The following is a 61,211-nucleotide window of genomic DNA, read 5'->3' as shown; positions in this document are numbered from 1 at the left end:
AAGGTTAAATCAGATCGATTCGTCGTGTCTCGCGGATATGAGAGCCTTGATCTCTTGGTCACATCGTAGTATAATGAGATGGAACATGGATGATATATGTGGGTGATTACTCTGAATTGTTATTTAATACTCTACCATGTTTGCTCTAGATATGCAAATATTAGCTAATGGTTAAGTTACATAGAACTTTATTTGAGCTAAAATATTGAAAGTAAGGATCCACTCTTAGATGCTTTTTTGGCAAAATAAACCACCAGCCAGAAACCCTTGCATGTATAGATATTGGGCTAAGTATACCCATAGTCGGGTAAGTTTTGCTGAGTATTAGTTGCTCAGGGTTTGTTATTTACCCTGTTTTCTTCAGGTATAGAAGCTAAGCAGGTTTAACATCGGTGGGCTCGATGTGACGTCCTCGCGTTTTCGTAGTTATCGTTTTATTTTATTGGTTCTCAACCAAATCTTCTTCTCTTAGATTATATTCTCTTCCGCTGCTGCTGTAATTTATTCTATGAAAATTCTAACTTTAAAGCTGTTTTTATAAATATTTATGTTATCTCTTTTGTAAAATGTTATCATGCTGGTATGCTTGCAGTTATGCGAGACTACTAGTGATGTTTCGATCGGGCCGTGAGTTGAAACAGGCTGTCAAGTTACAATTAATTAAGCTAATGAGTCTGATGTGTTCAAATGATAGTCATTACACTTAATTAAGTCGGTTTAACTTGGCGGTTCTGTCACATGTTAGAAATTTAGGTAAATTCATGTTTGATTTAATCCATAAAATTTTTGTAATTGAGAAATTCATGATATCATATATGCGCTTATCAAAAGGATACACCATCAAAGTTATCATGAATATAAATCTAGTGCTAAACAGTAAGGCATGATATGTGGAATTTCTCAAATAACACATGTTGATCATACTGTTTAGGCTAACCACAAAGATTGCAATTTTGGCAATAAGATTAGCATACCCAGCGGCAGAGCCGGAAGCACCCGAAAGCGACATGGTACTTTGTTGATGTAGTCGTCCCGCTCGATGCAGTGCAAGAATGTTGTAGTGAAGACGTAGCCTAGCGCCAACCCCGTGCCGCACCTTCGCCGGGAACAGGGAGAAGGAGAGGCGAGTAGTCGTGCCGAGCCGCACTCCCCCAAAACGTGATTGCCATCCTCACCCGAGCAGGTGAACCCAGCGGAGGGAGACGTTCCGGAGGACTACTCTTCCATCCCGTGTGCGTGCAGGAGATGGAACGGGGAAAACCAGTCCGGCAGTGGAAGCATTGGAATTGTTGTGTGTCAGTAAGTAGAAAGAATGACCAACAGACACTTTTAAGTAGAAAGAATGACCAACAGACACTTTTATCATGCGCATGCCGAAGGTGAAGCGCAGGAGGTGCCATGCGCATGCGGAAGGTGAAGCGCAGGAGGTGCCCTCTCATTTCAGCACTGTCATCAATCACCAGTAACTCGCGCAATTACTCGCAGAAACTCCCAACTTAAACAAGGTAACTCCTATATGCCTTGATAGACAAAACATCACATGCATGCATGTGTGTTAATAAGCGAAACTCCTGCACTTAATTGACTTCACGCATGCCATAGTCACGTCCATTCCGTCACAATTCCAAATGATATTAAATCATCACATGCACACTATTTATACAAGCCTTAGAGTTTATTTGATATATTAAATATTATATGAGCAAAGCCCATAATATATCCAACATCACAAAGACTACTGGTGGATATGAGAGAACGCTGATCATGAATTCATGATCTAGGTCTTACTACTGCCATGATGTTGTTCATACAGAGGCACATGTTGGCGTGGGATAGTGCAGAGAAGGTACTCTGGTCACGGAAGCATAGTGTTTTTGCATCAAGGTATTTTAACCGTCTTATAGCGCTTAATTCTTTACTACAAGTGTAAGGTTATTTATTTTAAGATTTTATAAAAACACATGCATGCCACATGAGCACTTTACTGGTCTAACTAAATTTTAACTCTTTTTAGGCAGGTTCATTTCTGATTTATTGGGCCTAAATTGTTATGCAGGCAAACACAGGTGAGCTCCACATTGTTCATTGTTTTTTTTTGAGACTGATAGCAACGGTCCCTACAACCAAGAAATGGGGATCGGTAAATTCTTTGTGGCAAGTTCTCAACAGCTGCATTGACAATTATGGCATTTATAGTTTTTACTTGTTACTTATACTCTGGTATGTAGAATACTTGTACCTTGGCTGTTACTCTGTTAGCTCCATGCCTCCATACATAGCGTGGTGCTACCTTCAGTCAATTAAATATGATGATTCCGATCGGTTGAGAAAGGATAAATATCTTATGTGTCATACTTCAATTATTAGAGGGCAATTTGGTAACTTCGGATAGTTTTTTTTTTGCATACATGTAACGATTATGACTAAATTTTAATTGTTGGGAAAAGGATGACAACGTTTTCAACTGTAGGCGTGTATCGATTTGATGAGTATTAACTAAATTGCAATTGGCAATGTTTTGATCATCATCTCATGGTTATTATTTTTTTGAGTGCCTCTCATCTGGGTACAGCTGTAGTGCACAAACAAACATATAACTACACACAGATCTAAATCGCGTCCTTCTAGATATCATCATCTCATGGTTATTATTTTTTTGAGTGCCTCTCATCTGGGTACAGCTGTAGTGCACAAACAAATCTATAACTACACACAGATCTAAATCGCGTCCTTCTAGATATCACCGGAAACATCCAAGGCTCCGTAGGCGGCAGACGCGTCACACTCACTCCACGCGTGAGTGCACAAACAAACATATAACTACACACAGATCTAAATCGCGTCCTTCTAGATATCATCATCTCATGGTTATTATTTTTTGAGTGCCTCTCATCTGGGTACAGCTGTAGTGCACAAACAAACCTATAACTACACACAAATCTAAATCGCGTCCTTCTAGATATCACCGGAAACATCCAAAGCTCAGTAGACACTAGACAGACGCGTCACACTCACTCCACGCGTGAGAGGCATTAAAATTTACGCGTCCTTCTAGATATCACCGGAAACATCCAAAGCTCAGTAGACACTAGACAGACGCGTCACACTCACTCCACGCGTGAGAGGCATTAAAATTTATTGGGGACACACCCCTGAGAGAAGGGGGTGCGATTCCTGGGAATTGAACCCACGCCGGCAGCGTGGCCACTGCCACCGCTTACCACCCGAGCTCAGCTTGGTTCTCATCATCTCGTGATTATTTGAGCAGATGATGACGGCTCTGCTTTGAGTTGCTTCACTGTCAGTTCTTTTTCGTCCTCATTCTTTGGATACCTCGATGCTATCAATGAGGATGTTGGACCATACGCAAAACCACAGTAACCGCATGGCTCTACGTCAGCTAAAATGATTGTCTTTAAGTTCGTTGCCCGCTCCATTACCAATCTTACAAATGCCATGTGTTTTTCTTGTGCCTCGAAGCCGGTAAACTGCAGGGTCTCCAAATGGTTGTGCTTGAAATCTGATTGTTTCCACAATAGTTCCCTTCTCTTTTCATGGACCTCTCCACCACAAACATGGTTTTGGACCTACAATAAACCATTTAGTTAAGTTGGAGCTAGAATGATTGTAACTGATCAAGCATATACAAATAATTAAAGTACTCTTTTCGGTCACTAAACAAGTTTACATACTGACTACGGGTAGATTCACATGAAAGGGAAATCGTTAGAAGATGGTGTAATCAGTTTCCTAAATTTATAAGATTGGCCCGCTGAAAATTATTTGTCAGGAGCGCGCAAATATACCATCGCTTTTTCTGCGAGGAAAATATATCCTGACTTTTGACAATACAAGAGCCACTTATCTTGAATAAGTTGTGAAACAATCAAGTTGTTCCCAAATAACCTAATTATGCAAAGAAGGTAGAAGAAAACAAAAGCTTAGATGGAGCTCAAATTGAGTGTCAACCACCATATACATACCGCGATGCAGAATTCCCGAAGGAGCCTTGCTGCTTCAAGGACTACCATCATCCACAGCAAGTCACATTTTGTGAATATTACAGCAGCCGAAAGCCCAGTCAGCTTGCCCAATACAGTATGTAGTGACCTTGGAGGCTCTGGTTGTATCCAAATCTGATGGCAGGGGAAAAGTTAAGTTGTTAATTAGCCAGCTAAACCTTGCTGTTGAGTGTTGACCAAGTATAGATAGATAGATAGATAAATACCCCCTCTGTTTTTATCTATACATGCCGTGTTAGGTTTGTCTTGAGTCAAATATAGCAAATTTTGACCAAACTTATAGAAATTACAATTCAAAAATTGTTTCATTGAATCCACCATGAAGTATATGTTGATAGTGCATATATTGGATAGTATAGTTGTTGCTATATTTTTCTATAGATTTGATCAAAATTAGTCAAGTTTGACTTAAGACAAACCTAATGCGACATGTAAATAAAAACAGGAGTAGAATTAGTTGTTTTGGTTTTTCTAGATTTGTAGGCTTTGCTATGCACCTAGACGTAGATGCATAGTAAAGTTTATAAATCTAGAAGAGTTAAAATGACTAATAATTTGGGACTGAGGGAGCAGCCAATAGATAGATATATGGGGTGGTAAAGGGCCTTAATTTTTTGTCTAGATAATTTAAGGGCCGAGCTCTAAAAGGACCGGACTCTAATCTTATTCAATTTTGAGCTAAAAATATTAAGGGCCAACTAGAATTGTGAAGAGAACATTAGTGACATGATCCATTACGACCTCCTCACTCTGGAAGTTGAGGGAGAGGTGGCGCAGGTTGGTAGCATCGGCCAAGAGCTTGCTCAGCATGAACGGCCTGAAAAGCTGTGGCGCCTCATTTGCGAGGACGAGCCTCTCGAGGCACAGCACGCCGGTGAGGGAGAGCGGGGTGCCGACGGTGGCCTACATGTCGCAGGTGAGCCTTGTCAGCATAGCGCCGACCACGGCGGCGCGTTGATCACGAGCGCCTCGCCGCCGCCGCCGCTCGTTCTGTGGCAGTGGCGCAACGCGAGGCGCTCCAGCCGCCGGCACGCGCCCAGGACGGCCGCCACGCCGGGGTGCCGAGCCACAGGTTCCACAGCTCCAGCCCCATGAGCAGGGGCGAGTCTATTCCTCACATGTGCGAGCAATCGACAACCCATCGCAGCAAACACCCCCGCCTCCACCGCCTCCCCCAGCTCCGGCGGCGCCTCCGCCGCTGCCTTCCACCACCGCCGACCCTAACCAAGCACGCCGCCATGTCGCCCATCCACCGCCTCGCCCCCGCTGGCGGACACCGCCCACCGGAGATCCTGCCCTGCCCGGCCGGCGGCGCTCCCACGCCGTCTCGCCCTCCGCCGGCCAAACCGCCGCCGCCCGTCCTCCGCCCCCCGGCCCTCCTCTTCTATAGCCGGAGGCCATGGAGCCGCCCCGGACCCCAACAACCTAGATCCTAAAGGCTGCCGCCGCCCGCCACCACCCCGGCCGCCGGCAACCTCGCCGGCGGCCGCTCCCCCACCCACCACCCCCGGACCCCGGCCACCCCCCCTACCCCAACCCTGCGGCCATCACCGTCGCGAGATCGAGAGGAACCGTTTCGCGCGCGCGATGAATAGAAATCGCGCGCATCAGGGCGTCGCTGCAGTGCGTCTCGTGCAACGTCGTCTGGATGGCGAGCTGCAGCGCGCTGACCTTCCTCGCCGTCGTCTCACCTGCGCCGCCGAGCAGCCGCTGGACGGTCGGCAGGCACCCCTTCGCCAGGAAGAACTCGAGGCTGAGGCATCTAGCCGTTGCCGTCGCCTCGTGGGCGCTGGACAGGAAGCTTGAGACGGCGCGGCAGAAGGATCCCATGGCTTGGCCCAGCTCGGCGGCGTCCAGCTGGTAGAGCTCGGTGTTCCTCGGGGTGAAGTCTGCTACGCTGATCTTGGGCTCCTGGAGCAGCCAAGGGAGCTGCGACCATCGTCATGAAACGAGACTGCAGGCCCTGATTGCATCGCGTGCGCCGCCCAGCTTCTCCAAGATGAGCGTAAGAACGTCGTCCGGCAATGCGATCAGCTTGCCTGCGTCCGGAGGGTGGAGCTCCATGGTCGAATACTCGAATTGAAGCCGACGCGCCAGATGATTTTTTGTTTTCTTTTGCAAAAAGGCACATGCAGGGATGGTTCCGTGCGTTAATAGGAGTGCGTTGTATATAACCAATTGCTGCCACATCTCAAATAGGAAACAGAGAGTTTCTAAAAAAACGGAAACGGAGAAGAAAAGGGTTTCCTCCAGGTCACCTGGCATGCCGTGTACTTTCCGTTCTTTCGTATCCGAACCAAATTAAATTAGGCAGAAGCTTCAGATTTGGCCGGTGCTTGTGGTGTCGGCCCAAGCTTCTTCTTTTTTTACTAGTCATTTATGCTCATACGTCGCTACGGACAGAGTTGATATAAATATCAAATATGTATAGTTATCGTTAATTTGTAGGGTGGTCATGGAATCATGGACGGAAGGATGGTCCGATTCGCATACAGTATGGACTAAGAGCATCTCCAGCAGATTTGGTATAATGAATATCTATCCCTAAAAACTGCCAGAATACCTAAAATCTACCAAAAAATAGCTCCAGCAGATTTGGTATATGGATATCTATCCCTAAATTTTTTAGCTAATTATCTAAATTTCTCTCTCCTTGACCCAAATATACCAAACCAAAGGCTGGATTGCTAAAACTAGAGGTGTGTGGCGGGAGAGGCAACTGCTCCTAGGCGGAGATTTCCGTGTCGTCTCCGGTCGCCCGCCGCCTCTCCGCAAGGTCGCGCGGCCGTCCCCCAGATGCCGGCGCGGCGCCGGCTGCCGGTCGCTGCTCGCTTCGGGTCGAAGCGGCGCGGCGCGACGGAGGAGCGGGGTCGGGTCGGAGCGGCGTGGCGGGCGGAGTGGAGTGGCGCGGCGTGGCGGAGGAGCGGGGCTTGGTTGGAGCGGCGCGGCGGGTGGAGCGGAGCAGTGCGGTGGATGAGCGGGGCCGAGCCGGAGCTGCGCGGCGGGCGGAGCGGAGTGGGGCCAGGCCGGAGCTGTGCGGCGGGCAGAGCGGAGCGGCACGGCGGGGCTCTGACGGCGGCGAGGTGGTGGCGGGGCCGGAGAGGAGGAAGAGGCGTAGGAGGCCAGGGAGGGGAGGAGGAGGCGGCCGACATGAGGGAGGAAGAAAGGAGGATTTTTATGTGATGTTTTGCAAAAAAATCCTCGATGAAACATGATTTCAAGTTATATTAAATGGAAGTCAAGAGTGCTTTCTTAAATGGACAAATCTCCGAGCTAGTCTATGTAGAGCAACCCCTGGGCTTTGAAGACCCCAAGCATCCCGACTACGTGTTCAAGCTCCATAAGGTGCTCTATGGGCTTAAGCAAGCTCCTAGAGAATGGTATGAATGCCTTAGGGAATTTCCCCTCAAGAACGGCTTTGTAATGGGCAAAGCCGATTCTACTCTCTTTACTCAAAAAGTAGATAAAGATCTCTTTGTGTGTCAAATTTATGTTGATGACATTATCTTTGGTTCTACTAATGAAAAGTTTTGTGAAGAGTTTAGTAGGATCATGACAAAGAGATCCGAGATGCCCATGATGGGTGAATTAAAGTTCTTCCTTAGTTTCCAAATCAAGCAAATGAAGGAAGGGACTTTCATATGTCAAACTAAGTATACACATAACATGCTCAAGAAGTTTGACATGACCGATGCTAAACCTATCAAGACTCCCATGACTGTGAATGGACATCTTGACCTAAATGAAGATGGAAAATCCGTGGATCAAAAGGACATCTAGGCCGGATATTATGCTTAGTGTGCATGTGTGCAAAATTTCAAGCTAATCCTAAGAAATGTCATTTGGTAGCCGTTAAAAGAATCTTGAGATATTTAGTTTTAACTCCAAACCTTGGATTGTGGTATCCCAAGGGCTCCACTTTCGATTTACTTGGCTATTCCGATTCGGATTATGCCGGTTGCAAAGTTGATCGAAAGAGTACAACAGGGACTTGCCAATTTCTTGGTCGGTCCTTGGTGTCTTGGAGCTCTAAGAAACAAAATTCTGTTGCGCTATCCACCGCCGAGGCCGAGTATGTTGCAGCCGGTGCTTGTTGTGCTCAACTACTTTGGATGAGGCAAACCTTGAGTGACTTTGGTTGTGAGTACAAAAAGATACCTCTCTTGTGTGACAATAAGAATGCCATCAAACTAGCCAACAATCCCATCCAACACTCAAGAACTAAGCACATTGACATAAGACATCACTTCCTAAGAGACCACGAAACCAAAGGAGATATCGCTTTGAGTCATGTGAGTACCGATAAGCAAACCGATATCTTCACAAAGCCCCTCGATGAGCAAAGGTTTTGTTTTCTTAGGAGTGAGGTAAATATCTTGGATTCTCGTAACTTGGCTTGACATGTTGCACATATCTTGTATTGATGCCTAGATTAGAGAAAAACTTGTTATTTGTGTGAGTTTTTTTTTAAAATTTTGATGTTGTGATCGTTGGATCACTTCTTAACTCAAATGATCATTGTTATGTGTTGTTGATTGTGCTTGATCATTTTGAGTTAAGGCTTTTATATGTGCATACATTATTCTCTAAAATCATTGGATCAAAATTCTATCATCAAATCTATCTTTTTGGGCAAAACTTTCTGGAAAAACCCGGATGATCCGGACCTATTCTGGATCATCCGGCCAAAACCTTCTGCGCAAGTCCGGATGATCCGGCCCTGCCCCGGATCATCCGGCCCAGGCGCCCGGACCTCTCTGTTCATCTCCGGATGATCCGGCCCTGGCAGTTCAACTATATAAAGGGCCGCGGCGGGGGAGCCCCTAAACCCTATTTCTTCTCTCTGCCGCCGCTCCTTTCGCTCCCCAAATGGTTAGTCTATCGATGCGATGGGAGGAGCCCGTACACCCCGACGACTTTATGTATCTCCTACCCCCCATACCGAACGTGGAGGATTACTAAAAGGCTCGGACAGGGCTGTCACCACCTGCCAGCTACCTCTACAAACCGTGGGTATAGTTGACATCCAGCAGCACTTAGCTAATCTAGACACCATGTCTACACTAGTAAGGGATACTCTAGTGTCCCGCGTGGAGCCCCCACCCTCCGGATGGACAGATATAACACTAGAGCAATCATACGAATACTGGAGCAGTTGATAGAGTTCTAAGAACAAAAGACTAACCATCTCCAGCACAGGGTGATCATACAATGTAAGTATAGAATGATAACACAACCATGACAAGAAGCATATACTCGATAACTCAGAATATACTTCAAGCAGATATTGGTAACCATAGTCTAATTCTATTACAAACAACCGAATATTACAAGAGAGAGCTAGAGATGAACCCATACCAGACTCTCGAGCAACACCGGCGACTCGATGACTCCTAGACTTCTCCTAAACTCCACTAAGCCTAAAGACTATGCAAGAAGGAACTTGAGAGATGAGTAAAGTGTGGTGTGTGTGTGTTCTCATTCTCTACCCCCTCCCTTGTATTTATAGGAGGGAGCCACCGGCCGCAGCACCCCAAACCGACCTAAAGGAGCAACAGAGAGGCGCCACGTGGCAAAGTTGAGGCAGTGGGGCCCATGGGCCTGGGCGGCCGACCTATAGGTCGGGCGGCCTGCCCTGGCCGCCAACCACCCCCAACTGCTGGGGGTTGGGCTTGTCCGGGCCTCCTTGTCTGATCCACGCTGGGGTTGGCCTGTCTTGACTTGTTTTGCTTTGGTTCTTGGGCTACACTTGGTCCATTTGAGCCTGAATCGGTACTCTGATATTTTCTGTGATTTTCTGTTGGGCCAAAGTGTGCTTGCAACCTACATATTAGCTCAAAAACACAACTTGCAAATTCTAGAAGGTAAAGTGTTGTTTAGGGACTTTATTGAATATAAGTACGTGTAAGAAATGCAAACTCTCATGATTTTCTGATGAAGTTGACGCCTAGAAATGATCGTTAGTGAGCGTCAACACATGCCTGGGGGAATGGGTTGCATCATACCGACCAGGATTTCTATATATCTTCCGAATGATTTTTCCTTTCCCACCCTCCAGTGTTTGAAATTTGTGCAACCAATCTTACCCGCTAGATCCTCGTACATCCCTTCCCTCAACCCTAACCCTGCTACCCCTACCACCTCCTTTTCCTCCCCCTGTGCGTCTGAAAGTGCATCTAGGCCCCTAATTAATTTTGGTGATTTTTGACAATCACAATTTGGGGATATGATGCTTTGAAGAAAGTGTGTGCAGGAATAAAATGAGAAATTCAAGAAGAAGATGAAAGGAAGGTCCCCAATTTCAAAATTAGTATGGTGGATTCCTCGGAGATTTGTTTTTAATTTTTAGTTTGAATTTGAGTATAGGATTCACTGTACTATCAAGGGGGACGCATTCGAATGAATTATAAGTTATTTAAATGCTTCTTTTGAGATGACATTTTTCAGAGAAACCACTCACAAAAACCTTCACAGCACAAGTTTCTGCACTGGGTCGGATGATCCGGCACTAGGCCGGATGATCCGGCCCAACAGTGCCCAAAGTTTCGGAGTAAGTCCGGATGATCCGGCCCTGGGCTGGATGATCCGGACCTGGTGACTTGTCAGCGTCTAGAGCAGTCCAGGCCGGATGATCTGGCCCTACACCGGATGATCCGGACCTGGGAATTTTAGTGTGTGTTTTGCCTATTCTGTTCCTACCCCAGATGATCCGAGGTAATCCCGGATGATCTGGGTACCAACAGAAAACACACAACGGTCACTTTCGGGAGTGGGACTATATATACCCCTTCATTCCCTTCCTTCATTTCTCTCTCTCGCCGACCAATCTCGACTCCAAAGCACTAAATTCTCCACTTCTCTCCATCCAAGAGCTTGATTCTTGCAAGGAAACACCTTGGGATTGAGTGGAAGTGAGATTCGAGGTTTGATTCGAGAGCACTCCGTGAGCTAGCACTTGTTCATCTCAAGAAGCATTTGAAGCAACCTTGATTCGTCGATTCGCATTTGTTACTCTTGGAGCTTTGCTCCTAGACGGTTAGAGGTGCTGGTGAGCTTCCATTCCTTTGTGGTTGAGCCGCCGGAAGTTTGTATTACCCGTCCTTTGTGGACTCTTGCTAGTGAGCACCTCAATCCTCCTAAGTGGTTGATTGAGTGAGTTAAAGGGTTAAAGGGCAACCCTGCTCTTTGTGAGCACCTCAACGGAGACGTAGCTCCTTTGTGGAGTGAACTTCGGGATAAATCTTGTATCTATTTTATTTTTATTATTTTTATTGTTCTTGAGCTAATCTTATCTTGATCTACTTGTTAGTTGTATTCCTCTTGTGCTAAACTGTTTCACAGGCCTAGTTACTTCATTTGTCAACTTTGCATTCAAAGGGAATCGTCAAAAGCTAAGTAAATTTCAAATCTCGTGTTAGATTCTTTTCTGCTGTCGGATCATCCGACCCAAAGTCGGATGATCCGGACCTGAGAAGGACTGGATCATTCGACGTAGGGCCAGATCATCCGAACCTGACGGTTTTCTGCCAAGTTTTTTAGAGAATTTTTAAATAGGCCTATTCACCCCCCTCTAGGCCTAGTGTCGATCCTTTCAATTGGTATCAGAGTCTAATCTCTTGATTTAGACTTAACCGCTAAGAGAAAAATACTATGGCCGATGAGACTTGCGCAAGTGGTGGTGGTGCTCCCTCCGCATATGAAGTCAATGATAGTGACTTCGAAGTTAGCAATATTGAAGGAGAAATGACTGAGCAAGAACGAGCTACCAAGAGAAAAGAAAAGATCAAGAAGAAGATGAGTGAAAGGGTTGAAAAGAAGGCTCTAGCTCTTTTCAACGAGAAGAAGATGAAGGAAAGTGAGAAGAAGGATCAACAAGGATTCCACACTACGTCTCATACATATAATAGCTCAAATTTCCAATCCTCCAACCTCTCGTTCTCTGCAGTTCCAATGGGCAAACCTCCTCCCTTTGATGGAACCAATTATGCACGTTGGAGCGATGACATGCAAGTGCATTTGTTTGGACTTAACCCACACCTCTGGATCATCGTGTGTGCCAGTGTGCCTCAACTAAGAGAAGGCGAAGAGGTCACTCCGGAACATGAGCATGATTTATTTCGCAATGCCAAGCCGTGAGAGTAATCAAGAGTTCTCTTTTCACAATGGGGTACAATAAGGTTAGAGGAATGATAAGTGCTAAAGAGATTTGAGAAACTCTCCAAATGTCACATGAAGGCAATGATGAAGTTAAAGAAGGAAAGATGGATCTTCTTCAAGGAGAGTTGGAATCATTTGTCATGAAGAAGGATGAAACCATTCAACAAATGCATGATAGGCTCACTCTCCTAGTAACCGAGATTAGAACTCTTGGTAGCAAAGATTGGGATGATTTCAAGGTCACTAAGAAGATGCTTAGAGCATATGCACCCAAAAATCCAATGTTGGCAATCATCATTAGAGGCAAAGAATTATATAGAAAGACGAAGCCAATCAACTTGTTAAATGAGTTGCAATTTTATGAGATGAATGATCTAGATGTGGCAAAGTTAATTGGTCAAGATGAGGTCAAGACTATTGCTCTCAAGGCCGAACCTAGCAAGACGGTTGAAACAAGTGAGAAGCCGTCAAAACAAAAGAAGAAAGTTGAGTCAAGTGATGGAGATAGCACCGATGAAGAAACGGCAATGATGGTGAGAAACTTCAAGAAGTTTATGAAGAAAAGAAACTTCAAGAGAGGGACAAAACAGAGAACATGCTAAAAGTGTGGTGCAAAGGATCACTTCATAGCGGATTGTCCTCAAAATGACAATGATGAAAGTGAAGATAAGAAGCACAAGGGCAAGAGCAAGGACAAGAGTTATGACAAGGAGAAGAGCTACAAAGAGAAGAGCCAAGAGTACAAGAAAAAGCATGGCAAGGCACATGTTGGTGAAGAATGGGAGTCTAGCGACGACTCCGACAATGAGGGCACGACATCTTTTGACTTGCTCTCTACATCATCAACACCGAAGCTCTTCAACAACCTTGCCGACGATGAAGATGATGGCCCTATGTGCCTTATGGCCAAAGGGACTAAGGTATCAAACTATGCCAATCCCCCCATCCTCTCCTACCTCCACATCTATTGAAGTAGAAAATAATTTAGATAAAGAGGAGGCCCAACTCAAATAAAACATGATAAAGAAGTTTGGCAAACTAGGTTACAAATAAATTAAGAAACTTATGGAGAAATTAGAGAAAAAGAAAGAGATTCTTAGAGAACAAGAAGAATTGCTCATCCTTGAGAAGGAGAGAAACCTTGCTCTAGAAGAATCTTTAGCCAATAAAAAAGATAAGGTTGAGAAATTGGCAATGGACTTGTCTCTTGCCAATGACTCAAAATTGAGGATGTCAAAGGATCATGCTTTGGCAAATGATTCACTAGCTAGCCTAAAGAATGCTCATAGTGAACTTCAAGAGAGGCATTCACGCTTTGAAGATATTTACAAAAATCTTGAAGAGAACTATAATACTCTTTGGGAGAAAACCAAGTCTAATTCCAAAGCTACTCTTGACTCTAATGCCTCCACTAGCAAAGGGTGCTTAAAATGTCATAATCATGATATAAATGCTTGTGTTACTAACCTTGCCAAGCTAGAAGAAGCAATCAAGGCCAAAGATGCTCAAATCCACAGGTTGAACATGCTAGTTGGAAAGAAAAACCTTAAGCCAAAGAGTGATTTTGAGTCACACCCGGCTTATAACACGGCTCAAAGGTTTCCAAGCATTTATGATGGACTTGGCTACACAAAAGGAAACAATGCAAATGGTTCTAAGATTGTGAATGACAAGTCCATCCTCTTTGGAAGAAAGGAGCAAACCTTGGTGACTTGATGAACATGGCTCATCGTAGCACAAAGATGAGTGTTGACCAAAGCAAGAACAAGGTTGAGAACACAGCGAAGGGCAACACAAGCAACAAGAATGTGTCATCTACCATATCACGCAACTACTCCATTGACTACACCGTGGTAATTCAAAATGGAAAGATGGTGGTCAAGTACATTGGTGCTCACACAAGGAAGTTGAGGAGTGTGTGGGTGCCCAAGATGGCTTATACTAACCTTCAAGGACCCAAACAAGTTAGGGTACCTATATCTTGAGCCTTAATTTGTTTTATAGGCATACTCCTCCGGTGGAAGCGCATGGTTGATTGATAGTGGTTGTTCAAATTATATGACCGGGGAGAAGGACTTGTTCACTTCTTTGGAAACGGATGACATACCCAAGCAAACTATTGTCTTTGGAGATAATAGCAAAGGAGAAGTGATCGATTTGGGTAAAATCGTTCAGGCTCATAATAATTCAATTAATGATGTTTATTTGGTTCAAAAGTTAGGATACAATTTGTTGTCCGTCTCACAACTTTCTTTGATGGGTTACAATTGTCTCTTTACTAATGAGGGTGTGGCCGTCACTAGAAGGGAGGATTCCTCTATTACTTTTACGGGTCTTTTTAAGGGCAAAGTTTATCTTGTTGATTTCTCTAAGGAGAAAATTGAGCCCAAGACTTGTTTAGTGGCAAAATCTGACTTGGGTTAGCTTTAGCATCGCCGTCTAGCCCATGTTGGCATGAGGAACTTGGCCAAACTTCAAAAGGGCGGGCACATCCTAGGACTAACCAATGTTGTGTTTGAGAAAAATAGGTTGTGTAGTGCTTGTCAAGCCGGGAAACAAGTTGGTGCTCCACATCCTCCCAAGAACATCTTGACATCATCAAGACCTTTGAAGCTTCTACACATGGATCTATTCGGGCCAATCACCTACATTAGCATTGGTGGTAACAAATATGGTCTTGTTATTGTTGATGATTTTTCTCGTTTCACTTGGGTGTTCTTTGTGCATGACAAAAACGAAGTACAAGGAATTGTCAAGAAATTCATTAGAAGAGCTCAAAATGAATTTGAATTGAAGATCAAGAATGTTAGAAGTGACAATGGCTCGGAATTCCGAAACATCAATGTTGAGGAATATCTTGATGAAGAAGGAATCAAGCATGAGTTCTCCGCTCCATATACACCCCAACAAAATAGAATTGTGGCGAGGAAGAATAGGACGTTGATTGAAAGCCGCAAGAACCATGCTTGATGAGTACAAGATTCCGGATATCTTTTGGGCCGAAGCAATCAACACGGCGTGTCATGCCATCAATCGTCTCTACATCCACAAATATTTGGGCAAGGCACCCTACGAAATAATCATCGGTAACAAGTCTAAGGTGCATTACTTCAGAGTTTTTGGTTGCAAGTGTTACATCCTTAACAAGAAAGCCAAAAGCTCAAAGTTTGCACTAAAGCTTGATGAAGGTTTTCTACTTGGTTATGGTAGTAATGAACACGCCTATCGTGTTTTCAACAAAACCACCGGTGTTGTTGAGACCACGGTAGATGTGAAATTTGATGAATCCAACGGCTCTCAAGTAGAGCAAGTTGATATGAACCTTATAGATGATGAAGAACCTCCAAATCTAGCAATTATGAGGATGGGATTTGGTGAAGTAAAGCCACGAGAAGAAAGGAGAAATGCTACGTTTGAAGCAAAAAATGACGACCCATCATCATCCACTAGAGTTGAACCATCAAGCTCTCAAGTCTCTCATGATCAAGGTCATGAGCATGGTGACGATCATGATCATGGCATGGATCAAGGAGGAGCACAAGGTGAAGAAACTCAAGGAGAAGCACCTCAAGTTGAAAGAGATGATGATGGTGAACCTATTCAACCACAACGCCAAGTGTCTCATCCAAGAGTAAATCAAAGTGTGCAACGGGATCATCCCGTTGACAATATCCTTGGGAGTATCCGAAGAGGGGTAACTACTCGTTCTCGTTTAGAATTTTTTTGTGAACATTACTCGTTTGTTTCCTCTTTGGAACCTCTTAAGGTAGATGATGCACTTGGTGATCCGGATTGGGTAATGGCTATGCAAGAAGAGTTGAACAACTTCACAAGAAATGAAGTGTGGAAATTAGTGCCAAGACCCAAGCAAAATGTCATTGGAACCAAGTGGGTTTTCTGGAACAAGCAAGATGAACACGGCATTGTCACAAGAAATAAGGCTAGATTGGTTGCTCAAGGTTTCACTCAAATTGAAGGCTTGGATTTCAGTGAAACATATGCTCCGGTGGCTATGCTTGAATCGGTTCGGATATTACTAGCCTATACTGCTCATCATGATTTCAAGTTATATTAAATGGAAGTCAAGAGTGCTTTCTTAAATGGACAAATCTCCGAGCTAGTCTATGTAGAGCAACCCCTGGGCTTTGAAGACCCCAAGCATCCCGACTACGTGTTCAAGCTCCATAAGGTGCTCTATGGGCTTAAGCAAGCTCCTAGAGAATGGTATGAATGCCTTAGGGAATTTCCCCTCAAGAACGGCTTTGTAATGGGCAAAGCCGATTCTACTCTCTTTACTCAAAAAGTAGATAAAGATCTCTTTGTGTGTCAAATTTATGTTGATGACATTATCTTTGGTTCTACTAATGAAAAGTTTTGTGAAGAGTTTAGTAGGATCATGACAAAGAGATCCGAGATGCCCATGATGGGTGAATTAAAGTTCTTCCTTAGTTTCCAAATCAAGCAAATGAAGGAAGGGACTTTCATATGTCAAACTAAGTATACACATAACATGCTCAAGAAGTTTGACATGACCGATGCTAAACCTATCAAGACTCCCATGACTGTGAATGGACATCTTGACCTAAATGAAGATGGAAAATCCGTGGATCAAAAGGACATCTAGGCCGGATATTATGCTTAGTGTGCATGTGTGCAAAATTTCAAGCTAATCCTAAGAAATGTCATTTGGTAGCCGTTAAAAGAATCTTGAGATATTTAGTTTTAACTCCAAACCTTGGATTGTGGTATCCCAAGGGCTCCACTTTCGATTTACTTGGCTATTCCGATTCGGATTATGCCGGTTGCAAAGTTGATCGAAAGAGTACAACAGGGACTTGCCAATTTCTTGGTCGGTCCTTGGTGTCTTGGAGCTCTAAGAAACAAAATTCTGTTGCGCTATCCACCGCCGAGGCCGAGTATGTTGCAGCCAGTGCTTGTTGTGCTCAACTACTTTGGATGAGGCAAACCTTGAGTGACTTTGGTTGTGAGTACAAAAAGATACCTCTCTTGTGTGACAATAAGAATGCCATCAAACTAGCCAACAATCCCGTCCAAAACTAAGCACATTGACATAAGACATCACTTCCTAAGAGACCACAAAACCAAAGGAGATATCGCTTTGAGTCATGTGAGTACCGATAAGCAAACCGATATCTTCACAAAGCCCCTCGATGAGCAAAGGTTTTGTTTTCTTAGGAGTGAGCTAAATATCTTGGATTCTCGTAACTTGGCTTGACATGTTGCACATATCTTGTATTGATGCCTAGATTAGAGAAAAACTTGTTATTTGTGTGATTTTTTTAAAAAATTTTGATGTTGTGATCGTTGGATCACTTCTTAACTCAAATGATCATTGTTATGTGTTGTTGATTGTGCCTGATCATTTTAAGTTAAGGCTCTTATATGTCCATACATTATTCTCTAAAATCATCGGATCAAAATTCTATCATCAAATCTATCTTTTTGGGCAAAACTTTCTGGGAAAACCCGGATGATCCGGACCTATTCCGGATCATCCGGCCAAAACCTTCTGCACAAGTCCGGATGATCCGGCCATGCCCCGGATCATCCGGCCCAGGCGCCCGGACCTCTCTGTTCATCTCCGGATGATCCGGCCCTGCCCCGGATCATCTGGCCCTGGCAGTTCAACTATATAAAGGGCCGCGGCGGGGGAGCCCCCAAACCCTATTTCTTCTCTCTGCCGCCACTCCTTTTGCTCCCCAAATAGCTCGCGCGGCGATTTGAATTTTCAACCAAGGATTTGTCGTGATATCTTGTGCCTTTGATTCTCCACGTCTCGGAACATCCGGACCCCTCCGAAACTCTTCGATTCACGCGGGAATCTCAAAGGTATTTTTCATTCAAAATCCTCTCACCCCGATCTCTCAATGTAGGATGTTCTAGGGTGTTTCCTCCAGTGAATCATCTCTTATATGTATCTAGAGGCCATGCCTAGAGTTTCATATGTTTTTGTTGGCCAAATCCTTGGATTCATGGATTTGGGGTTCATCCCGAACGCAGCCCGGATGATCCGAACCTAGACAGGTCCGGATGATCTGGTGCATACTCGGATGATTCGGCTATGCTCAGGGATGAACTACTTCTTTTTTGAATCTTTCAATTCCTATCCATCATGTCTTTAATCTTGGCAACTTATCTTGTGTTCTAGATGGTGAAAACCTAGATAAGCAAGAAGAAGGGTCATCCCCCCACCGACTCCGACAGTAATGAATCCTATAGGGGGAGTTCTGATGAGGATACTCAAACCAGGCCGCAAAGCACAAAGAAGGGTGCAACCAAGAGGAATGTCAGAGACCGTGGCTCAGGAAATCCACCAAGGAGAGGCAGAGGTACTTCTAGAGGGCAATCTAGCTCCACTCTAGCTGATCCTTTGTCAGACATTGATATTTCACATCTTGAGAATATTTTGGCTACTGTTCAACACCCCAATCGTCACCGTCTTGATCCTCCAATGGTCAACTACAAGAGGGGTGGCAACTCAGTTGAGCACTTGAGGTATAGTGAGGATCCTGCTGAGCTTGAGCATAGCTTTCGTGGTGACTCACGTTTTTGGTTTGCTCATCAAGCCGACTGGTATGAGTCAGTCATCATGACCATGAAGCATGTCACCACAGAGATGAAGTGGATTGACTGGAACTATCTGAAGGGATTAGCTTCACCTCTCAAGGAGGTTGTTGATGATGTTCATGATCAGTGTCAAAAGATGGATCTGCTGGGGATTATGAGCTTCTCTTGTGATTGGAATGAGGAAGTGGTGGCCCAATTCTATGCCACACTTCATATTAGTGATGATAACCGGATCTTTCAGTTTCATATTGGAGGGAAATGGTTCACACACCATGGCTCAGTTCAGTTGGTTGTTTGGTCACGGTGGAGATCAAGTTTTCTATGGTGGCAGCTAGGTTGTGAATCATGATTCTTCAAAGGTGGATCTGCATGAAGGTAATGAACTTGATGCCTCCAGAATGCATTTCATGTATGATCGGGCCTATGGTGATATTGTGCTTGGGCAAGTCAAGGGCCTCACTCCATTTTATAGATTGCTCAACACTTTGTTCCGTTTCACTCTCACTCCTAGAGGGGGTGACTCTGATAACATATCACATAGGGCCAAGAATTTGCTAGTTCAGATGGCTCCTAGGAAGCGCAAGTTTGCTGTGATGGAGTTCATTTGGAATGAGATTGTCACTTGTGCATCAGATCCTACTAGTGCCTGTCACTATGCTCCTTATATTTTTCATATGATCAAGACTGAGACCAAGCTCAACATTTTGCATAGCACTCTACATGTGTCATATCACTCAAACAAGGGCAAGATTGAGCAGTCTCTCCACATTGGCAGGCATAGCACTAGTATTGAACCTCTTGGACCTTTTCCTAGTGCTTATTCATCCACTTTTACTCCTGGTGCATCTTCTTCTGGAGCGGCCCCCCCACCTTCTGGAGGAGGCCCTTCATCTTCTCGAGCAGCACCTGCTTCACCTGGACCTTCCACCTCACGTGGGCGACGGGCTCCCAAGAGCAAGAAAGGCAAGTTGGAATACATTGCTCAAGGTATATTTGCTTGCTTCAATATGTGTCGCCAAAACTCCTAGGAGATTCGTGAGCACGTAAAGTATATGGATGAGAAACTCCTGAAGCTTGAGAAGAGGCAAAAGGAGATCATGGCCAAGGTTGATCTTCCATATTCTCCAGTTCGTGAGCCTAGGGATTTTCCCACCCCTCCTAGGGTCTACAACCCATGGGATGACTATGTGCCACAAGAGGATCCAGATGATGATGTTGAGCTTGACTATGGGGGTCAAGAAATGCCTGGCACAGCTGATGATGATGAGGAAGAAGCTGGAGATGATGAGGAGACTGAATCTGATGGAGATGGAGATGGCGATGATGGCGACGACGAGTAGCTTTCTTTTTGGCGTTTGATGCTAAAGGGGGAGTGAATTTGGTGCTTGGAGGCCCCTCATTCGCTTTCGCTCTATCATTTTATCTATCTATCTTATCTTATTTATGTACTGGACATGTAAGAACTATTTGTGATGGTGTTATGTGTGGTGTGTGCCACGTGAAATAATTTCGGTTTGTAAGAACTTAATTTGCTAGTGTGATGTCGAACCTTTTATTTATCTATGGTGTGATGCTTATGGATGATATAATGTTATTTCTCACTTTATTGTTGTGATGATCTTGTCATATGCATCACAGATTTTATATCACACAAAAGCACATGGTTGCAATGTTGTAGGGGGAGTTCACTTAAATATGTGCATTGGCATTTGAGGCCACTTTGAAATATTTATGCACATATTTAGGGGGAGCTCTTCTATCTCTTGTTTAGAATTCTCGAATTTTATTCTTCCTTTTTGAGCCCAAATTGGTATTGTCATCAATCACCAAAAAGGGGGAGATTGAAAGTGCATCTAGGCCCCTAATTGATTTTGGTGATTTTTGATAGTCACAATTTGAGGATATGATGCTTTGGAGAAAGTGTGTGCAGGAATAAAATGAGAAATTCAAGAAGAAGATGAAGGAAGGTCCCCAATTTCAAAATTAGTATGGTGGATTCCTCGGAGATTTATTTTTAATTTTTGGTTTGAATTTGAGTATAGGATTCACCGTACTATCAAGATAGATGCATTCGAATGAATTTTAGGTTATTTAAATGCTTCTTTTGAGATGACATTTTTGAGAGAAAACACTCACAAAAACCTTCACAGCACAAGTTTCTGCACTAGGTCGGATGATCCGGCCCAACAGTGCCTAAAGTTTCGGAGTAAGTCCGGATGATCCGGCCCTGGGCCGGATGATCCGGACTTGGTGACTTGTGAGCATCCAGAGCAGTCCAGGCTGGATGATCCGGCCCTACACCGAATGATCCGAACCTGGGAATTTCAGTGTGTGTTTTGCCTATTCTGTTCCTACCCCAGATGATCCGAGGTAATCCCGGATGATCCGAGTACCACCAGAAAACACACAACGGTCACTTTCGGGGGTGGGACTATATATACCCCTTCACCCCCTTCCTTCATTTCTCTCTCTCTCCCCGACCAACCTCAACTCCAAAGCACTAAATCCTCCACTTCTCTCCATCCAAGAGTTTGATTCTTGCAAGGAAACACCTAGGGATTGAGTGGAAGTGATATTAGAGGTGTGATTCGAGAGCACTCCGTGAGCTAGCACTTGTTCATCTCAAGAAGCATTTGAAGCAACCTTGATTCGTCGATTCGCGTTTGTTACTCTTGGAGCTTTGCTCCTAGACGGTTAGAGGTGCCGGTGAGCTTCCATTCCTTTGTGGTTGAGCCGCCGGAAGTTTGTATTACACGTCCTTTGTGGACTCTTGCTAGTGAGCATCTCAATCCTCCTAAGTGGTTGATTGAGTGAGGCAAAGGGTTAAAGGGCAACCCTGCTCTTTGTGAGCACCTCAACGGAGACGTAGCTCCTTTGTGGAGTAAACTTCGGGATAAATCTTGTGTCTATTTTATTTTTGTTGTTTTTATTGTTCTTGAGCTAATTTTGTCTTGATCTACTTGTTAGTTGTATTCCTTTTGTGCTAAACTGTTTCACAGGCCTAGTTACTTCATTTGTCAACTTTGCATTCAAAGGGAATCATGAAAAGCTAAGTAAATTTCAAATCTTGTGTTAGATTCTTTTCTGCTGTCGGATCATCCGACCTAAAGTTAGATCATCCGGACCTGAGAAGGACCATATCATCCGACGTAGGGCCGGATCATCCGGACCTGACGGTTTTCTGCCAAGTTTTTCAGAGAATTTTTAGACAGGTCTATTCACCCCCCTCTAGGCCTAGTGTCGATCCTTTCAGCGCCACCGCGGCGCCATGCCGCGACCGACTACCGCCGCCGCCGAGCGCCCCTATGTCACTACAGTTCCACCGTCGCCATCGCGCCACCATGGCCGAGCCATCGCTGCTACCGCCGCGTACCGACCTGTGCCCCCGTATGCCTGCGTGGGAGCGTTGCCGCCGGCTACCCCACCGGAGCCTCGTCGCCGGCCGACGTGCTCTTGTGCGGGCCATCGAAGCTCCGGCACTGCCATCCGCCGCTCTGCGCCGACGTCGGAGAAGAAGATATGTTGGGTCTTCAAAGATAGATGGCTTAACCAACTTATAGGGTAAAATCCATTTTTAGCCATCCGACTATCGTCTCAGTTTGGTTTTGACCATCAAACCTCAAAACTAGGAATCTTTGGCCACCAAACTCTTATAATCTTTCATATTTGACCATTGGGTGGTTTTGGTGGTGATTTTGCTGACGTAGACGCCACATGGTGGTGGAGCCCACCTATCACCCCTCATTTCTCTCTCTCCTCTATTTCTTCTCTCCCCTCCCTCTCTCTCTTCTCGCCTTGCTTGCCGGCCCTCTCCTCGTTTGCTAGGGTCACAGGGGCCTCGGCAGGCACAGCTGCAGTTGCAGTCGATACCCGCGGGTACCTAGCCACTAGACACTGGTCATCCGCCTTCCGTGCGGTCGTTCTTCTCTCCCTCATAGCGAACGCCATTGCCGGCGAGTGGCCACCGTGGCCTAGCTCACCGGTGACCTACCAAAAATAGACATGGCAGCGCCCAAGGTGGAAGATGGGCTATGGACAGGTTGCTTTGGTGGAAGATTGGGCTTGGAACTGCTCAGAGGGGCTATTGGGGGGATGGCTTGGCAGCGATGAATTTGGTAGGAGAAGGGAGCTCGAGTCGAGGAGGAATCGATTGGCGAGAGGAGGAAGATGAAAGCAGATTGACAACTGCGGTGGTGGAAACAGATCCGTGGATACCCAAGGGAGCTTATGGCATAAGAAATTGGACAGAGGTGCTTCACCAGCGTCAAATTTCTCTGGTGAGTGAGGCTCAGCGAAGAGAGAGCAAAGAGAAGGGCTGGCAGGTGAGACCCATCGTCCTGCAACGTTCATGTCAGTAAAACCACGTCATCTATGCCAGCAAAATCGTCACCACGTGGCATCCATGTCACCCAAATCGCTTAGCAAAACTATCCGATGATCAAATATGAATGATTTTAATAATTTGATGGTCAAGAATATCCGATTTTAAAGTTGGATGATCAAAGTCAAATATATTGGATGACCAACAATGGACTTTACCCCAACTTATATATAGGAGCCCTCCATACCGACCAGCAAATTAATGGGCTCCTGTGTTTGGGCCCTTTGTGGGCTCTTCAAAAGGGCAGGAGGGCAGGAGTGTTGGTTGGATCGGGCTGGCTTTTTGACGTGCCCTGTTGGGCTAAGCCCGTGGATTCTAACCAGAGGCGCTCTGCCTCCTCCGTTCGTGGTGGCTTATCGTTCCGCGTCAGGACAGAAGACTCGAGGAGTAGAGAGGGCGAGAACGGCGCTGCGCTGGTAAATCATTCGCCGGGCGGCGGCGGCGACGAGATCGAGGCCGGGCTCCCGTTCGGCTCTTCTTCGTCTTGCTTCCTAGGCCTCGCACGCGTGCGCCTGCACGGAGCGCCACCTCCCTCACCGCCAACGACGCAGCAGTTGCAAAGGGCGCCGGAACCTATCTCTCCGTCACCTCCGTGCTCAACTCCGTCGAATCTACAGCCTCCCCTGCCCCTCCGCATCCTCCGCCATCAAACTCAGTCACTCAGGTCGGGCTCAACAACGAGGTAACTCCGATCCTATCACTTCTCCGATTCTTGGATCTACGGTTTCTTGATCCGTATGATTCTTTTGTGAATTTGTTAGATTCATCTGTGACTCCCAAGTGATCTGCAGCTTGCTGGACCCAAGATGGTTTCTAATTCCTTTTCAGTCTTATAAACTAGATCTGGTTGGTTTGTTTTATATAATATAAAAGGGCTAGAAGGGTAGAGGATCTCCTCACATCTTTCTTGGATTTGTAACAAATTCGTTAGCCACGCTTATAGTAGCTCTTGAATTACTAAGATTTTGCCTATGCTTATGTGCTGTAGTAACCAAACTGTTCTACATGAATTCCGGAGTTATCGTTGTGGAATTTGTCCAATCAAGAATTTTGCAAACTCCTAAAAAAAGAGAATGTTGCAAACTAATTTATTTGTAGAATTCGACAAAGATATGTTGAATAAACATTTACAGTAATAGCCTTTTCAAATAAAGGAATTAAGTTTACATTGTCGTATTAATCAACCACATTTTCAGCTCCTAGCTCCTATAGCGATCTGGCACTTATTAAGGTGCCAAATGCATCATAGAGCTGGTCTGGCATAGCAGTCAGATATTTGTCAACAGCCTCCCCCTTCTGTGTAGCATGAGCCCAAAAGGTGAAACCAGAGCCTCTGCTGTGTACAGAAGTTCAGTGCATCATTGCTGATCTGATGCTGTTCCTTAGCCTGAACTAGTGTAAACATGCTAACAATTAAATGACTAGCCTTTCATTCTTTATTGACAAAGTAAGCATATTACTTTATTTACAAACAAGACCTCAGAATCGGATGTTAGGAAAATGGCCAAATGTATTAATGTCTCTGAAATCTTTGTTGCTTTGCGAACTTCTGATTTCTGAAATGCCTACTTTAGATTTCTAGTACGAAGTTATCTACTTTGTTTATTTATTGTTACTCGTTCATTTTTTTCTCTAGATCAAGGAAATTGTAACTACTAGGAAAGGAAACTGTGCGGTTAAGTTGATTTGGTATCTGTAAGCTTTGGACTGATCTACAATATTTTCACGGCTCAATTGAAAGGTATGAATTTTCGTACCTATATGTTACTGGAATCTTGTATTACCATCTCATGCAAGATTGAGTGATCGAAAAATATGTAGGTCGTGTTTTCTAACTGTGATGAGAGGTATGAATTAAAACATATGTATTTTTTGTCTTGCTGCCTTGTTATTTCCCTTCTCGTTCCATTTGGTTCGCCTTAACTGAAATTGCATTTGTGTCGTGGCTATCAACTCTGTATGCTGTCCTTAGAAGATTCAGCAAATTCACCTATAAGACATATTCTGATATAGGTTGCCTTAGTGCATTTGTGAGGTATATCAGTATAGTTCTTTTATGTTTATTGTTGCCTGTGTTATCTTTTGTTGCTATGGAATAAAATAGTAGTGGTTATGAATCTATGAGCACTTGAGGTTTTGATTATAGGCTTGGCATTTTGCAATGAACAAGTAACCCCTCTATGATTGTCGCACATCTTATCTTGTAAATGGCATGAATTGCTTGTTGGGTGGTATGATATGCCATGAAGCTTTGCTATTTATTGTTACTGTTGGTTCCTGACACATTATTACCAGAGATTTGACTTGTGATGTATTGGAGCATAACCAATACATCTCCTGTTTGAAGTGGATCTGCTTCTGAAGTACCATCTCCTGTTTTTTGTTGCAGCTTACTTTGTAGGTTTTCTACTATATTTTTTTAGTGGTTCTGGCTTTCTTGACACAATGGTGAAGCTGACCATGATAGCGCGTGTCACTGATGGCCTTCCACTGGCAGAAGGGTTGGATGATGGGCGAGATCAGAAGGATGCTGATTTCTACAAGCAGCAAGCTAAACTTATTTTTAAGAACTTGTCAAAAGGGCATCACGAAGCTTCCCGGATGTCAATTGAGACAGGGGCCTACTTTTTCCAGTATCCTTATGCCATTTATAGTCCTCTTTGTATCCTGATCTAGGCTTGCTTCTGCATGCCCATGCAAGCCATATGATTTATATGATGCACATCAAGCCATTGCATATTGCATTTATATAGCTCTGATGAGTTATGCCCTATTTATCCGTAAAAAGAACTGGAAATTTTGCTGCCTTTAAACATTAAAAAGACCCCCTTATGGTAAAGGGATCTATGTGATTTCCCTGAAGCTGCTCCAAAAATGGCTATAATAACAAGGCTACTTGCCTAAACCAATTTGCTCTTTAGTGACTTATTGGAGCTTTTACTTCATTTTTTATTATTGTTTGTGAAGCTTAATACAAAGACACCCACCCTGGTAATCATGTTTATCAAGTTCTAGTGTTTTGGGAAAGTCTTGGTGCTGGTGCCCCTTAATTCAAATGTACAGCTACATCATTGAAGGCCGAGTATGTTATCTGACTATGTGTGACCGTTCTTACCCAAAGAAACTTGCATTCCAGTACCTAGAAGATCTGAAAAATGAATTTGAGAGGGTCAATGGCAATCAAATAGAAACTGCTGCAAGGCCATATGCATTTATCAAGTTCGGTATGGTTCCTGAGTTCACTCGCCAGCATTATTGTTTCATTCTTACTTCAGATTGCTTGATAGCATGTTTTTTTTTCTGTTTAGATACATTCATCCAGAAGACTAAGAAACTGTATTTGGATACAAGAACTCAAAGGAACCTTGCAAAACTGAATGATGAGCTCTATGAGGTGCATCAAATTATGACCCGCAATGTTCAAGAGGTTCTTGGTGTTGGTGAAAAGCTAGACCGTAAGGACCCTATCATTTCTTGCAAATGTTTCATTAGTTGCATGTTAGACTGGTAGCTGTCTGTGACCTGAATCCAAAATTTACTTTTGTGTCTAACCAAGATGCTTTTTCTTTAAATTGACCTTTGCCTCTTTTTCTTTTTGTAAAGTATGTTCCCTTTATTAGTCTTTCTAAAGGCATTGGCCTTCCTTTTTGTTTTCTTATTAGACTGAATGAATTATTGCATTTTGAACTGCCGTTTTCTGGTGGTTCCTACTTGTTTCCACTTTTTCATTGCATTACATAAGGTTGGCTTATTATTAATAACAATTTAACAAATTTACATTATGTGCAGAGGTCAGTGAAATGTCAAGTAGATTGACATCTGACACAAGAATATACGCAGATAAGGCAAAGGACCTCAATCGACAGGTAATCAACATTTGCTGCGTGCGTACAATTCATGGTTTATACACTTGCCTGCTGATCTGAGTTGAGCATTCTCCATCTGTCAGTGTAGCGCTTGTTGAATTTTTCTTGAACAGCACCTGACATAACATTATGGATCAGGTTGTTTGTGTAGAAGTATTGCATTAATCTTATTTTACTCTTACTGCAATTATTTGTGGCATGCTGTTATTTAACATTGGATTAGTTTACTGGTTGCAGCCTAAGTAACATGGGTGTCTGTTCAGATTTTCACCAGTGTTGTTCATTATTAGTGGAGTAACAGAACTAGAAGTGTGTTTTGAAAGTTACATTTATTTGACGTGCAATATTTCTAATACTAGGCCTTGATCCGGAAGTATGCTCCTGTTGCGATCGTGATTGGGGTAGTCTTCATTCTCTTTTGGCTGAAAAACAAGATATGGTGAATGTAACATACAAAGGAAGCCGTGCCCCATTTGACTGGAGAAAGGATGAATGAATTTCTGGTTGGTCGATTCTGGATCAAGAGATGCTTCTGTGACTTGTATCCCGTATCTGCCCATTCAAGCGAGTACTTTAGCTTCCTTTTGCTCCTGCCTTACAAGCTACTCAAGTGAATTCGTTTTTAGTATAGACCTTACTCATGAGGAACTCAGAATTTTGTGGATCCGTGGAATTGGTAAATACAAGAAGTCTGTAGAGTTGATTTTACGGCATTGGGATTGTGATTTTTCTGGTGAACCTATTAGTAAGGATTCAGGCTGATGAACTGTACTCGTGCACACTTCGCTACTTAATATGGATTTACGCAATTTTAATCTGTCTTAGAGCGGATTAAGTGCTACGTATGACGTGTATACCTGAATGAGTTGAGCAACTAAGCACTATCCTTTGTATTGTCGTTGGCATGCCCATGAGCCCATGACGTTTGAAGCAAAAATGGGCAGTGAGATGTGTAGGCACGCGTGCGTTATCATAGTGTTGGCGTTTGACGAGTCTCGCAGGAAGCAACCCCAACCGAGCTACAGCGCGCGAACCTTCCTTCGCCGAGATGCAGCTGCACCTGCACGGCCAACGCGTCTCTTGCCCGTCGTTGCCGATGCCGAGACCGAGACGCCGCCCAAGTGCGATGGCACCGACAGGACACATTTCTAAAAAAACTCTGCGGGGGGAAAGACCGCCCCCACGGCATTGTATTAAGATCTTTTCACACAACTCAAGAAAACCCTCGAACTCTTGCCCCCACCCATATATAGTGGCCCGTCGCCTTGTGACTTAGGTCAGACCCAGACTATGTTTTAGACATGGGAACATACGTGGCGATTCTTTTACCCCTGCACTACCGACTGAAAGTCTGCCCCCCGAAGGGAATCGAACCCCGGCCGGCAGGCAAGGGGCGCTACTGAGCCAGCTGGCCAGTTCGGCTTTGCGGCCGTTCGCACAGGACGCATTTCTGGATTGCGTCGCGCGTGCTGCCTAATTTTTGGCAGACTAGGAGAAGTGGAGAACACAGGTAGTGCGCCGCTGAGCTAGTGAGGCTGTCGTCACCTCCAACATACAATTACGATGCACACGCAAGAGATTGAGATAAAACCATCAGGTTTCTCCAGGTTTTGGTTTCCGTAATATATCCCCGCTTGCTCAAATCAGGTTGTGGAATGCAAGCGGATAACATTTGTTTTTTGTTGCTCGGTAAAAGAACCCACACAGAATTATAGAATGGGTTAGCAGCAATTGTTCATTTGTTGTATTGGTCACAATAAACCTGTTCAGCGTTCACCAAATCAAACGACAAAGGCACCTGGTGGTTCCCAGAGACGGTGAGGCAGAATCTCAGCACAATTTAGATCCAGATACATCGGAGCAGCTGATGCAATTGACAGATTTCACAAATTAAGGCAGGCAGGGTCACAGAACCCTTTATAACACTCGTTTCTTTTGCACCCTACAAGCTCGAATATACATTGCCAGATACATGGACGCCCAGCTTGACAAAAAAGAATACAGGGCAACGAACCATCACTGCGACCAGGAAACATAAACCCTGATGGTCGCAATCTGTACCATATACGTGGGATACATCCCTTGGCAGCCCAAATGGCTTAAAAAGAACCAAGAAAAGAAAGAACTGGGCTAAGTAATGTACTACTGATAGCGGACTAAAACTGACCAAATTTGGATTCTCCAAATTATATGTTCCTAACAACTTGTCGCTGCAGTTGTTCATCGAGTCATCCTGGGTTAGGTTTTGCTCTTGAACTTACGTTGTGCTTTCAGGTCAACTACAACGACGGTGATGTTGTCTTTGCTCCCTTTCTGAAGAGCAAGCTTTGACAAACATTCAGCAGCCGCTTGAGCAGCAGGGTCTGCAGAATCACCGACCCGTGGGGCTGATGATGAGCTTGTGCCATTCTTCTTGTGCCATAGAAGTATCCGCTTGCGGGCAACATCACATACCTCTTCGTTCGACATTACGTCCCAGAGGCCATCGCTGGCAAGAACTAGACATTCATCATCCTTCGCCCGAGGTACTATTGTTACCTCAGGGACTGGAATTATCCATGGCTTCAGATATCTGTCACCTGCAACACATAGAAGTCATTGATAATATGACACATGTTTCTGTATCTTGGATTTTTGTTTAAACTAAAAAATTATATAGTAATAAAACAACAAAAGTATTCATTTATTCTACAAGCATATTTGAAAATACTTGGCACAAGGCCTGAGTATAGTCCACTTAGTGTAACAATAATCAAGGGCAACAAAAGGTCCTCCTGCGTTCATTGCTAATGAACAGAAGAAACCTAGCAACATGCATGCTCATTGTCATGAACTCATGATAAGCCAACAGTGAAGATCTATATACATCTTGTATAAGTGCATAGAAACTAAAACAGCAAATAGTGACTAGGTCATATACCAACAAGCATCAAAACATTGGAAAACCACAGTAGAAAATATTTCACTTCAGACGTGAGGAACTCAAAAGACAACATGCAGTAGAACGGTAAAAGTGAAAAAATGCACAGAAAGCAATGTACTCAACGATGTTCCCAAGCAACCAAATAACTTGCCCAAACTCCGATAGTATGGATGCATCATACTATCGACATGACGCTTCCAAAAGGGAAAGCGGAAGCAATGTCAGTTCCAAATATGCCTGGGACCTTAGGCATTGAACCATTTGTTTGAATTTGCTTCTCGATATTGACAAATTTAATGATCCATCCAAAAAATCATATATTGGATTTTGAGGATAAGGATACCAGACTCAAAATCCGAATTTTGCCCAAATTATTAATATATAGCTACCACTGGAATATATATTCACATGCAAAGAGACTGACTTTAGCAAGCCAAAAAAAAGGAAACAATCGTATGTGCAACATCATATCTTGACTGTTCTGTCGTATATGAGCTTAAAGAACTACTCAGGAACAACTGTATGATTGCTGCTTTACTGGAGCCTCATTAGGAGTTTGTTTAAAATTCAAAATGAAGGTCAAGCCTCTCGTGGTGGACCTGTTAGAGCAGTTGAACTCAGGGAAATGTTGAAACTCCCAGCTCTGCCCAGGTTCGAAGCACGGCACACATGATCGAGTTTTTAAAATTTTCAAATGATAAGAAAAGAAAACACCTAATCAAGCATCCATTGGCATACCTATGAAAATTTCCCAACTATAAATTGAACATCTATATCAAATCATGCTCAGTAGTACTGTTACATTTAACCACCTAAAAGGTATCAGTAAATTGTTCTTTTCCCAATAGTAACTGCTTCTAAACACAAAGCAGCAATATGGTGGAGAAAAACATTTAAGGCATGAGAAAGACTGTCCTTTCAGAAGAATATTCAACATCCTAGTATTTCCATCACCCCTACTTCACCATTTAGTGTACAAATTCTTCTTGTGCTGTTCCTTAATGCACAAACGTCCAAAAAGAGACTTATTTCAGGGAAAAGAAGTGGGGATCATTCATGGCCATGACCTAGCTGCCTAATTTCCCAGGCTCGCAAACCAAGCAATGTTTGCACAGACACGACTACATGAGAACAAAAGTATAGAACAGACATATCACCTATCTACTCAAAAGTTGAGCATACGAAAGGGCATGACCAAACTATACAACTACAACCAGACCTCGGTGACTTGCACAATCATGTATGGAACAAACTGAGGATCACGAGAAATTGGTGCTATCATGATTTAGGATAGGTAGGTTTTTTTTCCTAGTGCTCCTATAATTCAAGAACAATTGTGTTCAAATGTGGTAGGACCCTGATCTTTATTCGCTAATAGAAACTACAATTGTGTTCAAATGTGGTAGGACCCTGATCTTTATTCGCTAATAGAAACTAGCTCTAGAGACAGAATCAAATGAGTGAAGTCAGAATCAGAATTTCAAGGGCATAAGCTACTTTGCAGACAGGACCTCCATTACAAGATCCAATCTTTGGATGCTCAAGGCATGATGACTATTTCAACAGAATGTGAATTCAGCACCATGTACTACATCATAACAAAGGGCACAATCCACTTGCATGGCTTCCTTGAATTTAACAATTCTGGAGAAAGACGATCAGTGCATGGAACTGACAAAGACAAGGTACAGATGAGAGCATTAGGAGTATGAGTATTGTGTAATATACAATTTTGAGTAACACTAACTAAAGTGAATAAAATTGTGCCTTGCTACTTAGAAAACACAGATGGTGGCACACTTGAAAACTGGAATATTTGTCAACCAAAAATAAATCAGCTCTGATATAACCTTCGTGTTTCGCCAGATAACTTATGACTTTAGGCAGCTAGTTTGTCCAGATAGATATTGTCAAGACAATAGAGTAGCATCTACAATTTGCATGGATACCTTTTAGGCAATGGTCCTTCTATACATTATCATGCCTTTGTGGACCATGCACTACACAAGTATTGTAAAATTACCAGGTAACAAAATTAATAATAAGCAGCACCTTCCCCTCTCACCAAAACTTGGGGTACAGATTTTTTGTTGAACTAGTAGTAATTCATTAACAGAAATTTATTGAACTTTACATATTCAAATCTTCCAATGCATGGTAAACCAAGGTGACTTCTATTATATCAGGAAGGCAGTGTGCTGAACAGGCATACCAATTGATCGTGACATCGCAAGAACACCGAAAACTCGATAACCATTCCATTGGATGACCTTGCCACCCTCTGCTTCAATCCTTGCATACTCATCCTCTCTGTTAGGCTAAAGCATAAACAGAGAGCAAAGCAGTCAACATCCAATTAACATGTGAATAAAAGGTCATGCAAAAAAAAGAGCCTCGCAGGAGATCTTACTTTATGATCGACTGATAGGGGCACGGGTTGCTTGCCACGGCAAAGCACAGCCCTTGAATCACCGCAATTGCTGACAATGATATGTGAGGAGCAGATAACAGCGACCACTGCCGTTGAACCCACGGTCTCAGGTGCCACAGGTTCTGGCACAATTGCCGCAGCAGCATTACTTGTGCCTGTGCCATCACCTCCTCCCCTGGTCACCTTGCCCCCAACCTCGTCATCCACTCTAGCAAAACAATCCACAAAGGCTTTTTCCCACTGTTTCTTGAACTCTACATCTCCCAAGTTAGCTGCACACACGGTCCCCTGTATCCTGCCCAGCTGCTCCACTAGTGCCACATGGAGGCGTTCCCGGCAGTAATTTGCAACCTAGAATGAATTGGGAGAAAGAAAATGCACTCAATGTATGTGTACCAACAACTAACTGTTCGATCTGTACATACAGTTCCATGTTGGGAAACCAAAATTAGGCACTTATAGAAAGTCATTTATGAAAGATGAGCACACCTGTGCACCCCCGTGGCCGTCATACACACCGAAGAAATGTGCAGGTAGGCGGAACGTCATGGGATCGAGCCCATCGATGACGGCATTGCCCGTGAGCATCCACAGCGGCACGTCGAAGAATCTCGGCGCCGTGGCGACGGCGTCCTCCATCTCCGGCCTACGGCCGCATATGGACGTGTACCCCCACAGCGGGACGCAGTCGACGGCGAAGACGCTCCTACCGGCCGCTGCGACCCTGGCCTCGGCCTCGACCGTGGCCGCCGACGCGGCCGCGTCCTCGAACACCATGGGGACGGCGGCCTCCGCCGCGGCGAAGAAGCCCAGCCCGACCCCTTCGAAGTCGGCGCTCGCGACGCTGCTGCAGTCGCTGGCGACCGAGCACGGGCTCCCCGCCACCGACGCGTCCCCGCCTCCCTCCCCATCCGGCGCCAGCGGCACGTCGTCCTCCGCCGCCAACACCGTCCGGACCGGGGCCACGGAGACCCCTGCGACGGCCGCCGCCGCGATCGGGTCCGCGGCCGCGGCGGCGATCAGCTTTAGCCCCGCCGCGGCGGGGCTAAACGGCGGCGCGGCGAGAGGAGCCGCCACCGCCACGGCGGCGTCCTCCATCCCTCCTCCACCCTCCGACTCCACCGCCGCCGCCGCCGCCACCTCCTCCTCCAGGATCACCTTCCCACGCCGGTTCAAGTCGCCCTCCTCCGCAGCAGCACCGCATCGCTCCCGCTACCCCTCCGCCGCCGCCTCCTCATGCGCCTCCAGATCTGCGCCGATCCGGCGCCCGCGCCCAGCGCCGCTCTCGAGGCAGGCACGCGCGGATCCCAGTCCAAGTCCTCCGATTCGCCAAGCCAAGCGCACACAAGCAGGCAGGCAGGCAGGCAGGCAGCACCCTCCTCGTGAGGACGGGCGGAAGGATGGAGGGCACTCGCGAAGGAGACTCTGGCGGCGGCAGCACCACCACCACCGAGCGCGTCGCAGCTAGCAAGGCAGCTGGCAAGCACCACGCGCCCCCGACCGACCTGGGGAGCGTAGAGCGGGGAAGCGGAGGGAGATTTGGCAGCGCAGCCGAGCCGAGCCGAGCCGCTGGGGTTGGGCTCGGGAGTTTTACCGGCAGAGAAAGGAGGGAGAGGCGAAGCCGCGAGACGGGCGGGGGAGGGAAAGCTACGTGCACTCGGTTCCCGTGCGCGCGCGCGTGCGTGGGGGACTGGGGGGGGACAGGTGTCGAGGCCGCGCCGCGGGGATCGGGTGCGCCGCCGCGAGCACCCGGCAGCGGCGGGGCTCGTGGAGGGGGGCGCGTGTCGAGGCGCCGGGAGGGGCGGCGGGCCCCGCGGGGAGGAGGACAGGCGGACTGGAGAGAGGTGGAGGATGGGAGGCGTACTGGCTGCCTGGTGCGGCGGCCTGGCGCTGTCACCGCCTTGCTTGTCAGGTTCGGCCTGCCGCTGCTGCTCAACAATGCTCCGTCCCAAAATAAATGTATTTTGTTGACTTTCAATAATCGTATTTACTATTCATTTTATTCAAAAAATTTACGTAAATATTATTAATTTTTTATGACTTATTATATCATCAAAGATATTTTAATAATAAGTTATTTATTTTATAATTTATGTAAAATTTTTGAATTAGACGAATGGTCAAAGAAATGTACTTATTTTGAGATGGAGAGTGTATATGTTAGTGCTTTCTCATAAGAAAAAAAACAGCACTGTGCACATAACATTTCTCCATCATTCAATTGATCAGTGTCACGTAAAAACAGGGCTACACAGGGCGCGTTTAGTTCCAAAAACTTTTGGAAAAATTACTGTAGCAGTTTCAACTGAAGATTAAAAGGATTAAATATGATCTAATTGTTAATCTAATTACACGGATGGGCGGAAAATTGCGAGATGAATCTATTAAGCCTAATTAATCCATCATTAGAGATTGATTACTGTAGCACGACATTGTCTAATCATTGCATAATTAGGTTCATTAGATTCATCTCGAGATTTTGCTCAGGGTTGTGGGATGAGTTTTGTCAGTTATCCACATTTAATACTCCTAATTAGTGATTAAATGGTAAAGTTAATGTAGCATACGGGAATTTTTGGAAACTAAGGTCGTGTTTAGATGTTTTGAAATTTTTTTGTGATGGAATCTTGCTAATTTGAAGTACTAAATGAAGTCTATTTACAAAATTTTTTGCACAGATGGGTTGTAAATCGCGAGACGAATCTAATGATGCTAATTAATCCATGATTAGTTAATAATTAACGGATGGTTACGGTAGCATCACTGTTGCAAATCATGGATTAAGTAGGCTCATTAGATTCGTCTCGCGATTTACAGCCCATCTATGAAAAAAGTTTTGTAAATAGACTTTATTTAGTACTCCATACATATATCGAAATATTCAATGCGATGTTTTTTTCATTTACGGGGTTTATGGGTGAGAACTAAAACAGGACCTAAACGGGCCCACAGTTTACACGACGCGGAGCTTGCCGGTCTGCTGCTTCTTGCGTGAAAGACGCGAACATCTTTTCAGCGAAAAGGGAGAGCGAAAAAGAAACCGCGAAAATGACACGCCAGCTATCGGCCACGCCACGTGGTGCGCCCGAACCTGGCAACCTGGGTCTTGTTTCCCTATCATACCTATCACACACAATTCTTGAAAAAAGAATTTTGCATGTATGGAGTAAAAAATTTTATATGCATGGAGTATTAAACGAAGTTTATTTGCAAAACCTTTTCACGGATGGGTGTAACTTTTCACGACGAATCTAATTATAGTAATTAATCGATGATTGGCTACATTGATGCTACAGTACCATCTTCTAATCGTGCGGTCAAAGGACTCGTTAGGTTCGTCTCGAGAAATAGCGTAGGACTATGGAGTTAGTTAGCTTTATTTAGTACCTCTAATTATTAATCAAAATTTTTATACTACTTGTGCTAAATCAACCCTGACGAGCGGGCAACAGTGCGACACGAGCCAGTGGCCCGTGGTGGGGTGGCCCACCGGACGCCGCGTCCCCGCGGCAGCGGCAGGCTACAGTGCATTACAACTCGTAATCACAAAAAACATCACATTAAATATTTGGACACATGGATGAAGTACTAAATAAAATCTATTTACAAATTTTTTATATGAATGGGTTGTAAATCGCGAGACGAATCTAATAGGCCTATTTAATCCATGATTTGCAACAGTGTGCTACAATACCATCCGCTAATTATAAATTAATCATGAATTAATTAGCATCATTAGATTCGTCTCCCGATTTACAACACATCTGTATAAAAAGTTTTATAAATAGACTTTATTTAATACTTCAAATTAATAAAATTTCATCCATATTTTTTTTACCTTCCATCTAAACATGCCCAACTACGAGGGGCAGCGCAGAACAGGGAACATCACGGCGCGCGCCCATGTGCGCCTCGTGCGCTCCCTCGCCCTCCGGGGAAAAGAAGGGTTTTGTTTGGTTTCTCCTCGTGCTAAAAATAGTGTTATTTTAATCACTAATTACGGTGCTAAACAAAACTAGTTTACAAAACTAACTTCAGAACTCCGCGCTAGGAACTCTGAAAAATCTAATGAGACTTTACCGTCACTAAATCCGTTGCGAAAAATTACACTAATTTCTAAAAAAAATTTGCAAATAAATTTTATTTATTACTCCATACATATAAGATTTTTTTTCGAAAAAACGTAAACGAGCCGCTAACCGGAGCGGCCCACAAGTTACGCAAAAGCTCCTACCCCCTCTACCACGATCACTGGAGCACTTTCGCTGACAGTGGTGGACCGGGGCCCACGCGTCGGTGGGGGGTTCCTGGTGATTGATTGCGTGACGCAGCTGCGCGCCGGACCCCGCAGGAAACACGCACGTGAGCAGGGCTGGGCAAAAAAACCCGAGAACCGAGAACCGAACCGAAGTTACCGAGAACCGATACCGAAGGAACCGGAACCGAAGAAGTTCGGTTCCTGTTCGGTTCCATGATCTAAAGAACCGAAGTTCCTCGGGATATTCGGTTCTTGGGCTCGGTTCTCCCGAAGAACCGAAATTCAACCCATTGGGCCCAGTCTAAGGTTGCTGAGTTGTTGTAATGCGTACTGCTACTATGTGTTGTGGTGACTTGAAGTTAGTCATTTGAATTTGAGACAACAAAAACATCTATGTGTTGTACTATAATGCTTGCTGCTACTATAATGCTACCATTGCTTGTTTGAATTGAATGAGCTGTTTTTATACATCTTGAAACTTCGGTTCCTTCGGTAAGTACCGGAACCGAACCGAACTACCCGAAACCGAAGTTGCTCGGTTTCTACCTCTAAAAAGAATCGATCGGTACCTATTATCTAAGAACCGAAGTTGTGTAGGAACCGAGGAACCGAACCGATCGGATCGGTTCCTCCCGAATGCCCAGGCCGACACGTGAGGAACCTCGAATCGACTGGCGGATAACTCTGCGAGTGGGCCCGACCTCACGGCGCGCAACAATCACGGCCGTTCATCGAGGCACGTGGTTTTCTCTGCTCCGTCGAATAATAAACCGCAGGCGACGCGACTGGTTGGACGATCCAAGGCGCCACCCGCCCGACGCGTGGACCAAGAACCAGCGCGTCTCCATCGGATTGATGGAAATGCTACGTGCACAGCGGACGGAGGACGGTCGCTTGTCTTCTCTGTTGTGTTTGGAGATGCCCCGGAGCTTTGGATCTCGAAGACTCGAACGGACCATCGTCAAAATTGGGTCCAGCGGTCCAAATCTCCCGAGCTGTAATGCACGTCTCTATTCTCTATAAAAGTTGAAACAATGAAAACATTTTCTCATTAAAATTAGAGTCACAGTACTCCTCCTGGAGGTCCACTTGTCAGCCCAAAGATTTGACGAAAAAAATTGTAGACCTACAAAATTGATAGAAAGAAAATATTTCCACCAAAATCCTAACAATTTTTACACCAAACACTTTTATCTACCCACCTTTGTACCCACTTGTTACTTTCCATTGTATAAACATGAGGCAACCATAATTTTTTGTAAGACATTCTAAAATCTCTCATTTTATTTCTTTATTGTTGTGAGCTGATTAACCCTCTTTTGTTTATCTTCTTTTTGTGTGTGCGCTGGTTGATTGAGTGTCAAACCTTCCATTTATGTTGTGCGCTGGTTGATCGAGGGCTTTTGTGTTCCGTCAGGTGCGCCGCTCCCACACTCGACCGAGATTGGCTCGCGGACAACCGTCACACTATCGTCGGGCCGCCTTCGCGAGCGCCACTGCAACATGCTGTCGTCGCGATGGCCAACGACCCCAGGCAAGTGCCGACCTTCATCTTTGATCTTGGATTCATTAAATCAGCGATGAGGATGCCACCCTCTCTCCTCGTTGCACCTTGGGCATGGTGCATGTTTTCTCCATGACGTCCAGAGATTTGTCTAGCGATGTTTGTTTTTTATTTTGCTAACTGCCGTCGAGATCACTGACCTCCATCTTTGTTCTTTGTTTCATTAAATCAGGACACTTTCATTAAATCGGGGCACTGTCATAATCCACTTGTGTTTCCCATCAGATCTTGACCCCCAAGTTGCATGTTGTATCAAAGTATTTATTTTCTCCATGGCATAGAACATCAAGGAACATTGATCGTCTAGAGACTTTATTTAACAATGTTTGTTTTTTAATTTGCTTGCATGCGTCAGGCGATGAATTCTTAGAGCATATATCGGCAAGCTTTTTTCACCAATTCCCAGGGTATAATTTTTTTTTGTCAAATTAGATGTGTAATTATATGTGCCCAGGGCATAATTCGTGGAGAAGTTCACTGCAGATGTGATGTCTATGAACTTAAGAGTGGTGGTGAATCGGAATGCCGTGCCAGTCGGGGTCTAGAAACAACAATTGAGTTTGCTCTCGCTTTGGTAGAGCGTTTATATGGCAAAGAGAAGATGGAGGAGGTTGATGGGCCTTTGGTAAGCTGTAAGTGATAAAACTCCTTCTGTTTCTCTTTGTTGTGTTATTCCATCACGCAACAAATGATATTTTTTAGTAGTAGTTCGATGCAATCCAAATACTTTTAAATCATTTGACTTTAAATACGTGCCTGTGGCACATATCCACTGTATTACTTAAAGATTAAAGCAAATACTGGTTTTTAACGGTCGATCGGAACCTTAAGCGAAATCCGGATGGCCGTGGATCCGAAACCACGCGAGTTAAATAGAAAAAAAAGATGGAGGTCCTCGATCAAAACATATTATATTATTATAAAATATGCATATAACGTATAATATATAGTTTTTATATGCTAACCAATATATTCATATAGCTTTGAAACACACAGTTATATTTGCTAGTAATTCTAGTTTAGCTTTCTCTCCCTCTCTCTCTCACACACATATATATATATATAAACTAAGCAATAATTTCTTAATCTTTTAATTGGAATCATAATCGAAGCCAGACAATCAATATCTCGTGGGATCATGACTAGGGCTGTACATAGAATGGAATAACACAAATTGGTGGTGTCATGTAGGTGGCATGGCGATCTAGCAAAACATCTCCAAGAGTTTTTCTAAATTTCACTCTCTAAATTATCATCTGGAGAGTCTTCTGCATAAAATTCGCTTTCTATATGTTTTCACTCTCCAACAGTTTTTCTATATCTTGCTTACACTCTAGAAAACTACGTTGTCTGTCTTTGGCTAGCGACAAATATGGAATGGAGGATGGCTGCATTTGGATAATCACTTAGAAAACTTGTTGGAGGGTATTTTTTTCATCAAAATCTCTATTCTTAACAATGAAGAAAGATATAGAGTCTTTTGGAGTAGTTGCTCTGAATCATGTTTAGCATTACAATACGATAATGTATGCATTAGTCTTGGGCCGTAACAATGCACGAATATATGTCCTAGTTTAGTTAAAAAAATTATTTGGGGATGCTTGTTAGTGTTTCTAAAAAAAAGAGCTCCACCAGCAAAGAATGAAATAGCGTCAGCTTAAGTGTTTGCATGGTGGCTTCGGCGGTCAATAAAAACCCTTCCATGGAGAATCGTGTATAGACAAAGAAGCTCATGGCACATATACATGTATACAGAGCTTTTTCTATAAATTTAGGACTTGTAACGAATTGAGATATCATTTCTCAAGAATGATAAAGTCGCATGTCAAATGTATAATTAATTGAGCTATGCTTCACTTCTTAAGATCAGTCTCAGTGGGAAGTATTATCGCACAGTTATCAAAACTATGAACTAGGTAACCGAATGTTGACAGTCTAATTTGACCCATTTTGACCGTCAACTCCGGCATTAAAACCATGCATAAAATTCGAATAAATGGTAATTTAGGATTAATTATTAACAAATTCCACAGATGCTGGTTTGAGATCATGGTTTTAAATAGCGGGCTAGCCCCGCTATACTTTTTTAGAGAGTCCCCGCTACGCTATTTGTATTTATGCCGCTATGGCAGCTATGGATGCTAAATTGCGCTATAGCTATGCTAAATGACGTAGCTGTAGCGCTGCTATAGCCTTATACTTAGTTCAGTGCTACTTTTCTGGGCTTTTGGACAACTGAATATTTGATTGTATAAATTTTGTTGTACTATCAACTTAAGTAATGTTTCCGTAGCCCTAAAAATATATTTATGTTTATAAAATTTACTAATTACTATGTTTTTGTGCATCTATTACTTATATTTTTTTATGGTTTTATAGTAAACCGCTATTTGACATAGCCCGCTATAGCTTCCGCTATAGCCTCTTAGCCTAAAAAAAACGCCGCTATTTACCATAGCCCGCTATTTAAAACCTTGTTTGAGATTGTATGCAGGTAAATTTAAACTAAATTTGAATCTAGATGGCAGGTCATGATCCAAGGTACACCTTTTCAGCAAATCAGAAGGCGACATGTGTCGTCACATGAATCAAAGAGCCCACCAGAGCAAGAAATCCTACATGTCAAAAGCTTAGTCACGTGTCAAGACTGTTGGGACCCATCGGAAAGCTTCCTGGCTAAATGTGGTGGCTAGAGGTGGGGCCCACCAGTCGGCCGACCCTACTAGTTGGCTAACCAGTGGGTGCCCCCACCGACTTTTATCTTTGGCCTGCAGCTTACTAGCAGCTTCCTAACGTCGGTTCCAAGTGCCTCCCCTGCTGCAATTGCCACGTGAAGACCACATTGCTGTTCGCTATAAATGAGGGGGCCGCTAGAATATGACACACATCTCACATCCCTCACCTCTCATTCTTGAATTGGAGCTTGAGAGCACTCCTTAGGTGCTTAGGCACCCTAAGAGGTCAGGAGAAATAGGTAGAGAGTGAAGAAGTCGGGGGAAGTGCCGGACCTATTGGCACTCTTCTCCGCTTGTATCTCGACGGATGCTTATCGGTCTGTAAGTGTTCGTGACATATTCAGTATTCATAATTTATTTTAAGTTCAGTTAGTAGTTTCGTGCTGTTTACTGGATTGAGTGTCTACTAGTATTAGAATGGTTAGCTCTAGTCTAAGACTCCCGATAGAGACGGATGTTTCTGGCCAGTACTAGAGTTAGTAAACGATAGTGTAGGCATGGTGCTTAGACTAGACTTTACATTCGATTGTTGTGCCTCCCACAGTTTGTAGAGATAGCCTGCATATGGTGACAACCTTGTTTAGTGCCAATATAATCCTCCACGTTCGGTTGCATGATAGCAGCCTATACCAGAACTTCTAGTCTGACCAGGTGAAACTGGCGCCCGACGTAAACAGCTCATTTTTAGTCTGATCTTAACCTGAATCTGAACAGTCCTCTCTAATCCCTTGATCCTACCAGTGTTGTGTCCTTGGAAGAGTAAATCTTAGATATAGTACATACGTTTTTTTGGATTCGATAACCCTTGGAATACTATGAGGTGAAAGGTACAACGGTATCCATACGTTTGCGGATTCTTTCGTGAGATTCAGTATACCCAAGCAGCTTTGTGGCGTCTTGCTGGTTCATCTAGTAGCGAAGTTAGGAAAAGCCAATACCGAGGCGAAAGAGTGTCATATATGACACTCCTTCTTCTCTCTTTTCTACCATATCAGTAAATTTAATACTCATTTCACTCTCACGACACTCATATTGGTACTGGTCTAACACAGTGGTTACATGGTTCGTTCTTAATGCTTTTTCCTGATGATCGTTTGGCATTGTTGTGCTGATTTTTTTTCACATATATCTAGCCTAAAGCACAGTTCAGTTAATGTATTATCTAGCGACTCAACAGCTTAAGAGAACTCCCTCGTCACACCATAAGAGGTACCTCACACATGGTAGATATGGTAAATCATGCACGATCCATCCTTTCAACACAAAGAACTAAACATATAGTTGAAAATCTCTAAATACAAAAAACGCTTCCGTCACTGGGTGATTCTCCGGCACCTCATCACGTCACGTCGCCTGAAAAAAATATGGGCGTAAGAGGTGATCCCGCGAGCCCGAGTCCGCACCATGGGCTCCGTCCCTACCTCTGCCTGACGGCCTCCCCGCCGCCGCCGGCGGCGCGGGCCGCCTCCCTGGCACCGGCGCCGGCGCCGGCGCCCGCCCCCAGCCCTCCCTCCCCCTCTTCCCCTACCCTCGCAGCCCCCGAAGTCCCAGCCGGATCTAGTGCGGGTCCAACGCCGCCGCCTTCGCCGTGCTCCGTCACCTTGGCCCCACCACCAATCCCACCAGATCCGGCGTGGTGGCTCCTCCACGGCCATCCCCGCCCACTCTGTCACCGACATGACAGGCCACGCCGCTGCCCCCGGATCCCGCTGCCTCCGTCACTGCCGGATCCGGGGCGACGCGGCCCTCCACACCCCCACCTACGTCGTCGGCGACGACGGGCCCCGCTCCCGCTCCCGACGCCAGTCCCCCCCCCCCCGCCGCCGTCAGTAGTGAAGACGGCCACCGCGCACGTCCCCGCGGACTACTCGCTGGTGATCGTCGAGGACGTCTCGGATGACGAGGACGAGGCTACTCCGCCGGCCGGCGCACGGTGGGAGCTGCCACCCAGCCGGCGGGCCCTGACCCCTCGACCTCTTCACTGTCAATGCCGGCCGCCCAGATCTGGCTACGGTGGGGGCTAGTCCGCAGGCAGCCAGGGGAGGCACCACGCCTAATGGTGGCGCGTCGCCCCTGTCCGGGTCTGCGGGAGCGAGCCCTTCCTCTCTCTCATTGGACGCGGCCCCGTTCCACCCATGTCGTTCCGGTGGATGCACGAAGAGCCGTCGATGGGCGGATGAAGACGGCGAGGGGTCCGACAACGACCACCCCGTATCCTACCTCGATGTCGTGCGTCGCCCAGCATTGCCCGTGGCTGTGTCCCCATCGCGCACCCAGACTCGTCCAGTCTTGGCGCGTGGTCGAGGTGGAATGGGCACTGGACGGCAAAAACCAGGGCGAAGTCGGAGGAGACGCAGCCGGCAGCGCGTCCAGCTGGTGCACGGCTTGCCTGCCCGACCGGTGGAGGGCCATATCCCTGCCCGCCAATGCCTTGGCCGCCGTGGACGGATCTCCGCCCCCAACGCCGATGGGTGGCGGGAGATTCTCCCACGGCTGGAGGCGCAACATGTGGTCGTCAAAGTTCAACATCGCCAAGAACAGCTCCTATAGGTCCGGAGGATCCCTGCAGTGTTTCAAGACAGATGCTTCAACTGTCTCTCCTAATCGCACCGTGTTGCGACTTGTCGGTTGCCACAGCGTTGCTTGCGCTGCCATGGCTTCCGCCACATCGCCAGGGAGTGCAAGTGATTGAGGTCGACGGCGAAGGGTGGCGATCTGCCATATTGCCCTGTTCGCGGCATCAACTCTTCGGCCTCCCAGCATGCGACCCGAGGCGATCAGATGGTCTCGGATGGGGCCATGCGGGGTGCCGCGACGGGCGCTGGCAGAATCCGATGACGACGCCGGCGGTGCCGGAGTATGCCGGCGGGGGATGTCAGCATGGGCGCCCTGCCGACTTTTCCGACAACACCGACAGCGCCACTACTGCATACCTTTCCCCCATGCCTGATCCACTGGAGTTGGAGCTATGCGGGGGTGAGGGGCCTCCGGCGTGGGTTGACCCCATGTTGGAGGAGCTCGTTGCTTCGCTCGTGCTGACAGCTAGACCACTAGCGGTGGAGTGCTCGCCTCTTCCTCCGCCAGTCGCCTCTCATGGGGTGGATGCATCGCTGGGAGACTCCCATTCCCTGGTGAAGGGTGCCTATTGGACGATGGACTCGCCTCCATTGTCGCCTGTGCAGGAGGGGCAACCCGGCGCCGCGGTGGCCGTGACAGATGTCGAGGCTGCGGCGGACGTCGCTAACTGCACTCCATCACCTCAAATGTCATCAGCTGATGAGCTGGTACGTGACTATTTGCGGGCCGGAGCTGGCGCTTCGTACCTCTTCTTCTCGTCGCAATGTCACGGTGGCGCGGGGAACACGCAAGGCTCTATTACAGTTGTTCCCTGATGCCAGTTCGCCGGTAAAAGAAGTGGTCGCTAATTTTGCACATGATGTTTGTACGGAGGCTCCCCCACCTGTGCTGGTCGCTTCGCCGCCACGACGGCGCTCACGACAGCAACCACAAGACTTCACTATCCGCCGTAGCGAGAGGTTGGCAAAGAAGTCGCGCCATCATGCTACAAAACCAGTGGTTCAGGCGCAAAATGTGATGATGAGAAAGCTGGGCCTCACTTCAGACACTCACCCGCCGGATGCCTCATCCTTCCAGCAATTTGAGGAAGCTTTCTCTTCCTCCCTCACTGTTTCACACTGTGAGGCATTGGATGTTTTGTTGCTGGCGGGGATGGGCAGTTTGGCAACCGGAGTGTGACACCCGTGACAATGTCATAGATCTTGGGTAGATTACCCGGTCGCACGTTGACTGCCGTGTAATAGTCTAATTTTGTGTACTAGGTTGGTTTCCATTCTCCGAAACCAAGTTGTATGTTGTACTTTGCTTCTCTTCCTCTTAATGAAAAATGTGCTCAGGCACGGTCGCGAAAAAAAATATGGGCTGTTGGATCGTGGGATCGAATGGTCAATGAGAATGGGCAGCTTCACGAGCGTCGCGCCACCCCGCGCTCAAGCCTTCGGCAGTTCGGCTGGCCGCGTCGTCCCACCGCCTCGACGAGTCATGAGGCTCGCGTGTGCGCTCGTAGGCCACCACTCTCGGTCTCCCTCAATTTCTTCTCATGCTCCACACAAAAACAGGCTGCCCTCATCGATCTTCGATGTTCGGGCACCACAATCCGATTGGTTTGACAGTGAGCATCTCCACACCATCCTCTAACTCTCCCAAGCCGTGCCCCTCTTTATCCTCCCCTGTGCCAAGCTCCTCACGAGCTCCCCTGTGCCAAGCTCCTCACGAGCTCCAAGACCTGCAATGTAACGTCCCGCCCACTATAACAAAATATGCTTGTAGAGATATTATTTTCGGCTTCTAGAAACATTTCACATTGTCTCTACATAATCGTAGAGTCACTTTTCACTGTGTCGTAGAGATGCCACTTACATCTAGTGTCTCTTCGATTGAAGAGATACTTTGTTAATTGTGTCTATATTCTATAAGACAACTTGTAATGACACTATTATGTCTCTACCCTCTATGCGCACTAAAAATATTAAAAACATGATAATACTTGAAGTTTTATGCTTTGAACTCAATACCTCACACCATATTATATAATCCTCAACTTGCTAGTTTTATGCTTTATCACTATTCAATAATGTGCCTCAGGATGCAGGCGGGGCGGGTTGCGGCTGCCCGCGATGCGTCCGCACCTGGCCGCAAATGCATAGGCGGGCTCAAGCGGCTGTCCGCAAGGGCCTGCCAGTATTTTGCGGACATTGCGGCAACCCGCATGGTCGCATGTGAGCACCTAAGTCCTGTCGATCGCGAGGGTAGTTAAGCGTCAGCGGAAATCTGATTGCGGTGTCGAGTACAGGCTGTGCAGCCTGTGGTTTGCTACTGCCGTTCCGCCTGCTCGTTCCGCCGCCACCGCCGGCGGCCAAGTCGAGAGTCAAGACCTTTCTCCTGCTGCCTATGTAGTTATCATCCACTGCTCACCACTTGTTGACCCAAGGAGAAGCAATCTCCATGCAACCATGCCTGCTTGATCTCGTTGTTTTCCTTCTCTATTTTCCATATCTGTTTCAATTTTTAGGTTCTAAACAGATCTTGATTTGTTAGAATAATTGGAAGATCCTGTTGAATCAAGCGAGCATGATTAATTTTACTCTCTCTAGCGACGACAGGGAGCCGAATGGAACTACTAGAGTACATCGAACACTACATCTCTACTGTTTGCTGGGCTGCTAACCTAAGCACCGATTGGGATAGAGCACAGAGCGGCAAACAACGGGATGGGATTAGACTAATGGCCAAGCAGCAGTCCCTGTAAGGGAGGGTGTGAGTGCGGGCTTCGCGGCGCTGCTAGTGGGCAGCGCGGGCAGACCCGCATGGACTGCTCCAGATATGCGGGCTTGCGACGCGGGTTAAGTAGGTTTGCGGCGCGGGCTTACTTAGCAGGTTTGCGGCACGGCCCGCCCCACTTACAACCTGAAATGTGCCTCAATGATCTAAATAGTATCTCAAGATATTAAAAAAAATGACTCAACATCTGCCTCCTCTATAAGGCTAAGGTCAAAATTTAAAGTTCTCAAACTTGCCCCTAATAATATGTATTTACATTTTATGAAATGACTTAAAAATATCTTCACGATTTAAAATGTCTCAAATAGTATCTTAATACATGCGACACTTTCTAAAGTGCCACAAAAAATGTCTTTACAATACTTTCCTCTTCCACGGGTTTTTCTTCCTCACGCTTCCGCTTATCCCCACAGTCGGAAGCTGTGGACTTCTCCATTCCGAAATCCACGGGCTTCTTGATGCTCGGGGGCTAGGGGTATTGAGGACCTAGCAGGTTTTTCGCCTGGGATTGAGGAAGTAGGAAGGCAAAGGGCAGAGGGTAATGGCAGCGACTAAGGAAAGGACGCAAGGTTACCAGACTGAGTTTTAGAAACCTAATCAGTGACAATCTCGTAAATACATGGAATACCAAACGGTATATTTCCTGTCTCGAGCATATTTTAGGTCATTGCTTCAGGGATTTTATTCCAAAACAAGTAAGGACGACCTAAAGCACGTACTCACCCTAGATATGCCACAATGTCTTAGATCCTTCTCTCCAAATCCTGTAATTAGGATACAGGGCTGGGGGCTACTGGGTACGTGGCAAAATGAATTTGTTTTTTTAAAAATATTTGAAAGAAAAACATTTGATTAAAATAAAGATTTAAGATGGGCCCAGTCTGAATTTTTCAATTTAACCTAAGACTCGGGAGCTAGAGTGCGATTGTTCATCGCATTCTATATTTGAAGATTTCTTCTGAGAGTGTCAAGACTACTCAAGCAGGAGCACCACGCAGCCTCACTGCAACTCGGGGAGTACTCGGAAGACACCATCTACGTGAAGGCCATGAACCACTCGTTGTCGGCTTTAGGAGTACTCGATGACTTGCAACTACTCGGCTACGAAAGCTCGAGGACTTGTCAGACCCGGAAGCCACGGGATACCTGGCGTGGCACGGTCCTATACGAGATATAAGATAGGGAATATCACGTACAGATACGCCATGTAACCACCTGTATCATATCTTGTACGAGTCGGATCGGATAGAAAGTGTTGGGGGAATAGGGAGAAAACTCCGCCAAACAGCAGATAAATAAGGCACAACTCAATCGAGTGAAAATGCTCATAATCAGGGAGAGAGTCCCCCTCAATCCCTAGGATCATCTATATATATAGGAGGGGAGGAAGATGGTAATTTTCTCCCAGCCCCCTAGCGAATACACGCGAATACACAAGGGGCATCTATGGTCATCTAATCGACCGCAGAGAAGACGGCCACCTGCGGCCTACCAAGGGGCACCGCTGACATCGGCCCGCTACGAACAGCCAGCTTCGGCCCGGCTCCCCAGGTCTTCGGCCAGGCCTGTGAAGAGGCCCATCTCCGGCCGGCGCCCCAAATCTTCATCCAGGCCATCGAAGCCCCCTGCGACCAGGTGCACAGGTCATCGGCCTAGAGCCCGCGAAGGCCCCGCCGGCCCGGTACACACACGCCGCCACCTTCGGCCTCCTTGGCCCATCTTCAGCCCAGCTTGCGAGGCTCCAAAGGTACGCCTATTTTTGTAAAAAGACTGGAGGCGCAGGGTGTGCCAGGGATCGAGCCCTGGTCTACCAACTTCGGAGGTCCCTCGTTAACCACCCAAGCAACTTTATTTTCTTGATTCATGGACGATGCTTCATAATAAAAGATGTTAGCTTCGGAGCAGAGCTCCCGTCGCACACCCGTCAGTGATGCGTTTGTTTTATGCAAATGGTATTTTGGCATTTCTTGACCTGTGTCTTCGATGAGTGTAATCCCATTTAAAAGACATAATTACACATTAGCTTGAGGCATGCTCCAACGCATTCGTCAGATCTCCTTTTGTTAATTCTACCATTTTTGCGCCGAAGTGTGTCACCTAATCACAAGGCAAAGCAAAAAAATTTCTTTTTTTAATCTCTAATCATTAAGCTTGTGCAGGAAATTTTATCCCTAATCTCTATCTATTGGTGAACGCTGAATTGATGGTCATTAATGACAATTGTTATTGGGCTTCGGTTTCTATTGCCACCAGGCCTTCGGTCTTTTCTATTGGCTTACTTCCGTTACACTTTGGGTTTTAGTTCCCATGTCTCCTAAGCTATGTTTCATATAACTGAACTTGGGTGTCTTCAGATATTTTTTACCCTTTGGCTGGCCAACACTTCGGCACATGCTCACCGAAGCAAACATATTTAGATATCAGCCTGCATGCACGACAGCAGTTTTCTCCAGCTTTGGTATGCCACTAGCTAATTCATTTCGGTTTACATTATCATATGCCGCAAATGCTTTCGATTTTATGATTGTTTAATTGCATCGATATACTCTTTGCTTAGTTATCGAAGAGCTATTTTATATAGATATATTGATTTGTCTAACCTTCATTTTCTATAACGAAGAGCTGCCTTTTTATATAATATGCGCATCATGGCCAGACAGCACCTTAAGGAATTATATGCTTGTGCTAACCCCTTGCTTAATTACATGCTTATCCTGACCCCTTTCATTTGAAAGGTTAGTATCTATCTGTTGTGTAGGATTTTTGTCAAGGTAAGAAACTCTATTTTGCCCTTGTGCTTGCTTACTTTGATCCTGTTCTACACACTGTCTACTTCACTTAAATTATCGTGCACTCCAGGGTATGGGATTTCACCCCGAAGCCAGAAACATTCTTATATGGAAATTCGGTCATCTAAGCCTTGTGAAAGATTTTCCTTCGGGCTATTGGTTTTCACCCCGAAGCGAATAATGCTTTATATGGGGGCTTCGACAATCTATGCTTTACGAAAGATTCTCCTTCAGTCTATTGGTTTTCACCCTGAAAATAATTATATATGGGGCTTCATTATCCGAGTTTGATGCAAGATTCACCTTTGGGCCATTGGTTTTCACCCCAAAAAAAATTATATATGGGGCATCGGTTATTTGAGTTTGATGCAAGATCCCCTTTCAGGTTGTTAGCTTTCACCCCGAAGCGATACTCGATATGGGCTTCAACAATCTATGTTTTATGCAAGATCCTCCTTCGGGTTATTGGTCTTCACCCCGAAGCAAACATGGTTATATATGGAAATGATCATGCTTTGGTCTTATGGAATTTTATTTGGCCTGCAGTATTGATTGGCCTTCGGTTATTATTGGCGTACTTGACAAGGGTGCACCGAAGCGTCTATTCCTCTTCGTCAAGCGAAGAGGGGAGTCATCGGCGCATTGCAAGTGAATGCCACTTGGAGAAATGAGCCCAGGGCTCGCGAAGCTGAACGGCCCGCAGCACCCTTTGGTCTCAGTTCTTAATTTTTCCCAATCGAAAAGGCCTTTCGCGCAGAGCGCCGAAGGCATTCAAAGTCCTATCGTGCGGAATGCCGAAGGCATGAAAAAGTCCTTTCGTGCGAAAGACAAAGGCTAGGGCTTACCTATACGAGCTAAAGAGCCGAAGGTCCCCTAAGAGAAGTCCTTTTGTGCGAAAATTTAAAGGCATGGAAAGTCCTTCGGCAATTATGCCGAAGGCATCCTAATATATTTAAAAAATATTGCTCTCTCAAGTAAAAAGAATGCAGGCGTTGCAGGTGTATAAATTGGCATCTTCGAAATGGCGAAACCCTATGTTTGGTTTTCGCATTACTGTTGAAAAAACAAGTCATCGACATCAACGATCTTCATTGCAAGGGAGCCCCTCTAACTATGGCCTTCGCCCTCGCATCCACAACTCGACTCGAGGGGCTCGCCCTCCACTTCGGCGGCGACTACTACAGCCTTCGCCCTCGCCGACACACCTCAGCTCGAGGGGCTCGCCTTCGACTTCGGCGATGACTACTACGGCCTTCGCCCTCGCCGATACAGCTCGGCTAGAGGGGCTTCGCCCTCCACTTTGGCGGCAACTGCTACGGCCTTCGCTCTCGCCAATATAGCTCGGCTAGAGGGGATTCGCCCTCCACTTCGGCGGTGACTGCTGCGGCCTTCGCCCTCGCTGAGACAGCTCAGCTAGAGGGGCTTCACCCTCCACTTCGGCGGTGACTGCTACGGCCTTCGCCCTCGCCGACACAGCTCGGCTAGAGGGGCTTCACCCTCCACTTCGGCGGTGACTGCTACGGCCTTCGCCCTCGTCGACACACCTCGGCTCGAGGGGCTCGCCCTCCACTTCGGCGACGACGACTTTGGCTACGGCCTTCACCCTCGCCAACACAGCTCTGCTCGAGGGGCTTGTTGGCGGTCGATAATGATGGTTTTCGCTGTCAATGCTCCACCTAATTTCGTGAAATATATGCCCTAACCATGCCATAATCATTATTACTAATGAGTTCTACAAGTTTTGGTGTTTATTTGACTTCAGGAACAACATGTCCAAATTTGACCCAAAACGGATGATGTTTGGACCGGAAGGCCCGAATCCGGCCGACCGGCATACTTTCGGTGGAACCTTGGCATGAGACATTACCAAAGTCACGTAGAGGGAGAATCCAAATCATTTCAAAGGGCTAAATCTAGAAATATACAGCTTGGACCCGGAAGGCTTGGACCCATATCCAAAAGAGAAGCCAACCTGGGCCATGGTCAAGTATTCAACATACACCCTATCCAAGATTGATCCATGGTCAGAGAGGAGTGTGACGGAACAACGGAGGACCGAGAGGTCGCCAGAGGTAGGCCACCCGGCCCCAAGGAGGCCGCCCGGCCCAAGAAAATGATAGTTGAGCAAACCGCCAGAAGCACCGACCTCCTAGAGTGATCAGAGCCGTCCACGCGAAGTCGGTGGACTGGTGGCGCCACCCCCAGGCCGGCCGGCCTAGGGGAGATCGCCCGGCCCCCCTTGTCAGCCTCTGACGACACCCTTTCGCGTGGAGTTGAAGCCAAGGAAGAGGTAGCGTAGGCTTGCAGCGGTTAACCGTTTCACCGACCTTGGCAGCTATAAATAGGACCCCCTCACCTCACTTGTAACACACACCTTGGGAGCTTGAGTGTCTCACAATTTCAGTTCATCCTTAGTAGAATAGGGAGAGTGTGAGGTGAGAGCTTTGGCGGAAGCCGGGCTAAAGGGGCGGAGTCGAGTTCTCTCGACCTTACCCCATCTTGTACCCACCTTGGGGGAATCTTATAATCAAGTAAGTTTTTCTCGCTTATCTTCAGTTCCTCGCTAGTTTACTTTTTACATAAGTTACTTGCTTAGTTACTCTCTTTGATCTGTGGGATCCCTTGTCTGCGTGGACAGGAAATTCTGTCCATTTGGGGTTTCTTCTTGCCTTAGCGCGAGGCGGTAGTCAGTGAGTCGATAGTTTAGGCGTGGTGCTTAGGCTTGGTAGTTACCTTGGGTTGTGTTACACCCCATGGTACCGCAGTGGTAGGCGGTAAGTGGTGACAGCCTTGTCCGTCCCTAGTAGTCCATCATGTTCGGTTGCTTTCATAGCAGTAGGATTGCCAAAAGTATGTTGGGCCCCTTCTCATCCCTTTCTGAGCCCTTCGCTTAGGCTGCCGAAACAGATCAAGTTAGTAGCTTTTCAAGTTATCTTAGTAATTAGGATTCTATCTGGGGATAAGCCCTCTACCCTCGTACCTCTGCTCCTCAACGCGTCCTGTCGGTGTTCACCGCCAAGCCTGCTCAGGGATACCCTTAGCAGTAAGGTTTGTAGGTAGGTATCGACGGCTTTGGAACTCAATGGTGCAATAAACACAAAGTTTTAGACAGGTTCGGGCCGCGAGTTGCGTAATACCCTACGTTCTGTGTGGTTGTTTGTATTGCCTTAGGTGTTGATGATGTTTGGATGGGGTCCCTGCCCGCCCTTATATATCCGGGGGGACAGGGTTACATGGAAAGTCCTAGTCGAGTACAATTGGAGTCCTACTACAACACAATTGGGTAGTTTTCTTTGTACTGTAGCTAGTTCTACGCCTATTCGGGTAGTTACAAAAGAGGTAAGGTACATCCATAAGCTACCCCTTACTCTAGAACATTCTATGCCTATAAGTAGTCCCGCTGCCCCGGGTCTGATAAGCCCCCCGAGCTCTTCGTAGCCGAGTCCTGCAGGCGTCGAGTACTTGGCTAGGTGTCTTCGAGTACTTCAAGTAGTCAGAACGTCCTTCTGGTTGCTTCTGGGCCTTCCTTCAGATACGTCGAGTAGTCCTCCAAGTACTTTTAGTTGCTTCGAGGCTGTGAGGTGCTCAAGCCCCGAAATCTTGATCATATATGGTGCGCGAAGTACTCGCGCTCCATATGGAGTAGCCCCGAGCCTTAGGTTGAATCGCAACATCAGGCTGAGGGTCACTTCAGTCTTTTCCTTCATTATTTTTCAAAAAATTTAAAAAATAAATCTCTGATGCACATATCCCACAGCCCCCGAACCGTAAATCAAAATCTCTTATTCTGCGGGTAGACCCCGAGCAAAGATTTGGAATTAAGGATCTAAGACGTGGCATCGGATTTTATTCGTCAGAATATCTGCAGGTTTAATTAGATCCGATATCCGAAAAGATCTCTTTTTCGGGTAAAAAATCCCAGAAAAATGATTCGATTGGATACACCACACTGATTGCAGCAGAAATATCCTCAGAAATAAAACCCGGGATGTAAATTTCTTTACTATGTGCTCGCATGGAACTGTACTATATGGAGAATCTGCATTATTGCATCCATGAGTGCTGCCACTGTAGTATCACGGGTTGTCCTCCAGTAAGATCCCTTGTGGCTGTAAATGGCGGGTGGGAGGCCTTTGCCAGAAGTACCAGCATTCTGAAGCTATGGCTTGCGTTTGGTGTTCTTGCTCTCGCCCTCCTGAAATTTGTGTAGTTCTTTCCAGCAAAAGATGCTAGAAGAGAACTTGCGAGTGACAAGAGAAGTCTCTGCTACCTCATCCTGCAACCCCAATGCTCTCATCGGATCCATGCTGGACATCATGTCCTTGCATATTTCAATGAGGCAGGTTCTCTGTGGACTGGTTGCAGCTAATTATGTCGTACTCTTGGGGTTCCCAGGTTGTAGGTACCCAAGAACTGACATCTTTGGTGAGGAGACTTAATCTTGTCACAATGTATTCAGGGAGAAGGAGAAATTTCTCCGCAAGATGCTACAAGAGATCTTGCGAGGCGATTACTGTAATCTGCCTCCAAACTCTTAAAACTTTCCTCCCAGAATACGAATATCATTATTCCCTTGATGGGAATAACAAGTTTGTACTTTGTCATGGCCTCGGGCAAATCTAGCTACAGCATGCCTCGACTAGAAGCTCTAGGAGATCCAGGCGTGCATGCAGGTCCAAGTCATTTGTAAAGCTAGTTAGGAAGAAGTACTCGAGTTGTAATATGTACTGTGTCCAGTACTTTTCCTTTATTATGGAATGCAATCCCAATAGAAGGAAGTAAAGACGAGTAGTTGTCAAGGGATGTAAGTGTTTTCTTTTTCTAGAATGTAATCTTAGAAAAAAGAAATGTCTCAAAAAATCCTATCTTTTTCGCAATTGGTAACTGACTGCTGGTCTTTTGAGTGTTTTACCATATTGCCACCGCCATTATAAAATGCAACGGCAACTAGGTTTTTACACCACCGGCCGCCATTCTCTTTTACTATTTAGATCTGTTCTTGCCCTCAAGTTCCCAGATCTAAACTTCTTGCTCTCTCTTGCTCCCAAATCCCCTTAGGGTTTAGCTAGTGTATGCGTGTGAAGCGCTCTGTAGATTTTCGGATGGCCCCAAAGAAGTCGAACAAGGGCAAGGGTATAGCTGTGGAACCAACCTGCGAAGAAGGATGGGTCACAAATAAGTGCTCTGAATCTGACCTAGAAACTTTAGTTTCTACTGGTCTTTTGCCGAAGAAATCCGTCATCTAATGGCGTCCTGCCTTGTGTAAGGATCGTACGTATGAAAATACAAGTGAAATCATTACTTTTGCTCCTTAATTGGAACGGGGATTGGGGTTCCCTTATTCATTTTTCTTCTCTGGGCTCCTACGCTACTACAGGATCCAGCTTCATCACCTAACCCCCAATTCCTTTGTCCATATTTCCATCTTCACACATTTATGTGAAACTTTTCTGGGCATCGAGCCCCATTTTGAACTCTTTCGATTCCTTTTCCACCTTAAGCCGCAACCAGATTACTACATTTTAGATGTAGTAGGTGGTGCGGGTTTACAGCTTAGGCAGGGAAAAGATAAAGTTTATATCCCCTATAAGATTAGTGGCAAGGTAATCGACTGTAAACCCAAATGGTTCTATGTAGGGAACCAATGGGAGAGTGTCCCAGCGATTACCCCAGGCTCTCCGATACAATGGCCAGAGTGGAATAAGAAACCAGTCGATAGTAGCCAAGTCGACGAGCTACTCGCACGGATTGCCGGTCTTAGGCAAAAGAATTTGACTGGAGAAGCTATCATATTCGACTGGATGAAAAGGAGAGTCCAACTGCTACAGGCTCGGGAAACACTTGGTTTCCAGTATCATGGAACAAATGACTCATCAAGATGCTCAGAGGAAGAGATCTCGGATGAAGAAGTGTTTAGTCAAATTCAGCGACTACTAAGGGATGTAAAGAAAATTCCTGTTGTTCCTAATACTTTTTCTGCTGCGAGTCCTCCGAAGCAGGTACTGATAAGAGTAGTCGATTTGTAGTTTATTGAATACTTTACCTTAGTGTAATTCTGATAGAATTTTGCCCTGTAGGAAGACGTGGAGCGTTTTAAGAGTAGCCCTCCACCGCCAGGCATTTAATCGTCCTTTTTCTTTCTCCATGCACTCTTATACTGTCAACCAAATCGTAGCATGTTCATATGAAATCTTTTATAAATAGAACTAATATCTGACCTTGGTTGTGCAGACGAAGAGGCAGCTATGGAGAAGAACAACAGAGAACACAGCCCCGCTCCTAGTGCGGATACCGAGACCGGGCATTCGAAGGGTGTGCGGTCTATGGTGAGGAAGTGTAGTAGCTCTTCTCAAGCCACCAGCGACAGGTAAGTAACTAGTCGATTTCAATCGAGTACTTCTGTCTTTAATTTGCTAGTTTTGATTTGAATTTTTTGCTTTTTCAAGTCCGGCGGCTAAAATGCCACGGACTTCAGCATCTGGGGATGATGCTGTGGTGGGACGAATCGTCCCTTCCACCACAGCGGACCCATCAAAGGGGACTGGGGTTACTCGACCGGCGAGTAGTTCCACTGTAGATAATGCCAGAGACACGGGTAAGCAGGCCGTCATCATGAGGCCTACTCGAAAATTTGGCATCAAGAAACTTGCTTTGACGAGGGCATCTACGTAAGTTCTCTTGAACTTGTCTGTAGATTTGGCTGAGTGTTGGCGCTCCTTAAGTATCCATTTTATTATACAATTAGGAGTTGTTTTGGTAAATTCTTCGGGATGATTCATGTACTAACCCGCCACTTGGCACCCGAACTTGACCATTTTCGATTTTGTCCTGGATTTTGGAGCATGTTGTATTTTGACAGGAATTGGGACATTTTTGGAGATGTTTTGACGCATGGTTACAACTGGGCTAAGATGAGGAATAAAAGGAAGAATCAACACGCAAAAGATGGGACCGAAAGGGGCCAGAAAAGGCCCAGGCCAGCCGGCCTAGAGTCCTTGGGCCGGCCGGCCTAGAGTCCTTGGGCCGGCCGGCCTAGCCCTTTTCAGAGCCCAATCGGTCTCGGTTTTCTTCGGCACGAAGTATGCGTCAACCCTAATCTATGTTTTACCAAAACCACCGACCATATCTGCCTATAAATACCCCGAAGCCGCAGTAAAAAAAGGGGGATCGCAGGGAGGACCGCAGAAAAGATCGCAGAGAAGAGCATCCAGAGATACATTCGAGTTAGACACAAGAGAAAGGCGACACCGGAGGCCTCATCGTCCCTCGGCGCCGCTGCAAGTTGGAGGACAGCAAGGGATCCATCCCTTGCTGGAGATTTCGTCACCACGATCGACTACGCTTCGCTTAGCTTCATGGGGTAAAGTCCTCGTTTGTTCATGGGGTTGTAAGGAGATCTTGAGTTGTAATTGCCGAATCCTTTATGAGATTGATCTATCATGATTCTTGTTGATGATGCTTTGATGCCTAATAGTTTGCGACTTGGCTTTGGGTTTGCTTTGCTCTTGCATGGTTTACTTAGATTACATCAACTATCGTGTTCTTGTTGATTCGTTACCGATTATCCTCTTGTAGTGACAGTATGCGGGAGGGAAAGGTTTTGATCTTGGAACACACCTTTGGTAGATTAGATCTGTTCTTTGTTGCTTGGCGATTACATCTCTAGTGATCCTAGACCCTATGGACAAATGCTCTTCATATCTTGTGCACACATCTATCATTGCTCACTAGTATAGATTAGATTAGATTGGTTAGATTAGATCTATTTCACACTCAATCATTCAATATAGATCTTTTACTAACATCATTAGTGCTTAGTTAAGCATAGTAATACACTTGTTCCGTGGATTGATAAACCTTGGGGGAATACTCTAAGGGAAAAGCTATACACGATCCGTGCGCTTGCGGTACGTAAACTTGGCGCTTTAAGAAGCGTCAACAAGCTTTTCTGGCGCCGTTGCTGGGGAATAAGCGATTTTGCTACGTTTAACTTTGTATTAATTTTGTTGGTCACTAACACCTAACCTTTTCCCTAGAAAATTTTTGTTTTCTTGTTTTTGTTTTGATTGTCTAGATGGGCCATCTCATTCAACACGTGGAGGAAGGAGAAAAATCACTAAGGGATTATGCAAGCCCGCGATCGGAGGACTTCGACATGCAAAAATCAGATTCGGTGTTGCGAGCCACCGAGTACGAGATCAAGCCTCAAATCATCTAGATGGCGGCGGCAAACCCCTTTAGAGGAGATGAGACGGACAACCCATATAGACATATCAAGTGGTTCACAATGTTATGCAACACGGTACAACAAGACGGAGTTCCGCTAGCTTGGTTTAGATGGAATCTTTTCCCATACTCACTTGCAGAACAAGCGAGAAGATGGTTTGCACTTGCATCCTTCGAGGTAAAAGGAAATTGGGATGACTTGATGAAGAAATTTTGCGAGCGGTTCTTTCTGTTAAGCAAGGTTCAACATATTCGAAAGCAAGTGATCAACTTCGCGCAGGGAGAAGAAGAAGGGATAGATCAAGCATGGGATAGATTCAATGGATTGATTGAACAAGGACCGAAGCTCAGATTTTCCGGTGAAGTACTCCTGCATACCTTTTACTTTTCCCTAACCCCCGAGTGCATGCAGTTTGTCCAAATGTGTGCAGGAGGAGATCTCATGGAAAAAACACTCACGGAAGCTGCCCAACTCCTACAAAAAATCAGCAAGGGGGCGGCCATGCGAAGAGATTGGGAAAAACGATGTTTGGCAAGCTCCGAGGAAGAGTCTCAAGTGCGGGTGCTTGCTGGAATTTTCAGAAAAGAGGCATCGGAAAGTGAGGGAAGAACAACCGAAGCATGGGAAAGTCATAGGGACAAACCACTGATGAAGAAGCATCGATCCGGAGTGCAACGAAAGACGACCCAGAAAAGAAAGGAAGAACCATGGGCACCGCCAAATCGCTAAGGGAATTCGAGCAAATGGATTGGATACCAATTGACTTCGGAAAATTGTTCGACAAAGCAAGACCGCATCCAAATCAGCGAGGAATGGCGAAGGTGATAGCTGAAGACTTGCCCGCCAGATAATCACACGGGATACACATTTGGCAAGGAATCAGCCGGTGATATTATTCGGAAACTTTTTGAAGAAAAAGAGGAAGAGATTGACTTGGACGAAGTGCTGGAGATCAAAAGGACCCTAGGAGTGAACTCGGAATCGTCACCCTATGCGCACATAGCCCAAGTATATGCGATTGGAAGCGATCAAGGCGAAGGTAACCCATCACCTACACCTCGCGTTGATTGCATGATAGAAGGAATAAAATGTTGCAATGTTTTATGTGACGTTGGCGCCCATGTTAGTGTGATGAGTTCCAAAGTTTATGTTGAGTTTTTTAACGAAACATCAAACCTAGATTCCACAATCATTAAATTGATCATGGGAGATGGTAGATTAATCAAACCGCTAGGAGTGCTTAGAAATCTAAATGTTGCCATAGCGGGTAAAAAAATTCCTACCGAGTTTTTTGTGATTAATGCTAGTGATGATGAGCATGAAGGCATAATCCTTGGAAAACCCTTTCTCAAATTAGTAAATGCTGTTCTAGATGTTGGAAAAGGGATTGTCACTTTTGATCTAGATGGAGAGAAGCGCTCATTCGAATTTCATTCAAAACCGTCTATTGCTTCACCTCTACCTCTTGATAACGAAGAGGTAGAGAGCGTTCGTTCCATTTATTCTTTCAGGGATCCTCTCCAACGCGCTTTGGAGAACGAAGACGCTCAAGATAATCAAGACGAAGAACTAGTGGAAACGATGGAAGAGTTGAAGCCGCAACACGGGAATTTGGAGGAAGAAAAATTTGAAGACATTGGAGAGTTAGATCAAGAAGAGGATGGTGCGCCCGATGTTGAGATGAAGCCACTCCCCAAGGGGTTGAAATATGAATTTTTGGGAGATGGCAAGACTTTTCCGGTGATTATTAGCGACGAATTGAGCTTGGAAGAGATGGAGAAGTTGCTGAATTTATTGAAGAAGCACAAAAAGGTGATCGGCTACTCGATTAACGACTTGAAAGGTATTAGCCCCACTTTTTGCACACATCGTATACAACTCGAGGAGGAATACAAGCCGGTCGTAGAGCATCAAAGAAGGTTGAGCCATGCAATGCGTGATGTGGTGAAGAAGGAGGTTATCAAATTGTTGAATGCCGGAATAATATACCCCGTGCCACATAGTGAATGGGTAAGCCCCGTTCATTGCGTTCCAAAGAAAGGAGGACTCACAGTTGTGAAAAATGAGAAGGAGCAATTGATACCACAAAGAACCATCACGGGATGGAGGATGTGTATCGATTATAGAAAATTGAATAAGGCAACGAGGAAGGATCATTTTCCACTACCATTCATTGACGAGATGCTAGAAAGGTTGGCAAAGCATTCACACTTTTGTTACCTTGACGGATACTCGGGATTCTTCCAAATACCTATTCATCCGGATGATCAACATAAGACCACATTTACTTGCCCGTATGAAACTTTTGCATATCGGAGGATGCCTTTTGGGTTGTGCAATGCGCCCGCCTCTTTTCAATGGTGCATGATGGCTATATTTTCAGATTTCATAGAAGAGATTATGGAGGTATTCATGGATGATTTCTCGGTGCATGGTACTAGCTTTGATGATTGCTTGGCAAATTTGGAGAAAGTTCTTAAAAGATGTGGAGAGGTTGATCTTGTGCTTAATTGGGAGAAGTGTCATTTCATGGTGAAAGAAGGAATTGTTCTCGGTCATGTTATCTCCGAGAGAGGGATAGAGGTGGACAGAGCGAAGATAGAAACCGTGGAAAAATTGCCACCACCTACGGATATCAAATCTTTGAGGAGCTTCCTCGGTCATGCCGGATTCTATAGGAGGTTCATAAAGGATTTTTCGAAAATCACCAAGCCATTGACACAACTTCTCCAAAAAGATGTGGAATACATCTTCGATAGTGATTGTCTTCACGCATTTCGAACACTCAAGCAATCCCTCATAAGTGCTCCTATCATGCAACCTCCGGATTGGAATCTACCCTTTGAAATCATGTGCGATGCAAGCGATTACGCCGTAGGAGCCGTCCTTGGACAAAGGAAAGAGGGGAAGGTAAATGCTATCTACTACGCAAGCAAGACTCTCAATGAAGCCCAAGTTAATTATGCAACAACGGAGAAAGAATTGCTTGCCGTGGTATTCGCCTTCGAAAAATTCAGATCATACATAGTAAACTCTAAGGTGATAGTTTATACCGACCATGCGGCAATCAAGTATCTCTTGTCCAAGAAAGATGCTAAACCACGCTTGATTCGATGGATCCTATTGCTACAAGAATTCGATGTAGAGATAAGGGACAATAAAGGGGTGGAAAATGTTGTGGCCGACCACCTATCAAGGATGAACCATGGAGACGATGGAAAAGAACCTATCGAGGATCAAATGAGAGATGATCACCTATATAGAATTCTCGACAAAGATAGTTGGATGAATGAAATAATAAGGGAAATAAAAGGGATGCCCTTGGATCACTTGGACAAGAATGCAAAGAGAAGAGTGATCACGGAAAGAAGAAAATACTATTGGGATCCACCATACTTATATAGATATGGAGAAGATGGAGTCCTAAGAAGATGCATACCGAGAGAGGAACGTGAAGAAGTTCTAAGAAAGGTGTCACTCGTCGGGATATGGAGGACATTATGGGCACTTTAGAACTCAAGCTAAGGTATGTGCTAGTGGATTCTATTGGCCCGAGATGCATGAAGACGCGAAAAGATTCGTTTCGACTTGTCCGGACTGCCAAAGGACGGGGAATATCTCGCAAAGGAATGCCATACCATTGAACTACAATTTACAAATAGATCTATTTGATGTCTGGGGAATCGATTTCATGGGACCATTTGTGAACTCACATGGATTTGAGCATATATTGGTGATGGGGGACTATGTTTCGAAATGGGTTGAAGCTATGCCATGTCGGAAGGCATCAACGGAGGAGTCCATACACATGATTAAATCGGTAATCTTCCCTCGATATGGCGTACCGAGAATCTTGATAAGCGATGGAGGAACACACTTCATGGGCAAAGACTTTGGTAAATGCTTGAAGAA

The 61,211-nt window shown here is 45.5% G+C and overlaps 2 protein-coding genes across 8 annotated transcripts; one reads left to right on the top strand and one right to left on the bottom strand.

Moving 5' to 3' along the window:
* Nucleotides 1-23,482: 23,482 nt before the first annotated feature.
* Nucleotides 23,483-27,855, top strand: LOC120673314 (25.3 kDa vesicle transport protein-like). 4 transcript variants are annotated; one of them, XM_039954093.1, is made up of 7 exons: nucleotides 23,483-23,830; nucleotides 24,785-24,889; nucleotides 25,538-25,781; nucleotides 26,212-26,372; nucleotides 26,457-26,603; nucleotides 26,938-27,014; nucleotides 27,374-27,855. In XM_039954093.1, exons 3-7 carry the CDS (start codon nucleotides 25,594-25,596, stop codon nucleotides 27,455-27,457), a joined length of 657 nt encoding a protein of 218 aa, XP_039810027.1. In that variant the 5' UTR covers nucleotides 23,483-23,830; nucleotides 24,785-24,889; nucleotides 25,538-25,593; the 3' UTR covers nucleotides 27,458-27,855. The 4 variants fall into 4 exon arrangements, with proteins under 4 accessions (XP_039810027.1, XP_039810025.1, XP_039810026.1 ...); XM_039954094.1 differs by having other exon boundaries at nucleotides 23,505-23,812; XM_039954091.1 differs by having other exon boundaries at nucleotides 26,212-26,603.
* A 1,024-nt stretch (nucleotides 27,856-28,879) lies between these two features.
* Nucleotides 28,880-33,949, bottom strand: LOC120672882 (probable protein phosphatase 2C 6). 4 transcript variants are annotated; one of them, XR_005674368.1, is made up of 5 exons: nucleotides 32,858-33,949; nucleotides 32,348-32,719; nucleotides 32,150-32,255; nucleotides 31,449-31,608; nucleotides 29,460-29,593 (listed from the first exon to the last, which is right to left on the bottom strand). XR_005674368.1 is itself a non-coding variant. In XM_039953492.1 (4 exons), exons 1-4 carry the CDS (start codon nucleotides 33,464-33,466, stop codon nucleotides 29,253-29,255), a joined length of 1,428 nt encoding a protein of 475 aa, XP_039809426.1. In that variant the 5' UTR covers nucleotides 33,467-33,946; the 3' UTR covers nucleotides 28,880-29,252. The 4 variants fall into 4 exon arrangements, 2 of the variants coding, with proteins under 2 accessions (XP_039809426.1, XP_039809427.1); XR_005674367.1 differs by lacking the exon at nucleotides 29,460-29,593 and adding an exon at nucleotides 29,600-31,283 and having other exon boundaries at nucleotides 31,337-31,608; nucleotides 32,858-33,948; XM_039953492.1 differs by lacking the exon at nucleotides 31,449-31,608 and having other exon boundaries at nucleotides 28,880-29,593; nucleotides 32,858-33,946.
* Nucleotides 33,950-61,211: the final 27,262 nt, after the last annotated feature.

This window comes from Panicum virgatum, chromosome 5N, assembly GCF_016808335.1.
Source record: "Panicum virgatum strain AP13 chromosome 5N, P.virgatum_v5, whole genome shotgun sequence".
Taxonomy (NCBI): domain Eukaryota; kingdom Viridiplantae; phylum Streptophyta; class Magnoliopsida; order Poales; family Poaceae; genus Panicum; species Panicum virgatum.
Note: the sequence above shows the minus strand (reverse complement) of the source record. Positions and strands in the feature narration are given on the sequence as shown.

Bases quoted from the DNA above. Each gene is read 5' to 3' on its own strand.
- LOC120673314 (XM_039954091.1), top strand. From the start codon at position 25,594: ATGGTGAAGCTGACCATGATAGCGCGTGTCACTGATGGCCTTCCACTG. The intron at 25,782-26,211 runs GTATCCTTATGC...TCAAATGTACAG, and splicing joins ACAGGGGCCTACTTTTTCCA to CTACATCATTGAAGGCCGAG. The intron at 27,015-27,373 runs GTAATCAACATT...TTCTAATACTAG, and splicing joins CAAAGGACCTCAATCGACAG to GCCTTGATCCGGAAGTATGC.
- LOC120672882 (XM_039953492.1), bottom strand. From the start codon at position 33,466: ATGGAGGACGCCGCCGTGGCGGTGGCGGCTCCTCTCGCCGCGCCGCCG. The intron at 32,720-32,857 runs GTGTGCTCATCT...AATTCATTCTAG, and splicing joins ACGGCCACGGGGGTGCACAG to GTTGCAAATTACTGCCGGGA. The intron at 32,256-32,347 runs GTAAGATCTCCT...TTTATGCTTTAG, and splicing joins CCCTATCAGTCGATCATAAA to CCTAACAGAGAGGATGAGTA.